The following is a 72,089-nucleotide window of genomic DNA, read 5'->3' as shown; positions in this document are numbered from 1 at the left end:
GTGCTGGGTGAGGAGGAGAGTGGAATGACTGCTTACTGAGCACAGAGTTCTTAGGGGAATGACGCGATGTTTTGGAACAAGACAGAGGTGATGATTGCACAATACTAGGAAAGTACTGGATGCATGCCATTGAACCGTACATCAATAAATTTGCTAACTCTGTTATGTGGGTTTGCTGAACACTCAGCACAAAGCTACAAGAGGTACTGAACTGTCCTTAAAAACTGAAACTTGATGAAAGTCTGGCTTCTGAAATACATGACTTCCAAAAATTTCTTATGTATTGTTATATATCAAGATTCGTCTCTTCTTTTTAGAATTGCTCTGCCTATTGGTATTGACATGGCTATGAAGACTCGGTGTCCACCCTTAACCCTGTCCATTGGTCTTTCTGCAGTCTGTCTTTCCACATTGCACTAACTTCTTACCCTATTTCCTTCCTTTAACTATACTGAAAGAGCTCACACTGTCATATCCTTGCATCAGCGGTTTCCAGTTCTTGGCTCTCAGGATTCTAGGTGGCTGTTTTGCCTTGGCCAAGGATTCCCAGATCTGACCTTGCAAACCTGATGTCTCTCAGGATTCCAGACATGTGGCATTAACCATCCATTTGTCTAGAAGGTGATCATTTCCTCAAGAGGCCATTATAAATGATCTCACCTTCACGATGTAAGAAAATAGTGAAGGGCTCTGCAGAACTGCTTTCCCAGACATCTCTGGCAATCACAGCAACTCTTTGAAACAATCGCACCACAACACTGGCTTTGCAAGCCTTGCAGGTAAGAAACTTGACCCTTGTGAAGGGGCAGCAGTTGCTGCCCAGCCTCCCAGTCTCACAGTTATCTCAGAGCATGGAGCTTGTATCTTCAAATGCTGTGTTCTCCCCCTCCATTGACATTTCTCTTCTCAGTGTCACTTTCTAGGCTCTGGACTCTTTCTTGATTTCGAGTCACTCTTCCCCACTTTACATCATATCCAGCCAGTGCCTCTCACTCTGAATCTTCTTTTAAAGGCTCTTCTGTCTTTAGACCCAGAGTACCTGCCAGTGGGCACTAAGCCATCACCTCTTCTGTCTTGCAAGACAATTAGAAAACTCTGCTCACTGGCAGCCCAGTTCCCAGGCTTGTCCCTGCAGGGTTCCATATAATCATGTCCCATCACACACCCCTACCCAAGAAAGCCTTGCTCAGTGACAGTACGTAAGACCATGGTCACACCTACCACAATGCTATAACAGGTAAGGCCTCTTCACCAACAATTGATATCTAGAATTCTTTCTCCGTTCTACATCCCATGACCACTGAGGTTCCTGTTGCTCCCTAAAACCCTTGCACATCTCACTTCCACTTCCCCTTGTGTTTATTCCTGCTGCTTCTTCTCCTTGAGGGCTTTTAAATCTTATTTCCTAAAACTCAGTTGAAACACCATTTCCCTTGTGAGATGTTTCCTGAGTCTCCTCGACCTGGACTGTTCAACACCTGCTTGATGTTCTGTGTCTGTCCCCAGGGCAGCTTTTAGAAATGACTATAGCCTCCAGTTGAATCAAAAAAGCAGAAATTCATTCTCTCATATATCTGGAAGCCAGAAGTTCCAACTGTTGTGGATGACAGGAAGGGCAACTAACTCATGAATCTGTTGATCCTTGTCACGTTTTGAATGAGAGTAGCCTCTACAAGCCTCTTTGAATACCTGGTCCCAGTTCCTGAAACTATTTGAAAAGAATTTGGAAGTGTGGCCTTGTCAGAAGTGATGTGTTTTGTTGCAACAGAGAAACTCTTAGCTAATACCTCTGAAGTTCTGTGTGGAAGGCATATCTAAGGCCTACAAGCAAAAAGGGTTCTTTTGTTTTGTTTTGTTGTTTGTTTATTTGTTTCACCACTTTGGATTTGGGATTTTTACTTCGCCCAATTATGATCAAGACAACATTTCTAGTTCTTCTTCCTCTGGGCTTCTCACTCATAATCTCTGAGATATTTTGACTCATTTGTGCTACAGAATATTCTAAGGAACTCTTAAGAGTATGGAGAGCTGGGGCAAGTTGGTTGGTGGTAAAGAGTAAGAAGCTGACTACTGTTTTGACTACTTCCAACAAGCATGTTCTGTTCAGCCCCATAGCTCACCAACTTGGACCTCAGTTGGTGAAGAGGTCTTGCTAATCATATCTTTACTTTGTGAGTTACAAACATATTCAGTTGGATGATATCAGCTGTCCATTATCTTTCTCTGGTCCAGTACCTAAGCCATTTTAACTTTCTTCCCTCCTGGTCATTTCAACACACTCCATTCATCTATTACCTATAGACATGTGTCTGGCATTTTCTCTGCCTTCCACATATCCTTTAAACAAGTACCCTAGGTGCTTATTTAAAGCTAGTTACTCCCACTCTTTTTTTTGGTCTTTTTCAGAACACTGTAGAAGAGGACAAGTAATGTTTTACTTTTTCTGTAATTTAGAAATAAATTTTTTCTATTATTATGGCCCTCAAATATTTCTCTGTTCTTATGAGCTGTACTCTTTCTCTTCTTTCCCCTGCAAGGAGAGCTTTTCTGAGCACTACCTTTAATCTTTAATGTCCTGATTTTCTTATGAGAATTTTATCTGTGACCCAAACTGCTTCACAGTGGCATACTATTCGGTTTGTTATTTCCGTGAATATCAATATCATCTCATTTGCTGGACCCTCTTCGAAGTGCCTATCTGCACCCATTTTTAAATCACATCAATTGTTTTGCATAGAAAATAAATCATTTGCAGTGTAAGGTTCAGACTAGGAGAACGGACAGCACACCAATAGGAACACATCACTCCCAGGAACTAGGTAGCCAGAGAGATTACCAGGAGGTCTACAGTTGCTGATTTAGGTATTTAGTCCGTTCCCATGAATATACTTACATTGTTATTTCAAACTGCTATGAGGAGAGTCACAGAAGGGATGCTTAGTGAATTCTTGCAAAGCAAACATGCCTCAGTGGGCCTGTGTACAAGTTTCCGGGGTAAGCCTAATGACAATCTTTGTCTCCATCTATCACAATTACGCATTTTATCTAGCACTTTGGAAATCATAGCAAGCAAATTAACAGTCGCACGGTGTCAGTAATACAATAAGAGCAATTAAGCCATATTTCATGTTATTAAATAATTGTAACAGTTGCTTTAATCACTTCATAAATATATAATTAGCCCTCGGAGTACCACTGTGAAGCCACTTTAGCAGACAGAGGCATGAGATACTGTGGTATGTTGAAAAACTTGTTTACAGAAAGAACAGGGAGAACTAAGAGGCCATTAGGAAGCCTTAGTTTAGCCTGATATTTAGCATGATGACCTATTAGTATTAAAATTTTAAGAAAAGTTTTATATTAACAAATGTCAATGTAAAACTATATATATGAAGTATATATATATAGTAACATGAAATATTGATGAAAGTAATTTTAATTATAAAATGTTTAATAGTTTGTCTTTAAGGTTGTAGCATTTCTGGGGAAATTTTTATTAAATCTGGATAGATATCAGAAGAGAGAACTATTATAGATTTTCATTTAAACTTATGTTCATTTTAAACATTTACAAGTCTGGTTATTCAATTCCAAAGAACAATTTTTGAGGGTAATATTATACCATGAAATTCATAGTTGGATAAAAATCATCGGACTCAAAACCATTCAATTGACTACACAAGCCAGAATTTGGACCGAGTTTTTGGAAAATATAGTCTACCATTACAGCTCTGAATTGAAACTCAGTATAGGAAATATGAAAAGATTCAAAATAAATACAATGTAAAGGACAGAGGAAGAATAATATTTTCAAATTATGAGACTAAACAAGAGAAATAATTATCCCTTATTTATAACTACTTATGCATAGTTTTTTTTTATTAACTTGAGTATTTCTTATATACATTTCAAGTGTTATTCCCTTTCCCGGTATCCGGGTAAACATCCCCCTCCCCCCTCCCCTTCCTTATGGGTGTTCCCCTCCCAACCCTCCCCCCATTGCCGCCCTCCCCCCACCAGTCTAGTTCACTGGGGGTTCAGTCTTAGCAGGACCCAGGGCTTCCCCTTCCACTGGTGCTCTTACTAGGATATTTATGCATAGTTCTTGATCAAAATGAAACATCTCTCATGAGCGTAGCAGTCATGTGCAAACACTACTGCAGGAGCAGTCAGGCTATGAAACAATTCTCCCACCTCACACACTTACCAAGCAATAAATACAGCCAATTACACTGCTCTAGGGCTTGATTCTTCCAGCCTAGGACCCTGAAGACCACAATCTGCTTGCCCAAGCCCTTCTCTGGTCTCAGACTTCCCTCATGAAATAGTGTGTAGTGGGTCACACACTAGAATTCACCTAATGCAACCTAATCTAGCTGAAGTCTAAGGCCTAAGGGCAGAAAGTTGGTTGGCATTCTGGAGTGTTTGTTTGTTTGTTTGCAATCAAGGCAACTTCAACTCCTTTGTGCTGCTCATTCATAATCTCTGAAATGTTTTTGGTTCATCTGGGATATAGAATATGCTTCCAAACTCTTGAATGTATAGAGAGCAGGAGTAAGATGTTTCTGTTGTTTTGTCTGGGAGTCATGCTGTATACGGTGCTTGTTTCAGCTTGGGGAGTCCCCTCTGCACCTCACTAAGGATGCTGATATCCACCCCGAACCTCTAAGTGCCATGTCTTTCAAGGTGGTACACATTCCTGCAGTAGGTGATAGTCTCTTTCTTACAGAGTCCTGTGCCATGGTAAGTTCTCAGGCAGTCAAGGAAGGCTCCATTCCCCTGTAAAGAAAAATGACCTGGGTCAATTCCTTCATCATATGCTGTACAGTTGATTACAAAGGCATGCACAGGACCTCTCACTCTGAACTCATTTCTTCAGTCTACTCTAATTCATTGACAAAATAGCCTTGGCCATACCTCTACCTGAAGACTCTCAGGAGGTCCCTGCTGCCCCACGCATGATAACACTTCCTTAACCTTCCCTGGCTTACCTCCTAAGTAAGTCTCTAGATTCAACTCTAACTGAACCATTTGTAGAGCCCTGAGCTCAGGTCCTTGGAACCCTCCTAATGAGTTGTTGTGGAATATAAAACCCTGAAGCCCCAAGTCGTTTTACTTTATCTAGACTGTGTTTTGATGTTTGTTTGCTTCTTTTCTTCCTTTCGAATGTCAGTTTATCTAAAAATTACATCTTCTAGATATTTGATTATATCTTATTCCTTGTAAGCCATATTTTCTTGCATTCTGAGACATCTGGTTTTAGGAGAGATGCAAATTACTGTTTTTCATTATTTTTCAACTACAGAATCTTGAGGAAAGTGAGATGTAAATATTTTTTTGCAGATGCCTCAGTCCATTAGATTTAGAAAACCTTAAATTATTTAACATGCAAAGAGATTGTTTAAACCTGCAGTGCATGCTTCTCACCAGAATCAAAGCAAGAAGCACAGTGGCTTATTGTCTGCCAATAATTAAATAAATTCTTTCTCTAAAGCCAGGTCAATTGGATATTGCCTATTCAAACAATATTTTAGTAGATGGATAGTCTAGGGTGGAGCCAAATGAAGGCCTTGGGAACAGTTTAACAAAAGACAAATACTTCGAGAAACCAGCTCCCTATGCAAATTGTAATTGTACTATGAATCCATTACTTAACACCCAGTTTCCTAGCAGATATGATAGAATAGAGAGGTAAGGCTCATATTATGTTTTACTTTACAGGAGAAGAAAGTAAAACTCAGATAGATGAGGTCAAATGTTGATTGTCATATAACTAAAGACAGTAAATAAAGGCACACCTGAAAAGGTCATAGGTACCTGATTCATAAATCCGTCATGAGACTGTGAATCCAAAGGAGAAGTCAAAGAAGGCAAAATGCTAAATTCTGGTTCGTTTTCATATTTGGGTAGCTAATATAGAAGTCAATTTGAGCATGCCACAGAGCAATGTATCAGTAAAACTCACAATGGGCTATCTTTGAGTTTAGTAGCTTCAAGAAATCCTTTTGTTAACTCACATACAATTCCAAGACCATGAGCGTGGCTAATCCAGGCTGTGCTAGGTTGCTTCTGGTATCTAGGGTTTCTAAACAAGTTAGCAGACCTGAGTAAGGCTTCACCTACAGCTAGCTCATGCTTTCCCCAGGTTTAGTTCTGCAGCTCAGCCTGGGAAAACAGCTGTGAATTTGGAGCTGTTCCTGATGGTCATAAGAGAAAAGAAAGAAGAAAGTAAAACTTAGATAGATGAGGTCAAATATTGATTGTCATATAACTAAAGACAGTAAATAAAAGCACACCTGAAAAGGTCATGGGTACCTGATACATAGATCTGCATGGTTGTACATTAGACACAAACCCCTGAGCATAGGCTAGGAAGAGAATGGTGTCATTTCCACATACAGGACATTGGGCAAAGCTAGGGCCCAGTCACAAACTGAAGGAAAGAGAAGTAATGTATGCTATCAATAAGACTGGATAAGGATACAGTAGAAGCTGTGGATTATTAGAACTAGCAATGTAATCTGCTCTCTAAGTAATGCCTGACTTGAAAAGCCAACAACTGGCTTATCATCCTGATGGTAAAAATACATCCACCATGTTTCCTTGCCCCCATCCTTCCATTTAGCTGTCTTTCTCCTGATAAGCCTTGTGTATGCCAGGTGGACTTATAAGATCCAAAACTGTAAAATGAATTTTAAAAGTACTCCTTGTCTTTAAAGTAATACAGAAGCATAAACAACATCTTCGTGGCATATGGGAAACTTCATAAAGTAATTGAAACAACTTTTCGGTTGTCAGTTTGGATTATAAATCATGGAGGTTTTTAAAAAGTGCTATCATTTGCTTCAACAACTTTCATCCTAAATATTTTGCTGAAGGAGATAATTGAATAAGTGTGCCCAGGTGGACAAGCACAGATATCAATCAAACACTGTTTAAAAGAGCAAATATCTAAACACGAGCAAAACTCAACAGAACTGGATGGAGTTCAGAAACAAGATATGCCCAGCATTAAAGCATCAGTGAAAGGCTGGGTTTCCTGCACCTCCCATTACCCCTAAATTCCAGACCTGCAGGTGCTTGTCTCTTAACCTCACATATACTTTAAACCATCTGCAGATTACTTATAATGTCTAATGTTTAAATGCAGCAGAAATGGCCATTGTACTATATCGTTTAGAAAATAATGACAAGAAAAGAATACAACATCGATGCAATTTTCTCCATCCTGGCTGGAACCCAGGACCTTGTGTATGCTAGATCAGCACCATACCACTAAGCTACATCCCCAATCACGAAATGTAATTTTCCTCAGATATTTATGGTCCACAGTTTGTAAATCGAAAGATACAAACTCACAAATACAGAAAGCCACCTGTCACTTGCTGTGGTAGTTGGCGCTGGAGGTAATTTTTCCTCTTCTTTGTTTCAATTTTTGTTTTGTTTCTATTAAGCAACAATTTCTTGCATAAAGTGAATTAAGTTAAAAATATAACTTAGGAGACATGACATTGGGGACATGGATCAAACAGCAGCAAAGTGCTTGCCATGCAAGCCTAAAGACTGAAACTTGATCCCCAGTACCCAAGCATAACTGTTGGGTGTGGCTGTCCATGACTGCTATGGCAGTGCTAGGAAAGTTGAGACAGGAGGATCCCTAGAGCTGGCCAGCTAGTCTAGCCTGAGAGGTGAGCCCTAGGTCTTAGCAAGAGAATTCGTTTCAAAACTAAATTAAAATGGTAGATAGCTCCTGGTGAACAGCACCTGAGATTGGTCTTTGGAAGTCACGTGATACACACAGGTGTGCTTACAGTCATACCGACACATATGCACTTCCGTATGTGAATGCACATGCATGCACGCGCGCACACACAAGTATACACACACAAAACTGTGCCTTCCCTATAACACAAAACAAATTAATATAATATAATTTATCAGTAATGGACGAATCTAAAGGCAACCCTGGAGAGGATGTTCCACTAGACACACACCCTGGACGATGTGCAGGAGAATTGTAGGGTATAGAAAAGACAGAACTCAGCTTGCTTTGCAGAGAACTAGACTCTTTTTTTTTTTTTCCTGAATAAGATTCTTTTTTTTTTTTAATTAACTTGAGTATTTCTTATATACATTTCAAGTGTTATTCCCTTTCCCGGTTTCCGGGCAAAATCCCCCTCCCCCCTCCCCTTCCTTATGGGTGTTCCCCTCCCAACCCTCCCCCCATTGCCGCCCTCCCCCCATAGTCTAGTTCACTGGGGGAGAACTAGACTCTTGATAGAAAGTAGACAGTTACAGACATTCTGCAGAATAGAGGACCTGTTCAATAATATTTCCATTTTACTGAAAACTTACCATGGGAATGAAACCCCAGTGGAATATTCCAAGCCATTTACTAAATTCTTACAACTGACTTTAGTCATCACCACATATTTTTTAATCGAGAAAACATACATGACAGAAAGGATAGTATATTTTGTTAAGAGGGACTCATGCTACTGAGGAAATGATTATAGATTAAGTGTCTGCCTTCTGCTGGTACCAGTTACATTTTTGACTAAGCATGAAAGACTCTGGATTAACTACTAAAAAAGACTGCAGATCTGAGTCATGGTGTAGAGCTCAACATGACAGATCACTCATAATCAAGATATGTCTTCCCCAGAAAGGCAGAGCAGAGTTCTTCAAAACCATCGGAAGGATGTGGTCCATTTACTAATTTCCATTTCTGGATTTGATTTATAACCATATGATTTCATCAAACAGGCTTGAGAGGAGAATTTCTGTCTGGGAGTTATTTTAGAGAGGACCAGATCACTCCAAGTCATCAGATTTCATGACTGTTAGTTTCCCAGGAGCTCTCATCTCCTTCTACGCCTTGCCGTTTGCTCTTCCTTGAACTATTATGTGCTGCTTATTTTCTCCTGCTAATAAATAATGCATCTGAGCTTTCCAGATGTGCAGTTCATGACTTCATGAAGTTAAAGGGCTGCTTTCTGTTTCGCCCCTTAACCAATGACAGTGAAGGAAAGAAGATGAACTTAAGGACAATCTTGAGACTGCTGTTCGTGTACATCTTGGAACAACTTAATATGTTCTGTACTTTTAGATTACGTTATCTCATTATATCACATATTTAGATTATTTCCTCTTTAGAGAATCAGTCATATAAAAATAATTTAAAAATAATTAACTATTTCCTACAGTACAGGAACTACAGTGAGTACTTTGTAATATTATTGTTTAGTGCTTTATCCCAATTTATACACATATATAATGTTGTATAGTATTCAATTTCATATGCTAAACATACACACACAAAAAATTCAGTTTAAACAATGAAATTACACTTTAAAATTAAAATTGTGCAGTTAAAATAATTTTGTTAGCATATTTACTCATTATATAAGTTTTCTTAAATATTAAGATAATTTTTAGAGTATAAAAATGGACAAAATAAAATTAAATTAAAATAAAAACAAATACCTTTTAAAAATTTATGATCATTTTAGTTTTACGGAGTTCTCTTTAGTGGTAAGTTTCAGTCTTAGCCAAACATGAAAATTATATGATAAGGTAATAGATATCCAAACTTAAAAAATGATTAAATGAATTCCTAGCAGTGGTCTTTGGTCTTAATATTTTTCACATATAATAAAAGCAAAAACACTAAAGAACATACTTTTAGAAGAATTTGTGTGTAACAAATAATAATTATTCACCTGTCAAGCAACACTTTGTAACAGTGCAGGTTCAGCAAGCAAGTGGGCCAGCACTCATTCCAGGTACAATACGTAGTGAATGGAATTACCTATAGGCGGGCATGTGCCTTACATGGTCCAATCAGTTGAGCACCTGGTGCTTATATGCGTGAAGTTTGAATAGTCAGCTAGTAGTTATCTTGTTCTTATGGAAACCCAAAAGAGTCCCAACAGTTAATGCAATCCTGACCAATATTGGGGCCAACACAAGGCCTTACTTCAAATTCTACTACAGAGTAACAAAAACAGCATGATAGTGGCCCAAAGATGGACAGGTAAACCGATGGAACAGAAGATTCAGAAAGAAGCTCATGACAACAGTCATCTTATTCTCAAGAAAATGTAAGGGGTTGGGGATTTAGCTCAGTGGTAGAGTGCTTGCCTAGGAAGCGCAAGGCCCTGAGTTCGGTCCCCAGCTCCGAAAAAAAAGAACCAAAAAAAAAAAAAAAAAAAGAAATAACATGTACTGGACATTAAATGATTGCTCGGACAAGTGGTTCTGAAAAGCTGAAAATCTACATGTACAAGACCAAAACTGTATCCTTATCTCTCACAGTGCATAAAAACGTGGTGAGGGTCGGGTGGGGGAGTGAAAGATCTTAATGGAAAACTTGACACTTTAGAGCTACTACAGGAAAACATGAGGGAAATGTTTCAAGATGTAATAATAGGTAATTACTTTCTGAATTTGACTCCATTCGCTGATGAAATATTAAATGAGATAAGAGGCAAATTAAAACTTTTCTTTCCAGCTTGAGAAACTACTTGCCCAGTAAGATGACAGCCCTGCAGGACAAGAGAATAAGTATTCATCTGACAGATCAATGTTCGGAATACATAAGGATTTCAAGAATTAAGTACAAAAATGAAAAAAAAGAGAGCTCAATCAATAAATATCCAAATGACGAGGTAATTCTCAAAAGAAAAAAAACACAAAATATTAATAAATATATGAGAAAATCTTCATTAACCTTTGCATTCAGAAAAACACACCAAAACTACACCGAGATTCCACCTCATCTTTATCACAATTGGTCAAGTGATATAGCATCTGACTCCTCCTCTATTTCAAGATGGACCTTGGTGAGCTGCCATAACCTTCCTCTAGCTTGGTCTTCTTCCAGTATCTCCATGAGTTAAAAACAACAGATGTTGGCAAGAATGGCCAAGGAAACTGGAGTGTTATTCAACACCATGGTCTGCATACCAGGACAGCCAGGGCTACATAGAGAGACCCTGTCTCAATAAAACAACAAAATAAAATCATGTCACTTACCAGCAAATGGATGGGTTTGGGCATCACTGTGCTAAAAGAAACAAGCCTGTCTCAGAAAAACAAATATCACATATTTTCCTGGTTTTATAGAATTTGGGGTTAAAATTAAACAAGCAACACATGAAAACGAAAGGGAGCTGTTGGGAATGTAAAATGAGAGGGAAAGTGAAAAAGACGTTAAAAAAGAGTAATGTGATATGGATGTGATAAAAGTCATTATATACTCATTTGTCAAAAAAGGAAACCCATTAATTGCACAGCTAATACAGGCTAATAAAGATAATCCACTCTTAGAACTGGCTGCACTTTATACCAAGTTGGGCTGCTGGATGCTACCGATAAATTTAAGATAGGGAGGTCAATTCAGGCCAACTTTAATTAGAAGTTCTAAAGGAAAGGCCAAACAGCAGACGACGATTCTACAGTAAAAATCAAAACTTGAGTTGTACTATCCAAGACTGAAAAGGGTTTTGACTGATTCAAAGGGATTAATAGAGAGTCATATTAATTTAGGATTGACTCAATTCTACAAATACACTGGGACATCCAGTATGTTACACAATAGAGAATAAGTCAAGAAGGATTTTTAAGACCCAGCAGTTGAAAGTTGCCATTCCAAAGAGTCTTTCCTGGCAGCCAAAGGAGTTGACTATTTCTCTGAACTTCTAATGACCTCAGTTTCTTGTGTATTTTATGATTCCTTGATGCTCAAAACACAAATAGAGGGACTCTTCAGCTGCTCTGATACTTACATTATGTAGGTAACAAGGCGGTTGACTCCACATCTATTGCAGGATAGCCCTTGGTGGCCTGTCATAGCACCTCCTCTAGCCTTGACATCTTCTAGTACCACTGCAGAGCTGAAATTACGGAATTAGCTTTGGAAACACAGGCTTATCACAAACCCAAGAAGGACAGTGGACTCCAGACTTCAGACTTTGACCTCAGTACTATTCTGTTTAATGTGGGCACTTGTGTTTTCCATTCTTTCTCTTGAATAGGATATGACCTCTGGCTTCACATGACATTGAGCATTTTTCTTGACCTATGGATCGATCCATAAGAGTTTCATCTATTTCCCTGAAATATCTTAAATGTCATGGTCATTTCAACTAGTAATTGTGTTTACATCATCCCTGAGAATGGTACATAATTAAGACAAAAGCAGCCAAAACAGTTCAGCATTTTTTGGCTTATTGTTTGACTATCCACAAACATCGCAAGCTGGAAAGAATTCCATTAATTTGTGGCTAGTACCGATGCATCAGCCTCCAGACTGTCAAGTAAACACGGGGAAATTGGCATTGCTATCTTGTGGCAAGAAGCAAAGCACAGAGTGGTCCAGAGCTCTCCAAGAAAGAAACATTAACCCAGATGTGAACAAGACAATGAAGGAATTGTTCACTGGGACTTTTCAGCCCTTCAGTCAGGAGCAGCAATTACAATCACCAGAGCATCCAAACTCTCCAAGGGGAATTAAACCTGAGCATTACCCATCATGGCTCAGGCACCATTGTGTCTCCAGCACTCCATGAAATACAGCCATCCCAAGGTACCTTAGACAGTAAGCAAGTTAAAATTATCTTTAGAAGCCCAGAAAAGCATGTGATCCCTTAATATGAAGAGAGATGGAGAGAGAGAGAAAGAGAGAGAGAACTGATATTAATCTTTTTGAGTCAGCGCTTCATATTTATTGCATAACACTCCTTTCACATCTAATCAGAAAAGCAATCTTTCTTCTAATAAGGTAAATATAATTACTTACAAAGTATTACAGCTGGTTACTTGGGGCCTCTGACTTCATAGCCTTGTGTGCTAACATAATTTTTTTTTTTGCTTTGCCAGGAAAGTGAAGTTTTGTGGGTTTTTTGCCTAAGTGCTAGTGTTCTGAATAGTTTTCTTTATTGGGTAGCCTAAATGATTTTAAACAGTAGCCAGATGATCACGCGTCTCCTGCTTTGGAACATGCTATTGCATTTGAGCTGTCTAATACTTGCTCCATACAGTGAAACCCTAACAGATTGTTTTAATGTTCTCCCTGTTTGTGTTCCTGTGCCTTTACTAGTTTGAGTTTTCACCCCACGTCTTATGAAAACTCCAAGAATGTTGTTTATCCAGCCAACCAGAATAAGATTATTTATATTTCATTTCTATTATTTATATTTCATTTTCTACAGGTGTCATTGTGAGTCCCTCACATTCATGGAATTTAAAATATCTTACCTATGATGTCCATCTAACATCTCAAAATGCCCCAAAGGTGTTACCTATTAAAACCCAAGTGCAGAAAATATAATTACTGATTTTGTCAAATCATTAGTATGTACAAATTACTTTAGGAATATATATATATATTAGGAATATATATATATATATATATATATATAGAGAGAGAGAGAGAGAGAGAGAGACAGAGAGAGAGAGAGCGAGAGCGAGAGAAATGCAAAATGTAATGTAAAATGATAACCTAAAAGAAAAGGCTTAGTTTCTAGAATAGAATAAAATTACCATCTGAAACTAGGGTCACTAGAACAGTTAACAAATAGTAATTTATTTAATCTGAAGCACACTAAAAATGTATGAGGCTACATTGTTAACTTCTTATTAAAACAACTTGTGTCCAACCCTTGACTGATAACCAGGATGTTGCGTTGGTACTCAGACCATAAATCCTCCCATACACTAGTTCTAAAGATATCAGAGGGAGAGTAAGAATGATGTAATCACTCCAGGCACTTTATACAGTAATGTAAAGCTGTCAGTATAAGAGATCTCCTTTCCCTTGTGTGAGGCAAAATTTCACAGTGGAGAAGAAAATGGTCTTCACTGTTCTAGATGAATTTCGAGTTGAAAAAAATCCCAAATCCCTCTTGCTATTACATCACCTCATGTGAACCTGGTGGTGAGTCAAACAAGCATGGTTCCTATATTTTTATGCCCAATTAATAAGATGTCGATTTGTAGAAGTGAGTTCATAGTCAATGGATTTTATAAAAGAAGCTTTAGCCATGGCTTTCTCCTCAGAAGCCTAAGTTGACACTTTTGTCTGAAGAATATCTCCATAAATTATGGACATTGCAGTTCAGCACCACCACCACCATTTCCAAAATTCCACCTTGTCCTCAAAACCCCATGTTTCCAAAAATTAAAATATGCACCCTGGTATCTGAAAGAACATTGTACTAATAAAGAATTTCCTTTTAGGATCCTTATGTAAACTGTGAAGATTGGTCATCATAGAGAAGTCAGAATACAAAAGGTTGTGTATTTTCTTCTCAAATTTTAATATAAAATATGGTCCATAACTATTAGGAAATAAGACATTTTCTCTATAAACATTTCAACGAATACTATTCCATTGGATGTCCACCCATAAGCATTTATATAAGTTCTATTCTATCTACGTCATTATTAAACTTTTGAGTGGTAGCCAGTGCAAAATAAAAAAAAAAAAAGCACTTTCCTTTGAGAGCAATACAAGCACGTGCGTACATTTATCACTGGAACATTCAGTGTAATGAATTCAAACTTTCCCTTGCTATGAGCCCTGCCCTTATATTTTCTATCCCACTCCATTTCTGTCTTTTCTTGGCCATTCAATTTTATTTTTCCATGCTGGTTATGATCTACTGTATTAATTTTATGAGGCATCCATGGTTTCCCATCCAAAATTGAGGCATCGATTTTTCTGAGCTGGGAGGATGGCTCAATGAGTAACAGCACTTGCTGTGGAAGCAGGAGAAGCTGAGTTCCAATCCCAATTTTCTATAAAAGGCTGGATGGGGGTCCAGGTGACTTTCAACCCCCGTGCTACGGGGAGTTTGAGGCAGCACGAATACTGGAGTTTGCTTCCTAGCAACTTATTTCCAAACTCAGTGAGTAACATTGTCTCAAAGTTATAGAGGTATAGATTGATAAAACAGGACACAAGACCTTCTCTGTTGGCCTTCCTGTGCATGTACACACACATCTAACATAGATGCACACAAATGAACATGCCTCAGCCCCTGCCACACACAACACTTTTCTAAAAAGAATGTTAGTACTCCCTCCCTTGCTCCTAGCATCTGGAAGATTTTCTGTCACATCAACCACCTTGTCAGACTCTTCAGAATATTCAAGACCGGAACATTAAGAGTAGCTCAGGCTACTTGGCTGCTGCCTGCCTTTGCAAGCTTCCACGGCAATTTGTGCTACTACGAAAACTAGTCCTCAGGGAGAAGGCATTTGGGTCACTTCCAGTTTAGAGACCCCTGGATCCTAAGTCTGAAATGTATGGTGATTTTAGCAACAGGGCCTTACCTTCCACCTCTTGGAAGAAACCAAGGGCAATAGCAATGGTATGTGAAGTGTGTGGAGTCTCTTCACACTGCCCATCAACTGAAAAAAGCTCTCATTCCTGGTACTAAGATCTGTAAGTTGGTGTTTGGCTCTTGGAGGGGGCATTATCAGTCCAGTTCAGAAAATACACATACAACCCACATACGTGATATGTGATATATATCCAAGACCAACAGTCATCTCTAAAGACACGTGTACAAGTAACACTATAAAGTCTGAGCGAGTTTGATCTATGTACACACACACACGCACACACACACACATACACACCACACAAACACACACACACACACACACATATATATATATATATATATATATATATATATATACATGTGTCTAATAAGTCTGTATGTAAATTTTATACACACACAGGTATGGTAGAGATTTTTTTCTTCTTTCTTTTTTTTCAATAGAAAAGGAAAATTTAATATTATACCATCTATAATATTATAAAAACTTCAAGGTATTTGTGGATAAATTTAATAAGAGACATGAATTCTCTGCAATAAAATGATAAAGCATTGCAAGTAGTAATTATATTAGACTTAAATAAATGGAAAGGTACATTGTGACCGCATATTCAGTAACTCATGTTGACTAAAAATTTATTCTTTCCAATTTGAGGTAGAAAATTATGCAAACTCTATTTAACTGCCAATGAGAAAAAAAATACTGAAGCATTATATACCTCAATAAGTTGAATATAATATCAAGTTCAGAATGAAATGTATCTAGTAAAATTAGTTAAATACTTTTTTTTCATAGCAGCCTTATTTATTCTTTTATTAACTTGAGTATTTCTTATATACATTTCGAGTGTTATTCCCTTTCCTGGTTTCCGGGCAAACATCCCCTCCCCCCTCCCCTTCCTTATGGGTGTTCCCCTCCCAACCCTCCCCCCATTGCCGCCCTCCCCCCACCAGTCTAGTTCACTGGGGGTTCAGTCTTAGCAGGACCCAGGGCTTCCCCTTCCACTGGTGCTCTTACTAGGATATTCATTGCTACCTATGAGGTCAGAGTCCAGGGTCAGTCCATGTATAGTCTTTAGGTAGTGGCTTAGTCCCTGGAAGCTCTGGTTGCTTGGCATTGTTGTACTTTTGGGGTCTCGAGCCCCTTCAAGCTCTTCCAGTTCTTTCTCTGATTCCTTCAACGGGGGTCCTGTTCTCAGTTCAGTGGTTTGCTGTTTTTTCTTCTTTCTTTTGTTTTTGTTTTGTTTTTTTGTTTGTTTGTTTTGTTTTGTTTTTTGGAAGAGATCCCTTCTGACCTTTCCAGACATCTTTATTGTGTTGTTTTACCCTCCTCTCTCTGTGTTATGTGCCTCCCTAACTAACCCCCCCGTTTTTCTCATTTCAGTGATCTGAGCACTAGTACTCCGCCATCCCTCTCCCTATCTCCCCTCCGTAGCCTGTCCCTGGCAATGGGCACTTTCCACAGGCTACGTACTTCCGTATGAAGATGTGAGGTAGGCGCCTCAGGTGAGCGAGAACATGGGATTTGTCTTTCCGTCTCCAAATTACCTCACTCACCATGATCTACGCATTTAGCTACAAACCTCACGATTTCCTTTATCTTTACAACTGTATTGTACTCCATACTACATATGTGCATTTGTATTATACATTCATCAACGTCTCTTTGCAGTAGATGAAGACCATTACAGAAAACTGCAACTCATCAAAATGCAGACTTGTGAAGCATGGTCCCCATAGGTACAGCTGCAAACAACTCTGGCCTGAAGTCTCAGGGAGAGTTGCAGAATAGGTGAAAAGACTGTGAGAAGCAAAATATCGGGGTGTTTGCTGTGAGACTGTGTCTCCTAGGAATGTCAGCAATTATACTCGTATGTCTCACCAACATGACTACCTGAACCTGAGCTGAACAAGGACAGTAGACATGCTAAAGTGGATGGAAACATCTTGGGAGGCTTCAACCCTGCACAAAGACTTACAAACAACTAAAAACATGCTAAGAGTGGGAGAAACAGTTTTCACCAGGGAAAGGCACATAAGTTGGTTATCCAATGCCAAATTGTCATCCCTGAAGACACATATACAAGTAACATCATAAGGACTGAGCAGGTTGTATCTACGTATTTAGGACTAAATATATATGTTTATAACAACAATTAATGAAAAAGAGGTTGTGAATATGAAAGAGAGTAAGAAGAAATATAAGTGATCGTTTGCAGGGAGAAAGGGGTAAGGGAAATACTATTATATTGTAGACTCAAAAATTAAAAGAAATATTAGAGTAGCTCAGGCAAGAAAGTCATTACAGTTCACTATCTAGGGACAAGTCATGAAAAGTCTCTCTAGGATGCACAGATTATCTACATGAATGAACAATTTTTCATATCTACCTCTAGATTAGTCACAACAGCAACATTTAAAACCCAACTTTTGTCCAGCATCTAGAAGTACATCTTTCAGAGAAAATTTGGGGTATGTGATCAGCTACAAATGGGTGTCATAAAGGGTGTTATAGCAGAAGGCTTCCAAAACTTAATATACGTAAGCCTGGGGACATTGCTAAAGGGCCAGGATAAGGCCAAGGACTTGTACTTCTGAGACGCCCAAGTGTGAGAACAACTAGGTATAAGAACAACATTTTGGGTAACAAAGGACCTAGTTGAAATGACAATTCTTTTGGGACCCGTATCAGATAGACTTGTCCTTGTCTTGACTGGCATTACTACATTTAGATGAGATGCTTCCACTTGATTGAATTAGATTCATTTTTGGATCTAATGGACATATATCATTTTATCTCATATATTTCATTCTCGTTCTCTTAACTATTCTTGACATTCAATTTCTGAATCTTATTTGTATATGTTAAAATATTTCATATGCGTTATAATGAGAAATCAATGAGAGAGTGTTAACAAGTCCAGAGGTGGGGCAGGGCTGAGGCAGCTTCCAGAGACCATGATGTATATACTCTAGAGACTCCGTTACTATTGATTATCATCCTCCCTAGCCTTGCTAGCATATTCATGGGCATCCAACGAGAATCTATCAGATAGCCAACAGCACACCACCTAGCCTGTACCCAACATTACATCCTTGAAGTCCTAGAAGAAAAACTTTGAAGGGAAAGACTTCCTCCAACCTCTCTAGAGATGCCCAAGCATGCTATGAAACTAACAAAGCAACATATTTATAAGATTGTCATCACTGTATTAGATTTATTTTAAAGAAATCATAATTAAGCCTAGGCAAAAATTACTCATGACATTTGTTCCATGAATAACAAAAAGAATAGCATATCTTTTGTTATTATATTGGGGATGGTTCTTTTCTCTCTGTTGTAGTAAAAAAACTATTCTAACAGAGAATTAAATTTCAGATAATTTTTAAATTAAATCTTTATTGGTGGACATCAAGAACATATACATTGTTATATTTAATCATAAAAGTGCTATAAAAGGATAAGGTAAAAAGAATGAAGGAAGAAAATTTTTTTCTACATACAAACTTCAATTGTGTCTCAAATTCAATTACCAATGCTATAATGGAGTCCTTTCAGGTATAAAAGATGCTGGCCATTCAAACCACTGAATACTATACCGTGAAAGTTAATTTTTTAAACAGTTTCCATATACCCAAACAATACTCTCAAAACTAGCAATTCAGAAATCCTGCCACTTTTTAATAAGTTGCAACATACCAAAACATAAATGTGCAAGAAGAAAGCATGTTTGTAGCATTCCTGCTTTTAAAAATAAGTAGAATCTCAGAAAACATGCATGGAGAGCCATGTGCAGGCTTCTCAGTGGACCTAGTGTGCAGATTCTCGTCTAAACCTGTTGCCACTTCCCACCAAGATAATCATGATTTATAAAGAATGTGTTGTTAAAGAAAGAAAACATGAACACCTTGTTCTCTGTCAGGCTAGAGTTCAGAAGAGACTGGATATCCATGGACCCTGCTCCCTTGAAAGAGGAATTGGGAACTAGTACTCAACACAAAATGGACTTCATCGAAATGTAAAATAGATTGGCTGAATACTGCTATCTTCTATGAATGGGCAATCTGAATGTTGGACATGATTTCCCAATAGCATCGTGCAGCTCTGGTATTATCAATCTGGTTGTTCTTGGGTATGACCTGTTGTTTCCACTGCTGCTAAAGAAAGAGACTGGACATAATAGTCCAAGATTTATGCTGTAGATAACTCTTGATTCTCAAAAAGTCCAGGATAAACTACACAACAATTCTCATAAGACCGAGAATCTGTTTTACGTGGTTGATCTAGCAAAATGTTATACCAACATAGACTTCTCATGAATGCAAGGAATCTTTACAAATGCTTGTATGTAGTCCCTCATGTGTAAGAGAGTGTGTTAGGTTAGACTGCATGACCTTTATGAATCCTCCAGCTCTAAGGATCCATCAACTCTGACTAAAATGGGAGGAAGCATTTGGGACTGGTGCATGGTTCTAAAGAGAGCTCCCAAATCTGAAAGAAATGTCATTTCTATGCTATCTTGACAACTCTAAGAGTCTCCCTGGGCTTCAGAGTTCCTGACTACTACATGGTAAATCTTAATTTTTTCACCATTCTCCATGTATCAAAAGATGCCACCAAAGGTTAGCAATCCTGAAAACTTACCACCACTTCTACACAGAATTGATGAAAATTTTAAAAGTCTTATAAAATATATTTGTGAATATATGATTAACATTGTTAAAACTACAAATGACTTTTTACATTTTCATTTGCCCGTCTGTGTTATAAACCATATGTGTGCACATGAGAAGGTCAAAAACAATTTGCAGGAGTTTGTTCTCTCCTTTCACCATGAAAGTTCTGGGAATTGAACTCAAATCTTCAGGCTGGGAAGCAAGTGACTTTACCTACTCAGATATATCATCAGGTCTAAAATGGTTAAAGCTACAGAAGTTTTTCCTAGAATAGCTCTCTCTGTCTCTCAGTCTCTGTCTCTGTCTCTGTCTCTGTCTCTGTCTCTCTCTCTCTCTCTCTCTCTCTCTCTCTCTCTCTCACACACACACACACACACACCAACACTTCTAGATATTACCTAATATTAAGAAGTTGTTATTTAGAAATTCTCCAAGATTGCTGACCTCTTGAATAATCTAAACATTCTTTAGTCTGATGTGTTATGCCCACACTGTCTTTGTTTCTTAAGATATTCCCTTCTCTCCACAAGGAATTGTGACATAATACTAAGTTCCAGGATGTCCTTTAAGCCTTTGAGACATATATGGAGCAAGACACAGCGCCTGTGCATAAGGATCTCCTTACTTTCTTTTGGTTATTTTTAAACTTTTTATTAGATATATTTCTTTACTTACATTTCAAAGGTTATTCCCCTTCCCAGTTTCCTGTCCATAAACCCCAATTCCCTCCCCTCCCACTTTCCCATATGGGTATTCCTCCTATACATCCCCCTTATTACCCCTACAATATTCCCCTGCACTGGGGGTCCAACCTTGGCAGGACCAAGGGCTTCCCCTTCCTCTGGTGCCCCAACAAGGCTATTCTCTGCTACATATGCAATTGGAGCCCTGGGTCAGTCCATGTAGAGTCTTTCAGTAGTGGTTTAGTCCCTGGAAGCTCTGGTTGGTTGGCAATGTTGTTTTTATGGAGTTACACGCTCGTTCAACTCTTTGAATACTTCCTCTAAATCCCCTAAGGGGGTCCTATTCTCAGTTCAATGGTTTGCTGCTAGCACTGACCTCTGTATTGGACATGCTCTGGATGTGTCTCTCAGGAGGGATTTATATCCGGTCCTTTTCAGCATGCATTTTATAGTTTCATCAATCTTATCTAGTTTTGGTGGCTGTATATATAGGGGCCACATGTGGGTCAGGCTCTGAATGACCATTCCTTGAGTCTCTTCCATTTGCCTATGAATTTCATGAAGTCATTGTTTTTGATACCTGAGTAGTATTCCATTGTGTAGATGTACCACATTTTCTGTATCCATTCCTCTGCTGAAGGGCATCTGCGTTCTTTCCAGCTTCTGGCTATTATAAATAAGGCTGTTATGAACATAGTGGAGCATGTGTCTTTGTTGTACGTTGGAGCATATGCCCAAGAGAGGTATAGTTGGGTCCTCAGGTAGTGCAATGTCCAATTTTCTGAGGAACCTCCAGACTGATTTCCAGAATGGTTGTACCAGTTTGCAACCCACCAACAATGGCAGAGTATTCCTCTTTCTCCACATCCTCACCAGCATCTGCTGTCACCTGAGTATTTTATCTTTGCCTTTCTGACTGGTGTGAGGTGGAATCTGTTTTGATTTGCATTTCCCTTATGATTAAAGATGTTGAACATTTCCTTAGGTGCTTTTTGACAATTCGATAATTCTCAGCTGAGAATGTTTTGTTTAGCTCTGTGCCTCATTTATTAATAGGGTTATTTGGCTCTCTAGAGTCTAACTTCTTGATTTTTTTGTATATTTTGGATATAAGCCCTCTATCAGATGTAGAGTTGGTAAAGATCTTTTCCCAATATGTTGGTTGTCGTTTTGTCCTAATGACAGTGTTTTTTTGCTTTACAAAAGCTTTGCAGTTTTATGAGATCCCATTTGTCGATTCTTGATCTTAGAGCATAAGCCATTGGTGTTTGTTCAGGAAATTTTCCCCAGTGCTCATGTGTTTGAGACTCTTTCCCACTTTTTCTTCTATTAGTTTGAGGGTATCTGGTTTGATGTGGAGGTCCGTGATCCTCTTGGACTTAAGCTTTGTACATGGTGACAAGAATGGATAGATTTGCATTCTTCTACAAGCTGACCTCCAGTTGAAGCAGCACCATTTACTGAAAATGTTATCTTTTGTCCATTGGATGGTTTTAGCTCCTTTGTCAAAGATCAAGTGACCATAGGTGTGTAGGTTCATTTCTGGGTCTTCAATTCTGTTCCACTGGTCTATCTGCCTGTCTCTGTACCAATACCATACAGTTTTTATGACTATTGTTCTGTAATACTGCTTGAAGTTAGGGATGGTGATTCCCCCAGAAGTTCTTTTATTGTTGAGGATAGTTTTCACTATCCTGGGTCTTTTGTTATTCCAAATGAATTTTCAAATTGCTCTTTCTATCTCTATAAAGAAAATTGAGTAGGAATTTTGATGGGGATTGCATTGGATCTGTACATTGCTTTTGCCAAAATGGCCATCTTTACTACATTAATCCTGCCAATCCATGAGCATGGGATCATTCCATCTCCTGAGATCTTCCTCAGTTTCTTTCTTCAGAGACTTGAAGTTCTTCTCATACAGATCTTTCACTTGCTTGGTTAAAGTCCCACCAAGGTATTTTATGTTATTTGGGACTATTGTAAAGACTGTCATTTCCCTAATTTCTTTCTCAGCCTGTTTATCTTTTGAGTAGAATAAGGCTACTGATTTGTTTGAGTTAATTTTATACCCGCACACTTTACTAAAGTTTTTATCAGGTTAAGTTGTTCTCTGGTGGAACTTTTGGGGTCAGTTAAGTACACTATCCTATCATCTACAAATAGTGATATTTTGATTTCTTCCCTTCCAATTTCTATCCCTTTTTCTTCCTTTTGCTGTCTGATTGCTCTAGCTAGGACTTCAAGTACTATATGAAATAAGTAGGGAGAGAGTGGGCAGCCTTATCTAGCCCCTGATTTTAGTGGGATTGCTTCAAGTTTCTCTCCCTTTAGTTTGATGTTAGCTACTGTATATTGTTTTTATGTTTAGATATAGGCCTTGAATTCCTCATCTTTCCAGGACTTTTATTGTGAAGGGGTGTTGAATTTTGTCAAATGCTTTCTCAGCATCTAATGAAATAACCATGTGGTTCTTATCTTTGAGTTTCTTTATATAGTGGATTACATTGATGGATTTTTGTGTATTAAACCATCCCTGCATCCCTGGGATGAAGCCTACTTGATCATGATGGATGATTGTTTTGATGTGTTCTTGGATTCGGTTTGCACGAATTTTATTGAGTATTTTTGCTTCCATATTCATAGGGGAAATTGGTCTGAACTTCTCTTTCTTTGTTGAGTCTTTGTGTGGTTTAGGTATAAGAGTAATTGTGGCTTCATAGAAGGAATTTGGTAGGGCTCCATCTATTTCTGTTTTGTGGAATAGTTTGGACAGTATTGGTATGAGGTCTTCTATGAAGGCCTGATAGAATTCTGCACTGAACCCATCTGGACCTGGGCTCCTTTTGGTTGGGAGACTTTTAATAACTGCTTCTATATCTCTAGGAGTTATGGGGTTGTTTAGATGGCTTACTTGTTCCTGATTTAACTTTGGTACCTGGTATCTGTCTAGAAAATTGTTCATTTCCTCCAGATTTTGCAGTTTTGTTGAATATAGGCTTTTGTAGTAGGCTCTGACGATTTTTTTAATTTCTTCAGATTCTCTTGTTATGTCTCCCTTTTAATTTTTGATTTTATTAATTTGGATACACTCTCTGTGACCTCTGATTAGTCTGATAAGGGTTTTTCCATCGCTTTGATTTTCTCAAAGAACCAGGTCCTGGTTTTCTTGATTCTTGTATAGTCCTTTTCGTTTCTACTTGGTTGTTTTCAGCTCTGAGTTTGATTACTTCCTGCCTTCTACTCTTCTGGTGTTTATTTATTTTCTTTTTGCTCTAGAGATTTTAGGTGTGCTGTCAAGCTGCTGACATATGCTCTCTCCTGCTTCTTTTTGCAGGCTCTCAGCACTATGCGTTTTCCTCTTAGCACAGCTTTCATTGTGTCCCGTAAGTTTGGGGATGTTGTATCTTCATTTTCATTAAATTCTAAGATTCATTCATTTCTTTCTTTATTTCTTCCTTGACCAAGTTGTCATTGAGTAGAGCATTGTTCAACTTCCATGTATATGTGGGCTTTCTGTCATTATTGTTGTTATCGAAGACCAGTCTTAGTACGTGGGGATCTGATAGGATGCATGGGATTATTTCTATCTTCCTGTATAGGTTGAGGCCTGTTCTGTGAACAATTATATGGTCAATTTTGGAGAAGGTTCCATGAGGTGCAGAGAAAAAGGAATATCCTTTTGTTTTAGGATGGACTGTTCTATAAATATCTGTTAAATCCATTTGGTTCATAACTTCTGTTAGTTTCTCCAAGTTTCTGTTTAATTTCTGTTCCCATGATCTGTCCATTGATGAGAGAGGGGTGTTGAAATCTCCTACTACTATCATGTGAGGTGCAATGTGTGCTTTGAGCTTTAGTAAGGTTTCTTTTATGAATGTAGGTGCCCTTGCATTTGGAGCATAGATATTTAGTATTGAGAGCTCATCTTGGTGGATTCTTACTTTGATGAATATGAAGTTTCCTTCCTTATCTTTTTTAATGACTTTTGGTTGAAAGTCAATTTTATTTGATATTAGAATGGCAACTCCAGCTTGTTTCTTCGGGCCATTTGCTTGGAAATTTGTTTTCCACCCATTTACTCTGAGGTAGTGTCTGCCTTTGTCTCTGAGGTGTGTTTCCTGCATGCAGTGAAATGCTGGGTACTCTTTACATATGCATTCTGTTAGTCTGTGTCTTTTTATGGGGGAATTGAGTCCATTGATGTTGAGAGATATTAAGAGATAGTGATGGTCACTTCCTGTTAATTTCATTGTTAGAGGTGGAATTATGTTTGTTTCTCTCTTCGTTTCAATGCAATGAAATTATATTCTTCTTTCTGTATGGTGTAGTTGCTCTCCTTGTCTTGGAGTTTTCCATCTATTATCCTTTGTACGGCTGGATTTGTAGAAAGATATTGTGTAAATTTGGTTTTGTCATGGAATATCTTGGTTTCTGCATCTATGTTAACTGGAAGTTTTGCTGGATACAGTAACTTGGGTTGGTATTTGTGTTCTCTTAGGGTCTGTATGACATCTGTCCAGGATCTTCTGGCTTTCATAGTCTCTGCTGAGAAGTCTGATGTAATTCTTATAGGTCTGCCTTTATATATCACTTGACCTTTTTCCCTTACTGCTTTTAATATTCTTTCTTTGTTTTGTGCATTTAGTGTTCTAACTATTATGTGATAGGAGGAATTTCTCTTCCGGTCCAATCTATTTGCAGTTCTGTAGGTTTCTTGTCTGTTTATGGGCATCTCTTTTTTTTTTTTTTATTGTTAACTTGAGTATTTCTTATATACATTTCGAGTGTTATTCCCTTTCCCGGTTTCCGGGCAGACATCCCCCTCCCCCCTCCCCTTCCTTATGGGTGTTCCCCTCCCAACCCTCCCCCCATTGCCGCCCTCCCCCCATAGACTAGTTCACTGGGGGTTCAGTCTTAGCAGGACCCAGGGCTTCCCCTTCCACTGGTGCTCTTACTAGGATATTCATTGCTACCTATGGGGTCAGAGTCCAGGGTCAGTCCATGTATAGTCTTTAGGTAGTGGCTTAGTCCCTGGAAGCTCTGATTGCTTGGTATTGTTGTACTTTTGGGGTCTCGAGCCCCTTCAAGCTCTTCCAGTTCTTTCTCTGATTCCTTCAATAGGAGACCTATTCTCAGTTCAGTGGTTTGCTGCTGGCATTCACCTCTGTATTTGCTGTATTCTGGCTGTGTCTCTCAGGAGAGATCTACATCCAGCTCCTGTCGGTCTGCACTTCTTTGCTTCATCCATCTTGTCTAATTGGGTGGCTGTATATGTATGGGCCACATGTGGGGCAGGCTCTGAATGGGTGTTCCTTCAGTCTCTGTTTTAATCTTTGCCTCTCCCTTCCCTGCCAAGGGTATTCTTTTTCCTCATTTAAAGAAGGAGTGAAGCATTCACATTTGGATCATCCGTTTTGAGTTTCGTTTGTTCTAGGGATCTAGGGTAATTCAAGCATTTGGGCTAATAGCCACTTATCAATGAGTGCATACCATGTATGTCTTTCTGTGATTGGGTTAGCTCACTCAGGATGATATTTTCCAGTTCCAACCATTTGCCTACGAATTTCATAAACTCGTTGTTTTTGATAGCTGAGTAATATTCCATTGTGTAGATGTACCACATTTTCTGTATCCATTCCTCTGTTGAAGGGCATCTGGGTTCTTTCCAGTTTCTGGCTATTATAAATAAGGCTGCGATGAACATAGTGGAGCACGTGTCTCTTTTATATGTTGAGGCATCTTTTGGGTATATGCCCAAGAGAGGTATAGCTGGATCCTCAGGCAGTTCAATGTCCAATTTTCTGAGGAACCTCCAGACTGATTTCCAGAATGGTTTTACCAGTCTGCAATCCCACCAACAATGGAGGAGTGTTCCTCTTTCTCCACATCCTCGCCAGCATCTGCTGTCACCTGAGTTTTTGATCTTAGCCATTCTCACTGGTGTGAGGTGAAATCTCAGGGTTGTTTTGATTTGCATTTCCCTTATGACTAAAGATGTTGAACATTTCTTTAGGTGTTTCTCAGCCATTCGGCATTCCTCAGCTGTGAATTCTTTGTTTAGCTCTGAACCCCATTTTTTAATAGGGTTATTTGTTTCCCTGCGGTCTAACTTCTTGAGTTCTTTGTATATTTTGGATATAAGGCCTCTATCTGTTGTAGGATTGGTAAAGATCTTTTCCCAATCTGTTGGTTGCCGTTTTGTCCTAACCACAGTGTCCTTTGCCTTACAGAAGCTTTGCAGTTTTATGAGATCCCATTTGTCGATTCTTGATCTTAGAGCATAAGCCATTGGTGTTTTGTTCAGGAAATTTTTTCCAGTGCCCATGTGTTCCAGATGCTTCCCTAGTTTTTCTTCTATTAGTTTGAGTGTGTCTGGTTTGATGTGGAGGTCCTTGATCCACTTGGACTTAAGCTTTGTACAGGGTGATAAGCATGGATCGATCTGCATTCTTCTACATGTTGCCCTCCAGTTGAACCAGCACCATTTGCTGAAAATGCTATCTTTTTTCCATTGGATGGTTTTGGCTCCTTTGTCAAAAATCAAGTGACCATAGGTGTGTGGGTTCATTTCTGGGTCTTCAATTCTATTCCATTGGTCTATCTGTCTGTCTCTGTACCAATACCATGCAGTTTTTATCACTATTGCTCTGTAATACTGCTTGGGTTCAGGGATAGTGATTCCCCCTGAAGTCCTTTTATTGTTGAGGATAGCTTTAGCTATCCTGGGTTTTTTGTTATTCCAGATGAATTTGCAAATTGTTCTGTCTAACTCTTTGAAGAATTGGATTGGTATTTTGATGGGGATTGCATTGAATCTGTAGATTGCTTTTGGTAAAATGGCCATTTTTACTATATTAATCCTGCCAATCCATGAGCATGGGAGATCTTTCCATCTTCTGAGGTCTTCTTCAATTTCTTTCCTCAGTGTCTTGAAGTTCTTATTGTACAGATCTTTTACTTGCTTGGTTAAAGTCACACCGAGGTACTTTATATTATTTGGGTCTATTATGAAGGGTGTCGTTTCCCTAATTTCTCTCTCGGCTTGTATCTCTTTTGTATAGAGGAAGGCAACTGATTTATTTGAGTTAATTTTATACTCAGCCACTTTGCTGAAGTTGTTTATCAGCTTTAGTAGTTCTCTGGTGGAACTTTTGGGATCACTTAAATATACTATCATGTCATCTGCAAATAGTGATATTTTGACCTCTTCTTTTCCGATCTGTATCCCCTTGATCTCCTTTTGTTGTCTGATTGCTCTGGCTAGAACTTCAAGAACTATATTGAATAAGTAGGGAGAGAGTGGGCAGCCTTGTCTAGTCCCTGATTTTAGTGGGATTGCTTCAAGTTTCTCTCCATTTAGTTTAATGTTAGCAACTGGTTTGCTGTATATGGCTTTTACTATGTTTAGGTATGGGCCTTGAATTCCTATTCTTTCCAGGACTTTTATCATGAAGGGGTGTTGAATTTTGTCAAATGCTTTCTCAGCATCTAATGAAATGATCATGTGGTTCTGTTCGTTCAGTTTGTTTATATAATGGATCACGTTGATGGTTTTCCGTATATTAAACCATCCCTGCATGCCTGGGATGAAGCCTACTTGATCATGGTGGATGATTGTTTTGATGTGCTCTTGAATTCGGTTTGCCAGAATTTTATTGAGTATTTTTGCGTCGATATTCATAAGGGAAATTGGTCTGAAGTTCTCTTTCTTTGTTGTGTCTTTGTGTGGTTTAGGTATAAGAGTAATTGTGGCTTCGTAGAAGGAATTCGGTAGGGCTCCATCTGTTTCAATTTTGTGGAACAGTTTGGATAATATTGGTATGAGGTCTTCTATGAAGGTTTGATAGAATTCTGCACTAAACCCGTCTAGACCTGGGCTCTTTTTGGTTGGGAGACCTTTGATGACTGCTTCTATTTCCTTAGGAGTTATGGGGTTGTTTAACTGGTTTATCTGTTCCTGATTTAACTTCGATACCTGGTATCTGTCTAGGAAATTGTCCATTTCCTGAAGATTTTCAAATTTTGTTGAATATAGGTTTTTATAGTAAGATCTGATGATTTTTTGAATTTCCTCTGAATCTGTAGTTATGTCTCCCTTTTCATTTCTGATTTTGTTAATTTGGACGCACTCTCTGTGTCCTCTCGTTAGTCTGGCTAAGGGTTTATCTATCTTGTTGATTTTCTCAAAGAACCAACTTTTGGTTCTGTTGATTCTTTCTATGGTCCTTTTTGTTTCTACTTGGTTGATTTCAGCTCTGAGTTTGATTATTTCCTGCCTTCTACTCCTCCTGGGTGTATTTGCTTCTTTTTGTTCTAGAGCTTTTAGGTGTGCTGTCAAGCTGCTGACATATGCTCTTTCCTGTTTCTTTCTGCAGGCACTCAGCGCTATGAGTTTTCCTCTTAGCACAGCTTTCATTGTGTCCCATAAGTTTGAGTATGTTGTATCTTCATTTTCATTAAATTCTAAAAAGTTTTTAATTTCTTTCTTTATTTCTTCCTTGACCAGGTTATCATTGAGTAGAGCATTGTTCAATTTCCACGTATATGTGGGCATTCTTCCCTTATTGTTATTGAAGACCAGTTTTAGGCCGTGGTGGTCCGATAGCACGCATGGGATTATTTCTATCTTTCTGTACCTGTTGAGGCCCGTTTTTTGACCAATTATATGGTCAATTTTGGAGAAAGTACCATGAGGAGCTGAGAAGAAGGTATATCCTTTTGCTTTAGGATAGAATGTTCTATAAATATCCGTTAAGTCCATTTGGCTCATGACTTCTCTTAGTCTGTCGACATCACTGTTTAATTTCTGTTTCCATGATCTGTCCATTGATGAGAGTGGGGTGTTGAAATCTCCCACTATTATTGTGTGAGGTGCAATGTGTGTTTTGAGCTTTAGTAAGGTTTCTTTTACGTATGTAGGTGCCCTTGTATTTGGGGCATAGATATTGAGGATTGAGAGTTCATCTTGGTGGATTTTTCCTTTGATGAATATGAAGTGTCCTTCCTTATCTTTTTTGATGACTTTTAGTTGGAAATTGATTTTATTTGATATTAGAATGGCTACTCCAGCTTGCTTCTTCTGACCATTTGCTTGGAAAGTTGTTTTCCAGCCTTTCACTCTGAGGTAGTGTCTGTCTTTGTCTCTGAGGTGTGTTTCCTGTAGGCAGCAGAATGCAGGGTCCTCGTTGCGTATCCAGTTTGTTAATCTATGTCTTTTTATTGGGGAGTTGAGGCCATTGATATTGAGAGATATTAAGGAATAGTGATTATTGTTTCCCTTTATATTCATATTTGGATGTGAGGTTATGTTTGTGTGCTTTCATTCTCTTTGTTTTGTTGCCAAGACGATTAGTTTCTTGCTTCTTCTAGGGTATAGCTTGCCTCCTTATGTTGGGCTTTACCATTTATTATCCTTTGTAGTGCTGGATTTGTAGAAAGATATTGTGTAAATTTGGTTTTGTCATGGAATATCTTGGTTTCTCCATCAATGTTAATTGAGAGTTTTGCTGGATATAGTAACCTGGGCTGGCATTTGTGTTCTCTTAGGGTCTGTATAACATCAGTCCAGGATCTTCTGGCCTTCATAGTTTCTGGCGAGAAGTCTGGTGTGATTCTGATAGGTCTCCCTTTATATGTTACTTGACCTTTTTCCCTTACTGCTTTTAATATTCTTTCTTTATTTTGTGCGTTTGGTGTTTTGACAATTATGTGACGGGAGGTGTTTCTTTTCTGGTCCAATCTATTTGGAGTTCTGTAGGCTTCTTGTATGCCTATGGGTATCTCTTTTTTTAGGTTAGGGAAGTTTTCTTCTATGATTTTGTTGAAGATATTTACTGGTCCTTTGAGCTGGGAGTCTTCACTCTCTTCTATACCTATTATCCTTAGGTTTGATCTTCTCATTGAGTCCTGGATTTCCTGTATGTTTTGGACCAGTAGCTTTTTCCGCTTTACATTATCTTTGACAGTTGAGTCAATGATTTCTATGGAATCTTCTGCTCCTGAGATTCTCTCTTCCATCTCTTGTATTCTGTTGGTGAAGCTTGTATCTACAGCTCCTTGTCTCTTCTTTTGGTTTTCTATATCCAGGGTTGTTTCCATGTGTTCTTTCTTGATTGCTTCTATTTCCATTTTTAATTCCTTCAACTGTTTGTTTGTGTTTTCCTGGAATTCTTTCAGGGATTTTTGCGATTCCTCTCTGTAGGCTTTTACTTGTTTATTAATGTTTTCCTGTGCTTCCCTAAGTGTGTTCATGTCTTTCTTGAAGTCCTCCAGCATCATGATCAAATATGATTTTGAAACTAGATCTTGCTTTTCTGGTGTGTTTGGATATTCCGTGTTTGCTTTGGTGGGAGAATTGGGCTCCGATGATGCCATGTAGTCTTGGTTTCTGTTGCTTGGGTTCCTGCGCTTGCCTCTCGCCATCAGATTATCTCTAGTGTTACTTTGTTCTGCTATTTCTGACAGTGGCTAGACTGTCCTATAAGCCTGTGTGTCAGGAGTGCTGTAGACCTGTTTTCCTCTCTTTCAGTCAGTTATGGGGACAGAGTCTTCTGCTTTCGGGCGTGTAGTTTTTCCTCTCTACAGGTCTTCAGCTGTTCCTGTGGGCCTGTGTCTTGAGTTCACCAGGCAGCTTTCTTGCAGCCGAAAATTTGGTCTTACCTGTGGTCCTAAGGCTCAAGTTCGCTCATGGGGTGCTGCCCACGGGCTCTCTGCAGCGGCAGCAACCAGGAAGACCTGTGCCGCCCCTTCCGGGAGCTTCAGTGCACCAGGGTTCCAGATGGTCTTTGGCTTTTTCCTCTGGCGTCCGAGATGTGTGTGCAGGGAGCAGTCTCTTCTGGTTTCCCAGGCTTGTCTGCCTCTCTGAAGGTTTAGCTCTCCCTCCCACGGGATTTGGGTGCAGAGAACTGTTTATCCGGTCTGTTTCTTTCAGGTTCCGGCGGTGTCTCAGGCGCAGGGGTCCTGCCGCTCCTGGGCCCTCCCCCACGGGAGCCCAGAGGCCTTATACAGTTTCCTCTTGGGCCAGGGATGTGGGCAGGGGTGAGCAGTGTTGGTGGTCTCTTCCGCTCTGCAGCCTCCGGAGTGCCCACCTGACCAGGTGATTGGGTCTCTCTCTCACCGGGTCTGGGAGCAGAGAGTTGCTGCGGGCCGGGATCCGCGGGTGTGGGACTTCCGCTAAACACAGAACGTGCCCGGTGCTAGAGAAATTCTGCTTCCGTGTGTCCCAAGCTCACCAGGCAGCTTTCGTGCAGCAGAAATTTTGGTCTTACCTGTGGTCCCGAGGCTCAAGTTCGCTCGTGGGGTGCTGCCCAGGGGCTCTCTGCAGCGGCAGCAACCAGGAAGACCTGTGCCGCCCCTTCCGGGAGCTTCAGTGCACCAGGGTTCCAGATGGTCTTTGGCTTTTTCCTCTGGCGTCCGAGATGTGTGTGCAGGGAGCAGTCTCTTCTGGTTTCCCAGGCTTGTCTGCCTCTCTGAAGGTTTAGCTCTCCCTCCCACGGGATTTGGGTGCAGAGAACTGTTTATCCGGTCTGTTTCTTTCAGGTTCTGGCGGTGTCTCAGGCAGGTGTCCTGCAGCTCCTGGGCCCTCCCCCACGGGAGCCCAGAAGCCTTATACAGTTTCCTCTTGGGCTAGGGATGTGGGCAGGGGTGAGCAGAGTTGGTGGTCTCTTCCGCTCTGCAGCCTCAGGAGTGCCCACCTGACCAGGCGGTTGGGTCTCTCTCTCACCGGGTCTGGGAGCAGAGAGTTGCTGCGGGCCGGGATCCGCGGGTGTGGGACTTCCCGGGCATCTCTTTCTTTAGGTTAGGGAAGTTTCTTTTATAATTTTGTTGAATATATTTACTGGCCCTTTAAGTTGGGAGTCTTCACTTTCTTCTATACCTACTATCCTTAGGTTTGATCTTCTCATCATGTCCTGGATTTCCTGTGTGTTTTGGGCAAGGAGCTTTTTCCATTTTACATTATCTTTGACAGTTGTGTTGATGTTTTCTATGTTATCTTCTGCCCCTGAGATTCTCTCTTCTATCTCTTGTATTCTGTTGGTGATGCTTGCATCTATGACTCCTTGTCTCTTCCTTTGGTTTTCTATATCCAGGGCTACCTCCTTTTGTGCTTTCTTTATTGTTTCTATTTCCATTTTCAATTCGTTCACCTGTTTGGTTGTGTTTTCCTATTATTCTTTTGGGGACTTTTGTGTTTCTTGTCTAAGGACTTCTACTTGTTTACTTGTCTTTTCCTGCATTTCTTTAAGAGAGTTCTTTATGTCTTTCTTAAAGTCCTCCATCATTATCAAAATATGTGATTTGAAATCTTAATCTTGCTTTTCTGGTGTGTTTGAATGTCCAGTATCTTGTTTGGTGGGAGAACTGGGCTCCGATGATGCCAAGTGGTCTCGGTTTCTGCTGCTTAAGTTCCTGCGCTTCCCTCTAGCTACTGGGTTGTCTCTGGTGTTTGCTTATCTTGCTGTTTCTGAGACTGACTTGAGCCTGCTGTAGGCCTCTGTGTCAGCACTTCTGTAGAACTGTTTTCCTGTTTTCTTTCAGCCTTTCCTGAGAACAGGTGCTCTGATTTCAGGTTTGTAGGCACTCTTGGAGACTGTCTCCCAGCTCTAGGCACAGGCAGGAATGAAAGGGTCCTGCCCCTGGTTGCTTGTGTAGGTCCTTGTACCCTGCGGGCACAGTTGGCACTATGCAATTCCCTCTTGGTTCTGGACTGTGGGCAGAGGGTATTCTCCACTTACTTCTCAGGAGTATCCACACTTCTGAAGTTCCAGCTCTCTTCCCCATGGGATTTGGAAGGATTTCCTTTCTTCTGTGCATCATGTATGTGAAAAGGCTACAGCATGTGATAGGGTGGAGAGGAAGGCCATTCTGATCAGATGGGTCCCAGTTTGTTTTCCATTGCTGCAGTAAATACCATGACATAGAATAGATCCTTGGAAAGGATCTATTGGCTTACATATCCACATCGCAGTCCATCACTAAGGGAAGTCAAGGAGGGAACTGAAGCAGAGACCGTGGAGGAATACTGCTCACTGACTTTATTCTCCATCTTGCTCAGCTACCTTTCTTTTACAGCCCAGGCCCACCTGCTGAGGATTGACATGATGCACAGTGACTGGGCTTCCCTACACATATGTTCACAAGCCAATCTGATCAGACAAATTTCTGAGATGATGTTCCCTCTTCCCAGACATGTCAGCTGATGAATGAAACTAACTCTGACTAGTGATATTGGAAACCCCAGAATTCTAGTGCAAATCCCTAATATCTAGAGTGAATTCTAGACTAAAGGAAGGTTATTTTAAAGTTTTGAGTAATGAACATGTTTTGTGTCTGAGGTCTGTGGAATTGTATTTCTCTGCATTAAATGAAAATATGTATTGACATCGGTATGTTGGCCCCCACAGAAGAAAAATCCAGTCCCCATCAATTCTCCTAGTTTTTAGGGGATGACCATGGCTCTTTAATACCAAATGTATTAATGGCCATTTTCCAAATCCATGGACACTAGCCTGTTTGTATGTTGAAATCACATACTTCACTGCACTCTGTAAGGTAATTTATGTTATGGCTACCTCAGCAGCAATGATCTGGCTTTGTCAAGTGGTCACTGGTCTTTTAGGATCTTAGGCAGCCATCTTGCATCTATATATTATTTTAAAGAAAAACAAGCACTAGAGTGGAATTCAGTGACTTTATAATACCACCAGTGACAACTGCTTAAGAGCATAGCAGTAAGGTCATGGCAGCTAATGACATGTGTACAATTTCTTCTGCTTAATGATGAAATGGTTGGGTGGTTTACCTTGTGACTTGGAGTAAATTACTTAAATCACATCACTGTGAAACTCCTAGACCATAGAAACTGTTGCAAATTTGAGAAGCTACTTTTACTTTCCAAGGCCTCCATAGGGTAGCATGAAATATGAGTTTACTTTAAACAACAGAAAGTTTATTGTCTTAAAACTCTGAAGTCAAAAGTCAAAAGCAAAACAAAACAAAATGCCAACAAGAAGTCAAAAGCTACAGGACTGGCAGAGATCCCTTTGTCTGTTCTCACCTTTGTCATTCTTTGACTGGCAACTGTGTCACATGAGACTCATGCTACCCTCTCCTTGAATGATCTTATACAACCTCTCTCAGTGAGTCTGTTTTCCCTTTGTGTAAGGATACCAATAGTACTTACTGAGATCTGCTTAACGGCCTCATTATAACTTGATGCAAAGGCCTTAGATGCAGACAGGGAAGAGAATCAGAGATTTGTAACAACCTGTGTGTCATACAGGATCACAAAAATAGAATCTGCATGTCATCAGCAGATCTTACTATTTCATCAGTTGGATTTCCAGTTAAGCTTCTAAGTAGTGGGGACCCATGTTTCATTCCAATTTCTGGTGAATTTCTGGATGTAAATTATATCTAAAGTCAAATTCCCAAACCTTCTTCCTCCTCTCACACATTCAGAAACCAACCATACCATCAGCTTTTAATTGTTGGAAGCAAACCCCACCAAATCATTCTGCCCAATGTGTTTCTGCTCAGTCCTGTTTAAGTTGTTCAAACAATGTTCTCTTTGTAGGTCATTTCAAGATTTCACTTTCTGTAGAAAGGAGTTGAAAAAACTGCTGTCCTTAGCCTCGCTTGATTTTCCTAAAGTATTGTACATTCCTCAACCTCACACATTTATTGGCATCTCTAAGGCAAATCTTTCATTTATGTTTTAATTAAAAGTTATGATTTCTAGAGGAAATTCTGCAATGGGAAATTGGCCTTTTTATAAACTTGGCTCACACGTTCTATTGATTATGATAAGTCTAATTATTGCAATTCGACCTTTGCAAACTGTGAAATCGTCCTTTTGATGCTGGAGTGCTGTGCTCTCTGGGTTTACTCCTGATAAGTGTTTACAATGCACTTTCTTAACAGTAATAAGTGCACTGGAGGACAATTCCAAGCTAAGTGTGCCTCAACTGCCTTGCAAAACTCTTGACACTTTTCCAACTATTTTGAGAAACTTATGGGCAATAAATATGATAGCAACACTTTCATGTGCCCATTCAAATAAATGTTAATCTTAAAAACTCACTGTATAAAATGTTTGGCAAAGTCTTTGGGAACTTATGGCCAACAACTCCAAAAGAAGTAACCTCTTCTTGGCAGTAGGTTTTTTATTTGTTAGCCTTTGTGGTCTAGTAGAGGGTGTTGGCCTATTACAGGGTGACTCCCTTTTAACTAACTATAGAGGAGGTGACCACGCGCGCATGAGTGTTTGTGTGTGTGTGTGTGTGTGTTATGTATACACACATACACACACATTTTCCAGGATTCTAGGATCATTGTCAATGAGCAGAAAGATTGTGAAAGCCAGAGGCAACATCAGGGCAGCAAAAGTGTGTGTGTGTGTGCGTGTGTGTGTGTGTGTCCACATTTCCCACCAACCCTAGACAACACATAAGCCTTGAAGTGAGCCTGCTACTGTGATGCTGCTAAATGTACATAGTATTAAACTGACTCCTACTAACATCATTATACCCATAGTTCAATGCATCTCTTAACCCTCATCTAAGAAGCTTCTATTTGCTGTAGATTATATTAACACAGAGACCCACAACTTGACAAAGTACAGAGAATAATTGACTACAGCATGCCCAACCCTAAGGGAACAAATATATTTCCCAGGATTCCAGGATCATTGCTGAAGATAGGACAGAGTGGTTGTGAGAACCAGAGACAGTCAGTGACTACAAGAGCATGACTTCTGGAAACATCGGGGCAGCTGGTAATAAAAACTCACAGCAATGGTGACAGAATGCACAAAACCTGTACAAGCCCAAGCCAGACCAAATCTCAGCACAGAAGGGAGAGCTGGGCACGAAATCTAACCCCTAGCTATATGACTCCAGCCAAGTGTTAGCTGCTAGAAGGGAGAAAACAGTTTGCTCTGAGAGTATGGACCTTCATATGCTGACTACGTTTCTGTGGGAAACCTAACATGTAAAAATAGGAGGAGGGAGGAGGAAGAAGAGGAGGCAGACACTTGGGTAAGTAGGAATTGGGTGGATCTGGAAAAAGTTAGGTAAGGAGAGGTGAATAGCATCCAAACATGTATGAAACTCAAAACTCTTGAAGAACTCATTAAAAACAAATCTACTATGGGAAATTTAACTTAAAAAATATCAAATGGTAAAATTTGTTGCTAACCACAACTCTGGATCCTGGCCTTTTTGTTTTTTTTTTTTTTAGGTCAGTTGTCTTTAAATTAGAAATACCTAATCTGTGTGTTTGATGGAGATCCTAATTCTTTGCAACAATCACCCTGTGTGTGTGAAAGGACAGACCCTTGAATATAGAAGGTTTAACTTCACTTCTAGTCCTGGGACTGGCTGGTCATCAATCCAGCTGCCCTCTGGCTCATATCCTTTCAGCATTTCACACCTTCATCAGGTCATATTGAAAGGCCACACCGTGTAATTGGGAAATATTGCTGACAAGTCCGGTCCATGGAAGAGAAATAGATTCCTTCTTTGCACTAGTGTTAAACATTTAATCTACCTCAGTATCTGAATTCTCATCTACATTACGATATTTAGTGAGGGTCCATTGGAGAAAGCAATTTTTTTTCATTTTCCAATTATCCATTGAAGAACGCTTCTTGGTTAGGGAGTGGAGCCCATGTTTACCTTTCCCTCTCAGCTTCAGGACCCCATCTGCCTTAAACCTGAAAGGAAATGGTGTATTCCAGATACATCAGAGCATGCAGACTCAACAACTGTGAAAGCATGCACAAGGTTATACAGGGAAAAATGGAAAAATCCCATTTTATAATCTGACTCCTAGCACAGGAGCATTTGATTGCGGCTGGGAAAGAAAGGGTGGGTCAGTTTTCTTTAATGATGTGACACCTGGCATATCTACCAAATGGTAAGGCACGACCCTGCTCAGGAATAGTGAGAGCCAACCTGAATTGAACTCTACTGAGAGAGACAGAGAGAGGGAGGGGTGGGGTGGGGACATGGGTTTAAGTTACATAGGGATATAGAAAAAGATCTTGGGAAGTTAGGGGAGAGAGTTGAATTTTTCTATAATTGACTTTGAAATTTTAATGGAAAATGGAGCACAAATTTAAGATTTAATTAAAGTCAGGAAGAAACTTCTCTAGCATATGCAGGAAATAATGTATTTTCTAGGGTGTGAACTTGTCAGCACCTTTTCCTTCAGCTGCCTCGCTAACCACAAATACTATTTGACCTTTATGTCTCCTCCTCCACCAATTCATCTACCTAGGTGGTCAGTCATTACAATAGATTTCATGTCGTTGTTTGCTTGTCAATGAAATGAAAGAAACTAAATTTTCATATTCCTGTTTGATTTCAGCAAACGATGGATAACTCTTTCCATTCCTATTGCCCATAGAATATGAGGCTACCGCATCCTTTCCATTTCTACTTAAGATAGCGCACCACTTTTCCTAAGATGTTACTTAGATTGACCTCGCATTTATTATGAAGCACAAAAGATCATATGGACCTAGTAGGTTATATTTAGGAATATATATATATATACATATATATACATATATATGCAATAACAATGAATTTGAAGGAAAGAAAGGGTGAGAAATTTTGTAATTACATAATGATCTCAAAAATAAATAAAAATACATAACTTAGAAATGAGTTGCAAGGTAGTCATAAAATACATCACAGTAACTGGATCTTGGGTCGAGAGTAGCCAAGCTACCCATCCGTTCTGTGTAGATTGTCTTGCTTACTTCTTACTGACCAAAGGAAAAGTCCAAAGTAGATCTTCACAGCAGAAATCAGGTGGAATGATGACTACAGCATTTCCACTAAATTGTCCACCAAATAAGTGACTAAATATGTCACTGTCCACAGCCTTGATATCTTTCAAATCCAATTTATCTGTTCAAACCCATTTTCTCTTCCCCAGGGAGAGTTCTTCTGAGGTTCTTCAGAGATCCAGGACCAGAGGACATCAGCAACCACACAAGTGTCATAACTGCCCTCTAAATCAGCCACACCTCTGACTGTTGAAGTAGGTTCTTTTGCAGCAAAAACAAAAATCTATTGGATGAGGGATGGGGTTAATGTTTTCTGTGATGCAAAATTAGTTCTGCTAAGAGACATGCATCATCCAGTGCTCTTGATCAACTGTACTTTGATAGGTGATCTTCTTCTAAAAGTCTTGCTACTGCATTAGGTGTTTTGGTCTGACAGCAAGAAGTAAAGAGGCACCACCACACTTTGTATGGTTGTATGGGCATTTTTTGAGCTAAGTGTCTGTACCTGGTCTGCTAGGTTGCCCAGTGGCCACTTTGTGCTTCTTTGAACCTGTGGACTGGACAATTCGGCATTCTTTCCATGGATGCAATGGCCATGGCATTCCCATTCATTCATTTGAACACTTTAAAGTGAAGATAAAAAACCTTTAATTTTACTTTTTATTTTCTACTTTTGTGGAGAAGCACATTTTTTCCATTTCCTGTATCACCGTAATGTTAGGTCTAGATAAGTTATATTTGGGAATTGTAAACTGTGTAAGTGATTGATAAGTTTGGGCTACCCAGTCATAGTCACTTCCTGAATTCAGTGGCTTAGCTACATCCCAGGTGAGGTTAAGGCCCCATATTATGTATTCCAGTCTGAAAGAAGCAAGCACTTTCAATTTGATGAAATAACAACTAACTTTACATAGTCTGTCCACTCTTAAATCAGTGTCCACAGTGCAATTATTCAAATTTTTACAAACCCAAACATTTGAGCCTACTATATCATTTCATCCTAGCAATCTTGCTGATATTTTTATTTGTCTTAGCACTCATTCATTTCCCTGAGATGAGAATACGCGACAGCTGCTTGCACATGCTACCCTAAGAATTGGGTAGATGGTACTTGTCATCCTGCTTTTCTGTCCCTGTCCATCCATCATCCTCACTTCCCATCATCATCATCATCTTCATCTGTAGAATGGGTCGAGATTTCCTCACTACATCTGAGAGCTCATTTTTGGCCAAAAGGTTCAAGGCTCATTCTAGGTAACTTCACCTAAATGCAAACACTCAGCTCCTGTCCCCTCATTCCTGTCCCGCCTTCACCAATCACATATAATATACTGTAACCATAACTTCATAAGGGAAATATTTTCTGTCCATATTTTGCTGTTTTGTGGTACGTAAGCTATGTTTTTCATGAATTAGTAAAATAAAGCAAACGATGTATAAAAGGCTAGAAAGAAAAGTTAGGTACAAACATCCATCAACCAAGTTGTCGGGCTAGAGAAGGACATGCTACCTCTGTTGCCTCAGCAACGGGGAGTAGACATCAAGATGGTTTTCACAGGGTGTAAAGCCACCCTCGAGTGCTCTACTTCATGAGAATATCAACACATGTGCATTATATTAGCTGCCCTGTCACCTCCAATAAGAGGAAATTCTTGGAGTGTACTAACTAAACACCCAAGATTTTTTTTATAGACCTTGGAGAGGAAACCGAGTACTGAGTCATGCAAGAGGGCTCCATTCTGCAGCACAGAGGCGCTCCTTCCTAAAGGGCTGCATATCAAGCACATGCACGCGAATAGCACATTGTTGAGTCTTTTTTTTTTATAAGGAATTAGTCGATGTAATTGCGGGTTGTAAAGAGATTGTTACACAACCTCATTACGTGTTGTAAACACTTCATCACGTGACATCTTTCCATGTCATAAATACATCATCAGAGACCATTATGTTCCCTAATGATCACTTCTTGCATCCATTCATCATGCAAAAATGAGTAAATGCCATAAGGACAGCATGGTCTGTGGAGCTTTGACTGCTCTACCAACTCCATCTGGGACATTTCTGCTGGTGTATGGTGTGTTTACACACGCCACCACTAAGCAGCCTGGAGATGAGGGCACTTGCTCTTTGCTCCTTACTCTGACAACTACCTCTAATTAAAGGTAATAAAATCTGACCTGGCCTGGACGGTTCATAAAAGAATATCTAAAGGAAGAGGAGGGGGAGGAGGAGGAGGAGGAGGAGGAGGAGGAGGAGGAGGAGGGAGAGGAAAACTTAAGAAAAAAGAGAGACAAGCGATGATTTAAAACAAAAAAGGGAATGGAGAGAACAAGCATTTAAAATGAGGTTGTCGTGCACGATGTATCTATTGTGTTTGCATGCATGTCTGACTCTCTTATACACATTTGCATTTAATGTAGGAAAGGGAATAGAACGAGTGGCTTTGCTTGGAGGCACATGTTCACTTCAATATATTTCTCCACAGCTCCACATTGTTTGGTTTTATTAATAAGTAATTTCCATCCCTTGTACCATTTCTGCCCAGTATTTATCTCATTGATTCCAGGTTGGAAACAGATATGTATAAAATAAGGTTGGACTAAAGAAACCATCCCTTAAATGTGTTCTGTGAAGTCACATGCGATTTTGGTCTCTAGGACCTCCTATTCATAATGGGGGAATGGGAAGAATAGCTTCCAGATGCCACATCCATCACAGCATGGCCCTTGGAGTCTGAATATGGGTATCAATAAAATGGAGAAAGGAAAAGCACAGAGCTATGTTTGCAGAAGTGCTAGGGTCAAGTAAGCTGTGTGCTCTCTGATGGAGTGTCTCCAACTACCACACAACAACCTGGAGCTTCAGAGCATTTATTATGTGTACATAATAAATACATACATACATAATAAGCACATACATAATACTGCTAGTGAGGAAGAGTTAACTAGCGACAGTAGGAACAAGTGACTTCATCGAACTATTTGGGAATGGTTTCTTTTGTTCAATAGTGTGTGTGTGTGTGTGTGTGTGTGTGTGTGTGTGTGTGTACGTACATATTTCTACAAGTGAGCAGTTTCAAGTTGTAAACATCTAGGAAAAAAAGTAATAGTAGCTAGCTTTCATACACACAGGGCAACAGTTTGTAAACATCTGTACCTGGACAGAGGAAGGCTTTGCTTTTCTGAACCTGACTCGGGCGGGGGAAAGGCTTTGCCAGTTTCTCATGAGGAGAAGGTCTTATGTAGTCCTTTACATGGCCAGCTAATATCAAACAATCCACATTCATCCAGTGCTCCCCTTGCTATTCACATCCAGGGCCATCCACTAACCTAAACGCTCCATCCCTTACAGCCTGCAAATTTAGTCTTTTAGTCTTATTTCCAAATGAAGTCCAATGATGTCATTCTGTTTATATTAACCCATGTAGATATGCATCATTATAATTGTTAAAAATGATCTTTCTTAATTTTTAATCTCAAAATGTAATTTCTTTGTTTTAAAATATACCATTCAACATAGTAAAATTACTTTTCTTCTTCTTTTTTTTTCAATCTGCAAACCTAAGTAAAGGCCCAATGGAAAAGATGCTGAGCTAGGTCTGCTGATCAGAATAGTCTCCAGAGCCTGAGAACTTACAAAGGACTTCTCTAGGCTGCTCCATTTAATCCTCAGAACAGTTTGATTACTGCGGCCTCAGTTTTCAGGGGAGGAAGAAGAGGGTAGGAAAGGTTAACAAGCCAAAGTCATAGTTAATAGTAGCAGACCCCTATTCCCACCCAGGTATTCTGCCGTTAAACCAAGATTTAATTATTGAGTGTTGTGTCTACACTCATTATTGCAAATTATTGCTTTTCATGGTGGAACATTCTAGAAACAATTGAAAAGCCAGGAAAATGTCGATTTTTTTATGGTGCTTATATATTTTCCTCATAGTCCTCTTAAGTGAACAAAATGTAGCAGAAATTAAATTTCAATGATATGATTTATGAACATATATAGACACACAAATAAAATAATCTTCTAGTATGATAAACACATTTTCAAGGAAATTGGGATGATTGGCATGAGCAGTGTTATGATTTTGAGACATGCAAATCGAAACAGTAGTAAGATTCCCCATCATGTCCATTAAGGTTAATGCTATGAAGTAATCAGACGATAGGAAGCCACTACAGGGTATGGAAAACCTTTTGCACTTTTGTGGAACTGAAGAGATATGCAGTGTGGTAACATTGAATGACTCTTCGATGAGATGAACATAAACTGACCATGCAATAGAGAAATTCCATCTCTGCACAAACATGCAGAACAATGGAAACAATTTATGATTGATTGTGATACTTTCCTTTATTTTGTAGCAGCACAATATACTCATGGTCATTCAAAGATGGAAAGAATCTAAATTACTATAAACAGGCAACTTGGTTAAAGAAAAACAAACATGACTTTTCAACTGCATATCAACCATGCTTTACAAGAGAATAAAAATCTGAAATAGACTGTGCCATGAACGAACCTTGAAACCACGGTAAAGTAAGACAGATGCAAAAGAAAACACTGTGTGATCCATTCACCTTAGGTGAGAAAAGAGTTAACTCCATAGAAACAGGGTAGGATAATGGTTTCCAACTAAGGGAGAGAAAGGTAAATAAGGTCTTATTGTTTCACATTTATCAGATTTGTGTTTGGAAATGATGAAAAGACTTAGATGTAAATTGGATCACTAGCCATGTAGGACGGTCTACCCTGTAACATCACTCTGTTGTAAATATAAAGCAGTAAATTTCAACTTATTACTATACCTATTTATGTACTGCGTATGAGGGGCAAGTGCTAAGGAGCAGGTCAGAGAAGAACTTGGGAAAGTAGTTCCCTACTTCAAACACAACAGCAAGTGCCTTTACACAGAGCCATCTTGCCAATCAGTTATTCACATTTTAAGAAAATAATAATAATAATAATAATAATAATAATAATAAAACTACTTTAGGGTTGGAAAGTGTAAGTTGAAGTCTCATTTGTCACCCAGGCTAGCCTTGAACTCACCATAGAGCCAAGAGTAACCTTGATTTCCTGGCCCCCATGCTTCCACCTCCCAACATTTCATATTTCAGACCTGTCCCGCTATGCTCAGTCTTGGTTATTCTTCAGAAGATTCCACATGAAATGATAAAAGTAAACCCTTTTGGTTTTTTTTTTGAAGACTTTGTCCACATAGATAAGAGCCTACCAAATACAGAAATTTTAAACTACCTCACACAGTCCACTTGCTGGTCTCTATGCATCAAGTTTAATGCTACCACAAAGAAAAAACGACTTCGGGGTCTAAGACTGGGTTCATTCAATACGTGCTGTCACCATGAATGAACATGTCCCAGCTATGTTTTCTAAATGTTCTAGCTATGTGTGCCAAAGAGAGAGAGACTTAGAACAGAGTCACATCGAAGAGTCAACTTTTATTTTCCAGGCACCCCTGAGCTTGAGATGCCTGTGCCACAGAACCTGTTGCCTCACTCTGATCTTCTACTGATCTCAGACAAAATGAAGTCTTCATCAGCCCACTGGAAAATTCTGCCTGACAGGAAGTCAACTCCTTGACTCTTCCTGTGGTACCAGGAGTAACCACTCATTCCACCAGTTAGTAGGAGAAGCATGGTGGACATGATCTCTTTTGTCTACCAGGTGAAGCACAGTGGAATTTATCTCTCTTGTCCACCAGAAGAAGGAGGCAAGAAGTAAATGGACTAAACACTATCTTGACATTTTGGTGAGGGAAAAACAAGGCAGATAGATAGTTAAGAAATATGTCCTTAATCCTTAGCTAGAATCTGCCAGACGCAAAAAGACTAGACCCCTGCAAGCTTCTTGGTTTGCTTTCCTAGTAGCCATGAGTGATTGTTCATCTTGACTCTTGGGCTCTATTGTGCAGATGATGGTGGTAGAAGATAATTTGCTAAATATAAAGTAAAACCAGTTTCATTTCCTGATACTATGTTGGCTTCACCGTAAGGAGAACAGTGGTTAGCTCTTCCTGAGATTCAGCCTGAAGATGAGAAAGGCCAGGAATAAGCCAGAGAGCAGTTTTGCTCTTTACACAAGGAGTCTAAGGGGGAGAGGCCTTAAAATCCTCCTTGCTTATCCCAATGTGCTCTATGCTCCAGAGAATGACTGCATGCAATAAACCATCACGAGAAAGGGCCTAAGCACCCCACTTGCCACAGTCTTTGATTTTTCAGTTTCTGCATGCTGTACGTTTTTTTTTTCCTGAATCAGTCTATGATTTACCTGTTGCTATGTATAGGGAGAAAAATAATGTCTCTCATAAAACCAAGCCATACTTGTGTTAGATTTCTCCTCCTCAAAGCTCTAGGGATACTCCTTGGAGTGAGTTTCAAGGCATAGGGAAAGGAGGTTTTTCTAGACTACATGAACAGGGGAGAGGCAGGTAAGTGCGTGCCCAGGGGCAAGGGGCTAACTGGGCATGCTCGCTCACCTTTTCACCCCCACACCCAAATGGGAGGGCAGCTAAAGATCCTCCCACACAGTGAAACATGGGAATGCCATGGACTGCTGGAATGTTCTACCAGGAGGATGTGGTAGAGGGGCTCTGGGATGCAGGGGGGTACTGCAGCCTACTTAATGAGTTCAAACTTCTTCCACAAATTAAGTGGAATATTTTGAGAGGAAACAATATTACTTAAGTTTTATTTGTTTCAGCTACTTGGTTACAACTCCACATGGACACAATTAATGGAGGAAATAGAGTATTTTATAAGCCCAGGACTCTCTGTCAATCTGTGACCAAGAGAAATTCTTTGCTTTAATCACTATGCATTCCTTTTGGATTCTTTGAATATTGCCAAAATAATTATCCCAGGCCTCAGAAAAGATTTTGTCTAGTCACTCCCCAAAAGTTATAAGGGTTGATTCTGAGTGTGATTTAATAATGAACTTTCTCCTTTTTGCAAAAGCTGTGTGTGTTTAAACAGTATTTAATGGTGCTCTATTTCATGATGGCGTACACACATAGGCCCATACACAAAACCTGCTGAGAGCAAAACTTACTGTATCTGTAAGAATGGATGGGTACCATGGATGTCCTGTAAGGTGTTTATAGGAAATGAGTCATTTTGTGCAGTGAATATTCTTATGAACAGCTTTTTATTGACAGTATAGAAAATAGAAAAATGTCTTAGAAACAGTGTTTATTAAAAGGAAAGAAAAGGGACTGAAGAAATGGCTCAGCAGTTAAGAGCACTGACTGCTCTTCCAGAGGTCCTGAGTTCAATTCCCAGCAACCACTTGGTGGCTCACAACCATCTGTAATGGGTTTCAATGCCCTCTTCTAGTGTGTCTGAAGACAGCTACAGTGTACTCACAAAACAAACAAACAAACAAACAAATGTAAAGGAAAGGAACCAAAGGGAACAAATAAAAGTACAGGTTTGATCAAACTCTAAAACCAACCACTAGTGGAGCAAGTACTGTGGAGCAAAACCATGCAGAGTCTATAGAAAGAGTGTAAGCATTTCCAGGCACGAAGATGCCATTCTCTTCTCCTGAGACTAAACAGAAAAGTGAAAGGCACTTCACAAATACTTATATAAGACCCTTTACAGCTCTAGTCCTTGAGAATAAAATTGTTATCTTTCTCTTCTGTAAAGAACACACGCATCCTATATATATTCTCTTGCATATCCAAAGACCTCAGGTTAGAGAGCCTCGAAGGTGACTGAGACACGTGAAGGTGTCATTCTACACGCTACCCTCAAATGTCACTTCCTCCTAAGGTTCCATTTAAAACTCAGTAAAGGAAGCCAGACCAGCTTTCCCTCTGCAGAGAGGACTGTGTGAACATTCCGAACTTCTGCACAGCATGGCAGAACAAATAATCACTCAATCCACATTGTTTCTGCTCTGCCCTTCCCTTTGCACCTATAAATATGCTTTATTGTGTACATAGCTTTTAGGGTCAAGTATTAATGGTGAGAACGATTAAGGGGGCAGAGGGCAGTGACGGCTGACTTCAGTGACCCTTAAATTCAATCTACCATGGAAGAAAAGGAATTAAATGTGATAAACTTGGAAGACATTGTAAAAACCGCTCTTTACATACATTCAGACAGCAACAGAGGAATGAAAAAAAATAAACAATAAAAAATAACTTTGTGGTCTAATTGCAGCCCAGAGTTGAAGGTGATTTCACAGCCGACTGCCGTTCATGACTGCCAGACACTGACAGCATCCATAGGTCACATGGTTTCTGGGCTGCAGCAGCCTTTGGAATTTTATCCAATAAATAATGGTCTTTTATTTTTACTTACCTCTATATCCACCCCACTTAGAGAAGTGACAGAATAACATTGTGTAAATTACCAAAAAAAAAAAGTTTCTTCAGCCCATTTAAAATTGATCTTTCAGGGTGAATCTTTCCCACCAGTCTTAACCCCAGTTTCTTGTCTCATTCCCACACGAAACCTTAAGGCTCCATTCTCTCTCCCCTTTCTGTCTCCTCTGGCCATTTCTATTCAATCCCAAAGGCCATTGCAATGTATACAGTGCTTTCAAAACACCTCCTGATTTTATATTATTATTTGAAAAACCCTTTCCTGAGAGTTAAAATTGATTCCAAGAGACCAGATCTTGAAAATCTGATGAATTCAGGAGCAATTATTCACTTCTGACTTTGAAATCATTTCAGAAGTTCAAAGAGCTGCAGGCATGGCTTACGAAAGCCATGTCTTACATTACACACAAAGAGTTCTTGACAGTAGCAACACGGTCTTTTCCAAATATATTTTAATCATACGATTGGAAAATAGAAGTCAAATCCAAATAGTGTATGTGATAAAAAACGAGAAGTATAAAAACCTCTTGCTTTATGCTTGTGAAAACCACAGGTTCTTGTTAATCTATCCACACATGTGAAGACGTGTTAATAAATCTATTCCTTCTGTGCTTCCTGTCCTCCGCAGTTTTCCGTGTGTATGTGGAACTGCCCCATTCTGTACGAACTCCTGCAAAACATTCCAGTCTGGGGATTGTCTCTAATCAATCCTGTGGTGGGTGAATATTTACATTGCTTTTAATTTTACTTTTTCAGATTATGAATGACTGTTTTGTCCTGTGTATTTGTTAAGTAAGCTCTTAAAAATGTCATTAAGTCAAAGGATGCGTGCAATTTCAAAACTTTCCATTTTCTTTATAGAAAATAAGCTGATAAAATATTCAAGAGATGTGACAAATATGAAAACAAACTTATTATACATAACTCACTATTTAAAGGTGAAAATGATCTACTGTTAGCCACAAATGTCCTAACATTTCAAACGTTTTTTTTACTTTTAAACACATTGTTGAATTTATCATTGTTTGTGTGCTCTTAAAGATAATACAACATACACATAAGACATTTATAATATCCCCAAATAAACACTGATAAAAATGTTCTACGGTTATGTAAACATTTTAATTTTATCAGAATTATCACAATATGTAAACTATTTTATATACTACACAATTTGCTAAAACGGTATTATACATTCCTTTAAAGTTTATAGCTGTGAAATTGTTTTAAATGCCAAAACTTTATAATATACAGATAAATAAAATCAATGAGCTATTCTTGAGTGTTTCCATAGTTTCTTATTCAACTGTTTCGTTGCTATAAACACAGAGTAAACACCGTGAGCTGGGTGTGGGTACAGTGAGGAGTCCATGAGCATAGTAAATTCTCCACAAACATTTGCAGGTAAATGGAGGGCTCCTGCACACTTGTGTAAATATAGCAACAAATGCTGTTCCTTCTAAACATTTACTGTTTCTGTAGGATGAAATCACACTGTAGTTCCTGACCACGGGGCATAGGAATGAAGTCCTCACAGCTTCTGCCAAAGTAGATCCTACCACCAAAGTGGAAGAGCAAAGTCCCCCTAACCTAACTATCACCAATGCTGGATGTTAAACCACTTTTATATAGCCATGTGTATACATACATGTATAATATGTATATGTTATTATATACATATTGGTGCATGCATACATAAGACATACATTTACACATGTACATATGCCAACTTTAAATAACTGTTATCTATCTTATTATAATAGTCTTTTTTTTTAATTAGGCAAAAGCAAATCAATCATAAAGATAATATCGTAGGGACTGGAGAGATGGCTCAGGGCTTATAAGTACTGACTGCTCTTGAGGAAGACCCAGGTTCACATCCCAGCACCCACATGGAGGCTCACAACAGACTGAAACTGCAACTGCATGGAATCCAACGTCCTTTTTGTCCTCTTCAGATATCAGGCATGCATGTGGTACATAGACATGCATGCAGGAGAAATGCCCATGCACTAACATTACTGTAAGAGTATAAGAAATGGTGCCTATGTGCCAAGTTAGAAAAAGACAGGTGTATGAAAGCTTTACTTCAATCTTTAATGCTAAAAAGGGTTTATAAAATCTCACCTTCCTTCTGTACAACACAAGAGTTTCATTTAGCAACTTCAGTTACGTATGTTGTGTTATTTGATTACTGTAAAGGAACCGGTACATTTTTACCACTCCACTTGCTTTTCCAATTCCCCACCTAACAGTAGGCATTTACCATATTTAAAAGGATGTGTGAGGCTGAAGACTTGGGTTGACAGTGAGAACACTTGCTGCTCTTGCAGAGGCCCTTGAGGTCAGCTCCCAGCACCCATGTAAAGTGGCATACGGACACATGTAAGCAGAGCTCTATGGAATCCAACATCCTCGTCTGTCTTCTGTGGCCATTCTTACATGCGTGAGGACGCACTGAAGGATCAGCCATCTCTCCAGGGTCCACAGCTACACAGAAACCTGAATCCTCATGTGACTATCCTCACTTTGTACACGTCATGTGCCTCTGTACGTTCATGACTTCATTCACAACCAGACAAATTACAGGTGCGACGTGTCTGTGAGATGCTCAGTCCTAGTAAGACACTGATATGCAATGTCCTTCCTCTACAGCAAGGTCAAAGTTAATTGGCTTAGTAATGGTCTCCTTTAATTCCAGATGGCAGGAGGCAAAGGAAAGCAAATATATGTATCTTCCAGGCCAGACTGGTTTAAAAAGTGAGTCCCAGGACAGCCAGAACTACCCAGAGAAACTGTCTTGCATAACATAAACAAAAACAAACAAAAGATCCAACTTGCTGAAGCCTGCTGGGAAGCACAAACCAATGTTTATTATCAATGCTTGCATTCCTGTTTGTTCCTTTACTATGTGGCCCTTGCCATTTCACTGTTGTGTCTGGTTCTTGAAGATGATGTCTCTGCTGATTCTAGGAAAGAATATTTTTGTTCTTTTTCTTTTGAGATAAGCTATTGTTACATAGTCCAGGCTGGCCCTGAGCCCACTTTGTAACCCAGGTTGGCCTGGAAGTCACCATATAACCCAGGTTATCCTTGTAGTCAAAATCCTGCTACTCTACCTACCATGTGCTGGGATTACAAACGTTTACCATTAACCCAGACTCTCAAGCCTTACCCTATATATACAAATAGGTCATTTCAGAGAATTTTTTAGTGCCTTCAAACCTCCTAGATCCTATCCTGATTCTGCTATTCTGCTGTGCAGTTTCACCTTAATTTCATTAATAAGAATTTAGAAGCATTTAAAAAGTAATTTCAAACAATGGAATTCAAAAACCATATAATAAGTATAGATTTGATTTAATGTTTCAGTTTAGTCCCAATACATAAAGAATTTGAGTAGATAATGATAATGTGAAAATAAAAGAAATTTCTTGGATTTTCAAGAACTTACAATTTGATAATTACATGATGATTGATTTAATGACAATTAAATGATTCATAATAACAGACTAATGTGAATGTTATATTACAAACAAAACACAGCTTTCTCATTAGATACGATGAAGTTTCATAGAAGAAATATTATTTAATTGGGTTATAAAATAACATGCATTTTTAAATGCATGAATGGTTTCTAGAGAACCATTGGAATGAGATGTAAAAGTCTTTCCAAATTGAGAAGAGAAGCCAGTGCGGTCTTAGAAGTACTTTGTGGACCTAAGATTGTTCCCAACACTCAGCAGAAACCAGGGTGTGCAAACTTGAAATCTCTGGGCAGGGAGAAGAGATTGGAGGGTCCCTAGAGACCAGTGGTCATTAGCCCAGCTGAGGTGCTGAGTCCTAGTTCCCAATGAAGAGAACTTGCCTCAAAAAACCAGTAAGATAATACCTAAAGACAGCACCTAAGTTGACCCTGCCCTCCGCATGCATGTGTATACAAATATATGTATATATAAACATAGACACATGCAAAGAAGGCATTTTCAGATGAAAAAATAAATAATCTGTATCATTGCACTATATTATGTCTGTACATTACAAATCACATGACAAGCTCACATTTCTGAAACATGGGACTTTGTGATCTATACAATTCCTTACGTGATACAGAGTACAGTTAAGAAGCTTCATACCTCGTGCTATAGATGGTACTAGAATATCCCTGACTGTGCATTTTATGCTTTAGCCAAAAATCTTTTCTTACCTGAAATTTCAACATTCCCTTTGAGTGGAAACCTTTCAATACTCCCAGTCAGAACCACACCATGAGGTGAATCTTCACGGTTAGGCTAATATTCCTAGCTGTGGAATCATTTGGAGCCTACTCTTTGTTTATGGGCCCCTTTCCTTCTAGATTGTGTGTATATGTGAAGGGTAGGCTTGTGTGGGTGAGCACAGGTGCTCAGAGAGGGAGTCACAGTCCTTTGTGAGCCTCCTGGTATGGGTGCGGGGCACTGAACTCAGATCTTCTCAGAAATAAGAACCTACTCTGAAATGCTGCTGAGCCAACCCTTCTTCCTGGGTTGAATGATTCTTAGAAGGCTTTGAAGCAGCATAAAGTTTTGGTCATATACCATGAAGAAACCAGATGCTAGAAAATACCAAGTGACGTACAGGAAGCATCCTCATAGCACATATGCACTGTTAGAAGTGTGCAATGCCACAGAAACCTTAAGTGAACTGTTACTGCTTATTCATAGAGAGTCCTTTAGTGAAAAAGCTATTGTCGCAATCAGTGTCACCAGATCATCAGTGCCTAGAGAAAAGAGCTAGAGAGCTGAAGTGACTTCCCCAAGGCTACCTAGCCAACTGGAGACAGAGGAAAATGAAAATCACCCTTTTCAATTCTCCTTTGGGATAGTTTGTGATTTCGTTCATTCAGCTATAGAACATTGTCTGTCCTTTCTTCAAATATCAAAATTTGAGACACAGGGGCTAAGGACAGTCAAATGTTAAGGATCTTAAAGTTCATGGCTGTCAGTCTGTCAATATGGATGAACTAAATTTTGCCATGCATGGAGGTCACATGGAAATTGTGTAAACTACAGTTCCAGCTTTGGGAGTTCTGGGGAAGCGTGGCACTATGCACTTCTACTGGTGCGACACACCTGCGATTTTCTGATTAGCAAAGAAGCATGTGTTTCTGGGATATCTCTAGACTAAAGGGTGTGTGTGTTGGTGGCAAGGCAGGATGAGATCGAAGCGGAGAAAATGAAACTAACACCCAAGAAATAAGTGGAGCAGAGCACTCAGCAAGACCAGAGATGAATATTGAAAGTTCACACTGGTTTTGTGTGAGGGCAGACATGTACACAATTGAAAAAGACTAACTGATTTTGTTACTGACGGCATCACTCAGGAAATGTCAAGGATTATCTGATTCTCTGTAAGAATTTCAGTTAAAAACTTTTCCTGGTCTGAGGGTTTGCCAGAGGACACCCAAAACCCCAGTTCTCTCTAGCCAATCTTTCCTTCACCTTCTCTCCTACCTCCCCACCCAGGTACACAAGGGAAAGATTTCTAAGGGTGCACTACTAAGCACTTTTGACCTTGCTGCCAAAATGCCTCTGGTTGGAGAACAAGATAGAAATTCCCCAACCTCCTCAGAACAGACCCCCCCCCCAAAGGCGGCAAAATAGAGCTTGGCAGAAGCAGAGCTAAGGCTTAAGACTGGCTAATTATCTTTCCCCTTACCTACCCAGCTTATCTTGGTCCATTGAGGCATTTATCTTCATTTTGTCTCTTGCATTTAACTTGTTTGAATAGGAAATGAACTGCTGGGCTTTGCTGGGGCTGAGGATTTACCCTGAATGGAACCACATGGACGAGCTGCAATCAAACACCACAAAGATGATCCATGGTGACTCAGGATGCTTGAACCCTGCACTTGTAGATAATAACAAAGATGTCATTTATATCATGTCATTTTGTTTAAAGATGCCGACATTATCCAAGTGAACTTCATGTCCTACAGATAAAGGTTTTAAAAGACACACACCCAAAAGGCCCATACTGTCTCTTACAGAAATTAGGCAGCGTGTTTGAGAGGTTTGGGTGGGGGGTTGTTTTGTTTTGTTCATAATGGCTGTGGACACAGCATGAACCTTAAGGCCGAGGCCACGTGACAGGAGAAGAGTACATTTTGGGCAGAGACCTTGATAACTGTTGTGTTTTTATCTCAAGAGAAGTACTATTTGTCTAAAGGAGCATTCATCCATCTGCACTGACGGGGGAAGCTTTGATAGGTTTTCTTAGGATGGGTGACTACTGAGAAGTAAAAAGATCTATATTCTTCACTGATCTAACAGCAAAGCAGGGGTCCAAAAAAATGGCATATTGAAGTTTTCCCTTCCATATTGAAGGGTCCTTCTCTACCTTGCAGAAAAGAAAATGATTGGCCTTAGGTAGAAGAAAGCTGTGCCAACAGCCAAGTGTGTTACTTGCGAAGCATAACCAACTGGACAGGATTTGTTATGAGCAAGTAACAGAAAGTGAACATGATCCTTCAAGAAGGAAGAGACAGATGTTACTTATACTCTACCATACACTAACTCTGCTGGAAATGGTCATCCAGTCCACTAGTACGTAGTGGACTTGTTGTCCTGAGTTTCTGAAGGGTTTTATCATTGTTAAACAATAAGGCAGAGCAGCTCTCTGCTGCGCAGTTTCAAAGATACCCGCCCTAAGCAATCTACTTCTAATCACTTATAAAAGGCAACCGCTCCTCTGAATCATCTCTGGACAGGGGAGACCCAATGACCTCCCAGGCTGGTTGTACAAAGCAGAGGGATGCACCAAACCATACAGGTTCTTCATGACATCCTCTTCCCCTCTCGGTGACATTGCCTCTGCACTCCCCTGGCAGTTAAAACCTACTGAACTGTACACCTGGTTTTGAAAGTCTGGGTCTGGGTCCTCAGAGAACAGACTCCATGGGCAGGTTTCAAACCCACCATTTTTATGATTAAAAACGGATGAGAATTTGACAGTGAGAGCAACCTTGTTCCTTTAGGTGAGAAGGAAACTGGGAATCTGATAGAAGTTAAGAACTTGCTCTAAATGCCAGAGACATGAGTTGTCTTTATTCTTCATGGCTTTCCTGTCCGTTTTGCAAATGACAAACAGCAAAAGCAGCGCAAATGACAAACAGCAAAAGCAGCGCAAAATAGCCGTAGAGTGGGACCGGCAAAGCACAGGCATTCTGAATGTAGAGTAGAGCCTCAATTCTGACTTGAAGTGCAGAAGCAGCGGGGAGGGGAGGACTGACACTTCGCTGACCTTTGTTCCCTTACCGCCCTCATCTCTGAGCAACTCCCAGGCCCCTAAGCTCAGCTCCAATGAGCGCATTCTGTTCCAGGTATAAGAGACTTGAGATCCCGTTCTCCTCTTTAGTATATTTTTCAAACGGCCTCATGGGTACTCATAAGTATTGTTTTATTTCTGGCCCTTACACTTTCCACAAGGACAGAACACCACATCAATGAAGTCATTAAATCCTTATGGCAATGGTACTATGCTAATGGAAATTATTCATCGATTCCTTGTCTCCCCTCCCCAAAACATCTGGTAGGCTTACCTGGAGCTTGCTTTGGGATTGTCACAGTGGCTCTCAAAGCATAAGAATGTACGGATTCATAGCTTTCTCTGAGCAATGGAGTTTTCCATGTGCTAACAGGCTGGCGTGGCTGGACTATTGGATTTAGACATAAACAGGATCCTGGAAAAGCCCGAGGTAGAGTACACAGAGCGGCTCTCAGATTAGTGTTAGGTGGTAGGTAGGGAGTTCAGGGATGCCCAAAACCAGACGTGCCACTGACAGACTTGCTGGCAGTACGCTGGCACTCTGAATTTCTTCTTTACATGGTTTGTTCTTTAATATCAAATAATAAAACATAGGTATTAGAGCCAATTTAAGTAATTTAGAATAATTAGAGTCTTAAGTGGGTAGCACATGTTCAGAGCAGAACAATCTCTCTCCCGGCTGCGGTTATTTCGGGGGCTTTAAGTTTGGGTCTGTTTTCTCTCTCTCTCCTCCTCCTCCTCATGGCACAAGCTTGTGGTGTAGTTTCCTTCTTGGAGCCCAGTTACCCAGTAACTCCTGAAATGGCTGGATAATGTTGGCTGCTGTGCACATTCAACCTTGAAAGCACAGAAATCTGGGATTTTAATTCAAACAAATGTGAAAATGGATTATAAATAGGATCCAGCTGCACTTCTAATAGTGACGAGAGAGAAAAAAAAAAAAAAAAAAAAGAGCTGAGCCTGCGATGTAAGGAAAGGGAGAAGGAAAACACCTCGGCTCGCCTGGCCTTCCACGGCCTTCTTTCAAGCTGCAATGACTGCCCTGTCCAAAGAGGTAAGGAGTTCTCCAATGTTTTAATTACGTTTAATTAAGTTGTCATTTGTTACTTGACTGCCTTAAAGTTCTGCCTAATTAAACCAGGCTCCATATTCACATTGACACAGTTACCTCCAGCTCAGCACTTAATAAGGGCGGGGGCGCGGGCCGGGGGGGGGGGGGGGGGAGGGGCGCGGAGAAAGAAATGATTAGCAGAGGCTGTCTTCCTGGAGACTCCCCATCGTGTTACCAACAGTTGCAGTTTATATATTATTAGCACAGATGTTGGCTAGGCCAATCCAGGGTCTCTAGGAGGGGTGCTGACAATATGACTCCCGCCTCGAACCTCAATAGTCCTTTTCCTTCTCCTTCAGCTACTTTTACAGAAGTCTAATGTGGTTACAGAACATTGAGAACAAAATGGAGACCGATGATTCCTTTTCCAGTTCATCACCACTGTACGGAACGGGACAATGTCATTGCAGCCGGTCACGGGGAATCTAACCCTCTCCACGTTCAGAATCCGTTCTGTTCATTCAGGTACAGCTTAAAGTAAGGGCAAAGGTCAATCAGAGTATCCATTTAAATCCGATCAGATGCGCAACAGTTAGCTGTTGTGTGATCGCACATTACCATTATGCCTCGCACAACCACAGAGGGCGCTTTCTGTGTGCTTCCCAGCCCTGGGGTGTATTTTCACTTTAGTGATTCCCCGGCAGATGGCAGTAAAATGTCTTGGGGAAAGGGCTCTGATTTCTAATCATGCATTTGCCCTGGGGGACTGTGTTGGTGCACAAGATGTCTCACTGGACTCAATTTTAAGCAAAGAACAGACCCCCAATCACTAAGATTCTCACAGAATTAAGCACACATTTTGTCAAGGAGAAGCCCTGTTGATAACTTCTATCATATAGATATTATCATATAGTTAGTTTTCACAATGAGATAACTTCTACATTTATGAATCTTTTAAAGAAAACCTCGCTCAGATTTAAAGGATGACTTCGGTAGGAATCTGCAACACGTCTACAGTGCTGGGAAGTAAATATTATGTCCATTTCTGCATCTTTGACCCTGTGTACAATTGTCTGTTCCTCCCCATTTGTTAAGTCGAATGAAGAGCACAAGTCAGGCACTGAATTTGCATACAATAGCAAATGCCTCTCAAACGGTCTCCTCAAAGAGTCTCCTCAAACAGTCTCTGTTTGCTCCTTACACATTGTTTGCTTCACCTGCAAGTGCTTCCAGTGTGGACATGTTTGTCCCCTTCGATCTGGAGATGTGATTATTTGCTGGAAAGGAAGCATCAGGAGATAACGTCTCATTTTGCAAATCTACCCACAGGTCGTGAATTGTGATTCAAAGGCCTCCTCCTGTTCCTCACTTTCAAACCCCGAAAAGATTTTGTCTCGGGTTTTAGTACATATTTTTGAGTGCTTTTGTATATCTCATAGACAGGAAGGTCTGTCCAGTGGTTCAGTTACAGTGTACACATGACCTTCAGAACCACTACCACCTAGAGATAACATCAAAGAGCCCAAGATTCTTTGTGGACAGGAAATAGATTAGGTGAAGCCAAGGAGAAGATGATGTGGGACAGGCACTCAAGGACATCAGCACGTAATCCCATGGGTGTGTCGGATCCTAAAGTCGACATTTTAAAGAAGGCAAGTGCAAAAGAAATGCTGATAAGTCAGCAAAGCAAGGCTCATTCGATCCCATTAATGTTTTGCTGTATTTGTCAGATAAATTTAATTTTTTTTGCAGAAACTCCTCCTATGGATATGGAAATGAAGATGTAGGTGACAAAGAAGAGGAGGGAAGGAGCATTTGCCATGTGCAGGGGTTTGTCCCCTTCATTGTGGAGCTCTGTCCCACTTGGAGGGAGAGAGAGGAAGGAGGGGACAGAGGGAGGGGAGGAGGCAGGGAGAGAAATGGGGGCAAAGCCGGCAAGTTCAAGTTCAGTGTGGATGAAAGTTCTGGAGGATCCCTGAATAACACCTCTGAAAGGACCAGTTCAAGCATGCTGTTTTCACCTTAGCTAATTTATTTTAGATCATAAATATACAAACATTAATATATGTAGCCGTGTTCCCTGAAGCATTATTTTTAATGGTGATTAACTAATACCATTCCAGAGCCAAGTACCAACTTCCTAACTCATCTCTGTCTGAAGACCCCGATGACTCCTCTCTTACCCTCTCTGGTCTCATATTTTTATTCATTTACCCTGTTTAGAGCCTTCCCAGACCAAGGTGGCCCTTCCTCAAACACTTGGCCGCCACTTTACCCAGCTACTATTTTTCATTCTTAAGTCCTCTACTGCATCTCGCTCCGCCTTTCCCTTTTTATCACTGACAGCATGCCACACACTAACTACACACCCTTTCTGTCTTCTCTACAGTGACATAACAGTTTGCCTTTGGCACGGGGTGGGGGGTGCTTAGTTCCTTCCAACAGTTAAAGTCTGTGTAACAGAAGTATCCTCAAAAATTGTCTGCCTTGTTCCCAATAAGAGTTTAGGAAGTGTTTGGTGAAATAGGAAGTCTAAAAAACACAAAACTATTAAACATGAAATTACTACTGTACCACCTACATGTACAAGACGTGGTATTATAAGGCACAACTACAGACCACAGAAATTCCAAATGCGGAAATCCCATTATAAATATTATTTATTAATATTGTCCAAGTTTAGATTTAAAAGCTACTCATTTGTGTACTTTTCTGAATTGTTCATGTCTTCTATACTGAACATTTATCACTTTTATAAAATCAAGTATAAAAGTTTCAAAATGCCACAGATTCTATCATCTATACTCCCCATATCTCAAGATCCTAAAGGATTTCTACATTCTCAGTGGAGTCCCTTCTTGGTTGATCTATGGGAATATTTGTACTGACATTTTTAACTCTTGTATTTATCATTTATTGCTAGGTACAAGCAACTTCAACCTTGGTTTTGGAAAATGGTAAAAAAAAAAAATAACATCATTACTTTCCCCACTTATGGGAATCTTGGTCAATAGTTCCTGTCTGGGGTCTCTGAGTTGTTAGTCAGAAGGGAGACAGAGCTGAAGTAACTCCCCTTCACTTCCTTGTCTATGGATGCATCCAGGCCATCAGCTAGGAAGAACTCTTCCTCATGAGGCTGCAGCTTCCTTATTGCATGGCAGCTGGATTCCAGGAGCAAGTATTTCAAGGGAACTTGAAGGCACTCCCTTTCCTTCTTCCAGCCCAGTCCTAGAACAGGTATCCATCATTCCTCCCATTGCTAAGCACTCAGGTTTTAAGGGAAAGGAACATTTTGCTAGTATCATGCTTCTCAGAGTCCACTTGTGTATTCTGAAGAAAGGTTTATATCTGTGCTCTTTGGATACATTTTGATTAAAAAAAAATAATGACTTAAGTATCAGTAAGATAGGTTCACGGAGGGAATGGACTTGTTCAAAGAACAGGTTACCAGAGGAAACCCAGTCAGAAGCAGCTGGGGTTGGGATGGCATCAGCACACTTCTCTGGGACTTCTAATTCATCCATTCTCTGCCTCTCTCTAAGCCCTGCCCTTGCTCTCAAGATGTCCTCCAACAGTCAATAATTTTATTCAGTCGATAGTCTTAATAGTCACTAGATGTGCCGAATTCTCTCCTAACTGTAAATTTGGTAGTGGAGGAAGCATAACTTAAAATTTCCAGCACCTTCTTGCTGTTCATTCCTGCTTTCTCTGACTGATCCTGAGCTCTCAGAATTGCTCCGGCTTCACAGTGGCTATGGAAGAAGAATCCAGTCTTCCCCAAACCCTCCTCTGCTCTGTTTGCTAAGATTTCTCTCCTGTTAATATGAAAATGGGAGCAAGAATTTACAAAATGAACCAAATAGAGAAGAGCTCAGAACGGTGTGCAGACCCACCCTTGCTGAAACGGAAGGTCGGAAAACCACAGATAGCCAGGGTCTAAGACTGCTGAGCAGAGACATTGCAGTTGACCTCTACCCTCCTACTTACAACTTCCAGCTGAGGTTCTGAGAATTCCAATCGAGCCTTTCTCCTCACTGAGGCCTTACGCTGTGCTGCAAGTTAACAGTCATGTCTTGATTCCTACCACCCCATTGCCCCCTACATACACAGAGCTCAATGTTGTCGGCTCTTACACCAGTTTCTTCGAGTCTTTTCATTGGTGAATTCTGCCTCCTTCATCCAGCCAAGATAGTGTATAACAGCGTTCATTTTCTTACAGCTTTCTTTGACGCAGTACTGTCCAGCTCAGTGGATCATTAACCTCTGTTTCTAATAGGGATACTCAGGAGAAAATGGTTCACTGTATGCTATTTCAAGAACGGGGCCATTTAGAATCTCAGGGAATTCCCATCTGCTTACCCATCTCCACCCATAGCAGTAGCTTAAACTTGTGTATCTTTGGAAAGCTGTGATACCTGCAACCTGACTTAATGGATTGATTTCGCATTCTCTGAAATATCTTAGGACACACATTTTATTTGAGAGGAGATCCCAGGAAATACTAATGACAGTGAGTAGAAGTTAGGTAAGGAAGGGAAGACAATGAAAACCAAATACGTCATCAAGGCCATTGCAGCCTTGGGCAACTGAAATTAATTTTACTGTTGGCCAAGGTTCTCTTGGCTACCAGAGAAAGCACCAAAGCTTTGTGGAAGTGCACACATGGTTCTCTGAAGAGCTGTGCTCCTGGGACGCTGAATGGCAGCCCCAAACATTACTCTCTGAGTATTTTCGTTCAAATTAGAAAGTCAAAATCTGATTGGCTCAGATTGACGAATACAATTAACATTTGGCATTGTGTCAAGGTCATCTAATATTAATATGTCTATCTACCTGGCTCTACCGTGTCAGGAGAAAATTTGGAGAGTGTTGAGGCCTTGAGAAACTTACAAATGTTTCAAAGAAACAGCTTCCTCTGCTCAAATGACCAGCCTGTGTGCTTACTTTTTGGTTGTGAGGTTTCCACAGTCAATATCCATTTCCTGCCTCTGCTAACGAGGCAACATTCTTCTGTGATGATTGACCCATGATCTGAGATTTGCAGCCTGTGTAATTTCCCTTCTTCGTGGCCGTGTACTATGTTGCAAAATTCTCAAAGCACTGCTCCCTGGAATAAGCTTTCTTTCATATTCACTATAACAGTGATCATTAAAAAATATAGTACTTTCTCTTAAAGAATCATATACAAGAGAGTCATAACACTTTGATTTCTGGCTTTGAGATGACCTGGAGTCCATTCCTGTACAATGTGCAGATGGACTGCTCTCTCATCCAAGGATAATTTCCCTCATTCCCAGTGTTTTACCCATTTACTGAAAGAAATGTTGGGAATCCCACTAGTAGAGAAGGTCAGAGAGTGTAGAGTTTCCATAGTGTCTGTTATGCATACAAACGCCAACAGGTCTGGCTGTCAGCAGAGTAATGACATTAATGCCTATCGGTAAAGCCCATAGTTGGCAAATAGATGCCAAAATAGCAGACGTCCAAAGTGTGAGCTGAACAGAGAAACACACCAAGAAATGCTTCCAATAGTAAAAAGAATAATCTCTTCCTCAATCCAGGCCTCCATGATAACATTAACTGCTAGGAGGATTATATGAATATTACCAAGCTTTTCCTGGGAAATAGTGCATACTGGGTTTCATTTAATCAATTCCAAGAAATTTAAATTATTTCAAAACGTCCTAATACTCATAATAGACAGTAGTTTGTGTCCTAAGACAGAGAAAGAAGATAATTATGTAACCAAGGGGACTAGGTTTGGAAAATTAAGTGGATTCAAAAGAAGCAGTGTCAGCAGCACAGCTGTCTGATAGGAGAGGGAAGCTTTCAAATGGTCTCGTCTGTCAGAGTTTATGCTGCAACGTACCCAACTGCAGTACATTAGGAGATAATGGCATGAGAGCTAGAGGTTTCTGAGTGTCAGTGTAGATTCAAAAAGGGCTAGTGATTCAGTACTGGTAGAAGAAAATATTTCATTTCCACATAATGGAAGGAGCAGACCAACCCACACAGAAAGCCTTCTAACATTCACACAGGCACCACACTTTACACACACGAAAATTTTAGAAAAAAGAAATTATGCAAAAATACGACAGTATAATTTTTATACATAACTTAAACTAATTTTTATGAAGCTCCCTTTTTTAAAAAAAAGTAACCCAAAACACTTATATTCACTGTATTATGACAAATCTATATTGCAAACACAAAATTTAAATTAAACTTCTCTACCAGCAAACAATATACTTTGGGGATAGATTCTCCATTCTCTTAGAATCATCATGTTTGAGTCTAAAACAGAAAACGCAGATTGAGAAAGGCTGCCTAAATATCTTCTATTAATTATGTTTATTTTCCACATTTTGGAAACCCATGGACTCAAGCATGCCTGTGTGTGCCTAAGGATATATTCTTTCTCTGGAGGGTGGGACACTACCCTATGTGGCATTGTATTGTGTGTGCTGGGTTAGCTAACATTTGGAGTGCCTCCTTTGAGCTAGTCTAATGTAGTCTCATAAAGTTTGTTTTCATGGAGAGAAGTAGATCTCATACAGGCATATGGGCAGCCTAATCCAAGATAAGGGTGGCAAAAGTACACATAAGAATATTATGTACAGCAGAAGGGAACAGGGTTGACTGCAGTCAGGAAGAAACACTGCTCAGGACTAGTCAGCTCATAGTGCAATAAGCCCAGCTTTAAACAGTTGAGGTGGTGGGTAGGTGGTGGTGGTGTTGTACACTTTTAATCCCAGCACTTGGGAAGCAAAAGAAGGGGGATCTCTCAGTTCAAATCCAGAGTGGTCTACAAAGTGAGTTCTACGACAGCCTACGATACACAGAGAGACCCTGTCTCAGGAAACAAGAATGAATGAATGAATGAATGAATGAATCCCATATAAATGTTTATTGCTCAGTTAGGTAGCATGTCCTGCAAGCTCTGAGATTCTTCATTGACCTATCCACTGGGTAATGGCTTGGCACTATTCCTCATTTTCAACACACACTTCCAGTGTCCCAACAGCAGAAGACAGCACCGTAGACTCATACTGGGAAGTGCACTTTTGCCTGGAAAACACACATACACCACTGCCTCAGCCTGGATAAAACAGTGGTCTGCTTGCTTTTGTGACCCTTGACACACTTATGTCCTACTTGTTGTCATTCCCCACCCGCTCAGGTCCAGAAGGACTAGAAATATTTGGCCTGTGGTGTCAATGGCCTTCTGTTATCCTACCACCAACCAGAGGAGAAAATGCTGTTAGTAAAGACCGAGAAGGAGAAGGAGCCCTGGGGCTGAAAGCCCCAAGGTGTGGCTGCACCTTCAGATCTGAAGCAGAAGAGACTAAGGAGCCTACAGGAGAATTAGAGGAAACAGATATCTAAGGAAGGCAGAGAGGTCTTGCACATACAAAAACCTGCATCTTCCCCAAGGAGACTGTGAAGATAGATTTCATCTTACGCATAGTGGAACCCTTAGATACATTTCAAGCAGAGAGCTGAGTGTGTGTGTGTGTGTGTGTGTGTGTGTGTGTGTGTGTGTGTGTGTGTGCGTGTGTGTGTGTGTGTGTGTGTGTGTGTGTGTGTGTGTGTGTGTGTGTTACTGAACCCATAGGATTACTTCTGCCTCAGCCTCCCTAGTGTTGGGACCATAGGCATGTACCACCACGTCTGAGTGAGTTGTATTTTTAAATCACACACACTTGCCTATACATCTCCCTTTAACCTGTCAAGTCCCAACTCAAGGAAGGCTCCTTCTCTTTGAAGTCTCTTCTCACTCTCTCAGCTAGGCTTAAGCAATCCACTCTCCACATTCCCTCTTTTCTTGGCAACGGATCTCCATTTAATCAATCACCTTGTAGTATAATGATAGGTTTGCCTGTCTTGTCTTCATTCAAGCATAAAGTCCCTGGGGGCATGGGTTGTATCTTTTTTTTTGTTCCTTAGATCCCTGGAATACCTACAGTGCTGGACTTTATATGTTCTTAGAATAAATAAATAAATAAATAAATAAATAAATAAATGCTGAATTCAGGAGTACGCAGGGTAGGAAGTTAAATGGCAGCTTCAATATCACAGAGTAGGTACACTGGCTTCCAGTAAAACAGAATTCCATTTCCAACCCAGAAGACAGACAATTGTCAGTGTGTGGGAGGGAAAGGAGCAGTATCCCTCCTGTGTGGTCTCCTTGTATTCCTGCCCAGTGGAAGGCATGGAGACAGAGACCTGCAGGCTGTAATGACCTGATACTCATGTTGTGAAAGGTATTAATTTGGCCCATCACATACATTTCCTTGGATCAAAACTTGAGAGAATTGTCAAGTGAGTTTCAAAGCCACATAAAGTAATGTGGCTGGGTTGTATCTTTTTACCTAAAAGGCTCAAAGGAACTGAGCGTCCAGAGCTCTGTTTTCTCTGTTTTGGGTGAATTCAAGGTGGTAGCACTGTTCTCTGCTTCCTGTCCTTGGAAGGAAATGTTCAGAAACAGGAGGCAGGGCATTCTCTGGGCAGGGCCATACATCGGAATTCCTCTCATTTCGTGTTCTGACAGATCGCCCGCTTGCTGCCGTTCAGGGCTTCTGTCTGTCAGTTAGCATTTTGCTAGAGGCAGGATCCTGACTCACTCTCCAGGGCTTTTTATTGTTCCCAACCCTGGTGTTTGCTCAGTATCTTGCCCTGTGGTGAAGCAGCCTTCTCATCCTAAAAATAGAAGAGGGGGAGGAGATTTTTAAAAAAAGCCAATTTTCCTTCCTTGTCACAGTCCTGCCTGGAGAAGTGGGCACATGCACTAAACCCAATTGTCTCCATGCCCAAATTAGAGTCAAGAATCGTGCCTCCGAGTGTCTGGTAGATTCCCTCTCAACACCATGGTTTTCAAGTTGCACTTACCTTGTTTGGAACTGCCTTATAAACAGAATCGTATTCTTATGCTAACCGAATTATAAAAACCAGCTCATCGCCATCATCCAGGTTACCACTCGTAGAGCGTCACAGAACAAAACTGAGACATGAAGCCAACTCTGAAGACGGCTCCCCAGTCCATTTGTTTTCTGGATTGGGGTGTGAGTTCTATTACTGCCTCCACCTCCTGAGTCTCAGCCTTCAGTGTAGTGTTGTCCTGTCAAGTAAAGGGACAACGGAAGCTATGCTTTCCACCCAGAGATCTTAATTATAAAACCTTGAGTTCAGACATAAGGATTCCAGTGAAATTCTAAACTTAATCTTCCTACATCCTCAGGAAGCTTTTTTTGTTGCTCTCTTATCATCTCTACAGCCTAGATACTAACTGTTGGAACGTGCACAAAACTGGAGGCGATGTCACTGTTAAAACATCTTTCTCCAAGTGGTTAGGAAAGTCCCTGAATCCAAACATCGCCACCAGCTACTAGTCACAAGTGATTTGAATGATTATCAAATTCAGCCTCAGTGGTGGAATTACCAGGACACAGGGGCTGGGCTGCTACTGTGGGTTTTGTTTTTGTTTTTAAGTTGAATTTTAAAGCAACTGAGCTCCCCTAGTCACGTGAGATGCAAAGAAGCTTCCCAGAGTAATATATTAACTCCTGGTAATGAACTGTCAGGGCAAGCTTTCCGGGTATCACGAGGAGCAGAGAAGAGCCCTCCTCTAAGGGAATATCAAAGGATCCTGCACCATGCATCGATGTAGATGTAACGAGCTGCCTCTGTTCGTGTCTACTCAGGGATGTCTTTATCTGCTCCAAACTCCTGCTCCGAGGCAGCAAGGCAGCAGTACTCTCTAGAAAGGAGCCTTAGTAATCCACCTGCTTACTCGTTAATGTTAACTTCCTGTGAGGAAATCAAACTAGAGCTCAGATTTGACACAAGATATCTATGTCGGTGTCTTTGCTCTGGGTATTGCCAGAATTTGGGAGGGTTGTTTTGTGTGTGTGTGTGGGGGGGTATTTTTTGTTTGGTGTGTGCGTGTGTGTGTGTGTGTGTGTATGTGTGGTGTGTTTAAGCTGGAATTCAGTTAACATAGCACTTGAAAAGCAGGAGTCAGTCAAAGGCAAACAGACATGTTGCTTTAGATGCAACTAAATGCTCCCTTTTCATTTCAATTCATTTTTTGAGGATTTATGCAGATTTGTGTGTGCATGGTGTGCTTGTCTGTCTGTGTGTGTGTCTGTGTGTCTGTATGTCTGTGTGTGTGTGTGTGACGTACAGATGCAAGCGTGCAGATACAACTGTTTATATGTGTGTAGTTCGCATGTATGTAGGCCCATAAAGGTCATGAGAGGGCGTTAGAGACCCTGGCACTGGAGTTACACATGGTGAGCTGTTTAGTATAAGTACATATGGTGATATATTCACCTCCCAGTATACGCTACGAACTGACCACAGGTTCTTTGCAAGCTCAGCAAGTAGTCCTAACCACTGGGCCATCTCACTAGCTCTGTCTCTTTCCTTTTGATCCTCTTAATTTTTCTACTCTTTGTAGAATTCATAAAACTTACGGTATGAGGTCAGAAATTCAAATTAAACAAGTTGTGAAATGACCATATCAATTAGTAGCTGTTTATATACACCCAGATCTAGTACATAGACTGTGCTATTGAAATAATCTGTGAGTCAGAAGAGGTTCCGATGTAACACTCTACTTAGTTCAGCACTAGTCATTACTTTAAGAAATAAACCAGAATATGTTTTCAGGAATAAATAATTGCTAGTGTGACATAAACTTGTCATTTGTCATGTTAATCTTTGTTAAGTGTTTTGCCTTGTTTGTCACTACCTTTATTTCTAGGCACATTTAGAATCACGTGATTTGATAGCAAGTGACCCCTGCTTCCTTTTGTGTATGCTGAAGCCTTGGTGGATTGTATCATTTGCTTAACAGATACTTGCTCATCCCCATCCTCAAGGTGGAAGTGCCAGCCTGCTTTAGCCAAGAGAATGTTAATGAACATGAGGCAAGGAAGTATTCATGTGGTAGGAATTGCAATTGGACATTGCTGACAGTCGTAAGAAGAGGAATAGTGTACCCCATGCAGCCAGTTGTCCAGAAAGACTAAGAGCTACTTGGCACAGATAGGCTATCCAATCCAGATAAGAATAGTCTAGATGAATCCTTGCGTCCTGCTAACTCACAAGCACATAAGAAAGAAGTGCTTGGTTTGAGCTGTTGTTGAATTCTTAGCGTTTAGCATTATTATGACAGGAGCCTGCGAAACACAGACTGTGAAGAGGCCACCTTAGTCAAAGTGCATTCCACAGCAAGACCCAGAAGCCTACCTCATGCCAGCCTGTGCCAGGGACACACCATAACTGCACCTGTGGCTTTCAGCAAAGTTGGCTTACAACCTCATTTCAAGTGAGTCAGCTGATACAATGGAGGCTACAGCCTCCCTCGTCTCCTCGTTCCACTTCAATCTGGGTTGGTGTGTTTCCAAATGAGCTATCTCCAGGTATGGGCAAAGACACGTTCAGGAGTGCTAACTGTGTTCTACTAGAAGTGTCTAACGTAAAAGAAAAACAGCTCTTTCCTATCTTTGACCTCTAGCCTAATGCCTGGGATGGGCTAACTCTTTCTGATTAGATGATATATAATATCAAATCCCAAGCCAATCGGTCTGTAAAAAGTGTAGTCTAAATAGCCGTGTATATACCATATGACCATCACCGAAGCTAGGGGAGGTGGGAAGAGAAGGAATCAGCTTCTCGGGGACTGGAAGCGAGAAAGGAGAAAGATCTCTAATGGAAAAAAGAAACAAATACCAAAGGGAAACACAAAAAAGGCAGAAGGGCTTAAGGGACACAGCTGCAAGGTGCTGGAGCATTTGCTGTCTGTGGAATTGCCTCTGCTGTGCGATTTCACTCAGTTGCTTTAGTCCTCTCAAGAGCATCCTTGGACAAGAGAAGCTCTCTTGCTCTCAGGCTTTGTGCCTGGATGCCCTAGCCACCCCACCCCCACACTTCACTGTCCTTGTATAGTCCCAGGCTCTTGGCCTATTTGAGCTGTGGTTGTTTGGTCAGAACAGAGGCCTCTAGTTCTCCCCACACCAACCAGAGGGAAATGAGTAAACCCAGACACTAAAAAAGCTACAAACCAACTTCTGCCAGTTTTGCATAATAGCCAAATCTTGAATTTGAAGATGGTAAATTAGAATTTGGCATTTGGGAGCTGTTCTAGCAAAAGGCATGCGTGCAGACACACACACACACACACACACACACACACACACACACACACACACATACACACACAATTGAGCAAGTACACATACCAGAAAACCCTTCAAGCAAGCATGTTTTTCAAAACTAAACCTATATAGCATAAAGACCTTTAACTGTATGACTTTCTTTTGTTCTTTTTGAGACAGGATTTCTCTGTGTAGCCCTGACTGTCGTGGACCTCTAACTGGCCTCTAACTCAGAGATCTGCCTGCCTCTGCCTCCCAAGTGCTGGGATTAAAGCTGTGTACCTCCTTGCCTAGCACGGTATGGCTTTTCAGTGGTGACTCTGCCAGCGCTTGATCACGCTAAACCCGAAATACAGACACAAGAACCTTGGAATGAGGAGTCGTCGAGGCAAACTGTCCAGTTCCAGACAGTAACAGACAGAGGTGAGTGGTGCATGCTGTCATGCAGGCTCCCTCCATTTTACAGAACCAAAAATAATCTATCCAAACAAAAACTAGCTTGATCATGCTAAACCCGAAATACAGACACAAGAACCTTGGAATGAGGAGTCGTCGAGGCAAACTGTCCAGTTCCAGACAGTAACAGACAGAGGTGAGAGGTGCATGCTGTCATGCAGGCTCCCTCCATTTTACAGAACCAAAAAAAATCTATCCAAACAAAAACTAGCTTTTTATGACAAGGTTTCCTCCCCTCGGTTGTGAGACTATAAAGAAATATCTTATCAATTAAATAAGTATGCTATTTAAAAATTAACTACATAACAACAGCAATGAAAGCCCAGGTAGAGATCCACAGCTCTGACACGTTTACTCCAGTGCTCACACTCTCCTTACGTGGGTGAGAGAGTCACTGCCCTAATTTTCAGAAAGACAGAGACCTGATTGGCACATGGGCTGATCTGGCCTGAGGAACAGGTAGATAATAACTATTATTCAGCATGATTTTATATTTTTCTTTAAAAACATCGTGGCACAAAACAAGTACCAAATAAAGAAATGAGTTTGTTTTTTTTTTTTTGTTATTGTTGTTATTGTTCCTATTAGTGTACATACGTTTATGTAAGTGCTCACACATTGAGAACAAACATGAACATGGGATGTCTTCTTCAATAATGCTACTCCTTAATGTTTGAGACAAGGTCTCTCGGGGGTTCGTGGAGCTTGTTGATTGAGTTAGACTGGCTGACTAGGGAGCATTCCGGGAAAGCAGGAACCTAGACCTCCTGCGCGTTGCTTCTCAGTGGAAAAGATGTAGGGCAGCAGGAATCGCTGGAACTTTAGCTTAAACGATGATTATCAAGTTACACCTCTAGCTGACTATTTCGAACGTCACCCACCCCCATGCTCTCTTTTCACTCTGTATCTCAAAAGGACCATTTAGCCATTTAGATCTGGACACAGGACCAAAAGAAGGAAGCAGAGGCTCGAGCACTGCCCCGAAACTCCATCATCCCTTCACTTCCTCTGTACCCCTCCCCCATCTCCAAGATCAAGGACCATAAGTATCTCACTGGAAGAATAATTTCATCTGTGCACAATGGTATCTTTTCACAATTGTGTGCCAGAATAGTAATTTTATATAAAACATGTAACATTAAGAGTCCAGCTGTAGGGGTTGGGGATTTAGCTCAGTGGTAGAGCGCTTGCCTAGCAAGCGCAAGGCTCTGGGTTCAGTCCTCAGCTCCGGGAAAAAAAAAAAAGAGTCCACTTGTAGTCCAATCATCATAACAATATTTTAGGTGTGCTACACTAGTCACACTTTATTGAATATTTTAATGGAAAGAGCTAGCAGTAGGTCTTGTACTTGCCTAATTTCCAAAAGGTAATGAGCATCAAGGATCTTTTGAGTTTGCATCTCTCAAAATGAAGAACGTCATTGTAATATGTGAGTGCTGGTATGCCTTTTCATTGGAGGTCATGGCTGTCAGTCACAGAAATCCACCAGGTGATGCTGGCTCATGCTTTTAATTCCAGCACTTGAGAGCCAGGGACAGGCAGATCTCTGTGAGTTCGAGGCCAGCTTGGTCTACACGGCTAGTCTCCGGACAGTCAGGGCTAGGCAAAAGAAAACCTGTCTCTAAATAATAACAACACATTTTCAGAGATGATACATTTTTATCTAAAGCTTAGGGAATAATAATTAATGTTTTGGGTATTTTTTTTTCTTCTCCTGAGTTCATGATCATCCACGGACCCTTTAGAAGGCCATGAAATACCAAACCTTTTTCTCTACTCAAACATGCCTCTTTTAAATCTTCCTAAGTTGTTGTCAGCATGTGAGCTCACGGGGTTCTCTGTCCTACTTCCTGGACCTGCAGAAGACTGTTCTCTGAATCTGAAGAGCTTAAGCTATACCTGTTAGTAAAATAGTCAAAAGACTGGGAGCATGCCAGAAACACCAGTATGCTAGTTCCCTGCATGACAAGACACTCGATATAAGCAGCAACTATAAGGAGAAATTTATTTTACTTACATATGTAGGCAACTAGCTACAGATCATTCAGCTTATGATCCTGGGCATCATGGTGACAGGAAGATTTGGCATTGCAGAAGAGATCACCTCATGGTAGACAGGAAGCCGAGGATGAGACGGGAAAGAAAGTATTACCTACAAAGGCCTACCCTCAGTGTCACCTTCCTCCAGCTAGCTCCCACGACCTGAAGTTTCTAAAGGACTCTTAACTGCACTGCCAGCTAGAGACCAAGTGTCCAGCTTGTGAGCCTGGGAGGGACAATTACCTTTAGCCTGGAATGATCAGGAAGCTGGTAATGACCAAGATATTTGGCAGTCTTCTCTAGTTATGAAACAAGGTGCTTCGGTAATGAAATTTAGCCTCTGAATGATTTGAAAAATCTATCTGTAGACAGCTGGGCTATGAGAAGCTTAACCAGTGCCTGTCTACAAAGAGTAGTGAAACCTTTCCAAAACTAGGAAAAATTTTTAAGGGGAAAAATGAATGAATATGGCAAATAAGGGAGAAAGTTCTTTTTTTTTAATGAGAAAACCAGATTTTAGGGTCTTGAAATTAGACCAGGATGGAGTATTAGAAATAGGCAGAATTGCTGCCACCAGGATTATTTTGATGTTCCGTTAAAGCATTCTGAGTATCAGCATTCAGCTTTCAGAAATGACAGGGTTGCACACCTCCCTCCTTAATACCAAGACTACAGTGCGGAAACACAACCATCACTCAAGTCAAAATTACACGCCTTATCTCGGAGGAGTCCATAAAATTCGGGCAGCTTCAAGTAAAGGGTCAGCTCTCCTCCTCCGACACAGTGTTTTTCAAAACGACTATCTTAAACATATATATAGCTATGCAAATTCCACGTTTCCTTTCGTGCTATTTTCAGGTTGTTTTTCAAATTAAACATTAGGCTGTGCAGAGCACAGAGGATGCTAGATTAAAGGGCCCGCTGCATTCCTCAAGGTTTGGGTTTTCCGCATTTGCCTAGAAATAGACTTTTCTCTGGGCGGGCCAGGTAAAATGCAGCAAGTTATTGTTACCTCACTTCCCTTGGCTTGCTGGGTGGAGACTCTAGATGAAAGAGAAGACACTCAAAGGAGCATCGGGGGAAGAACAAGGGGAAGGAGATGCTGAATTTGACCCGGAGGTCAGATGCAGCTAACAGCAGCCATTTCCGATTGACATATATAGAACATGTAAAGCTTCCAAACAATGTGGCTTACAACAATGTCTGCCTTACACATGGAATATTAGCAATGGTCTCCTGGACATGCCTCCAGGCAAGAGCAGAGACCCCTTGCAGTCTACTCTCCATTGGCTGTCCTGTGCAAATGGACTTCTGGTCACGCTTAATTCGTTGACAGGGAGTCTTGGCGGGGAGCTGAACAAGACACTCAGCTTCTGTCTTAATAGTATGACTCAAACAAATGTGCCATCGCACGTCTCAGGGCACCAGCTAAGACAGCTCATTAAATTATTCAATTTGGCATAGCCAAGAAAGAATGCAGCAGCAGATTCCTGCCTCTCGGGAACAGTAAACTTCGAACTGTGCATCAAGATGTCAGCCGTGTACCAAGCAAGGTGACTGAAAAGCAGTCTTGACCAGCTCAGATGGGGGCTTGAGGCCTTGGGCTAACATCTGACCCTTGCCGCTCACATCTGACCCTTGCCTCTCCTATCAGACCAATCCGGTTTTCTCTGAGATGGGAGAGATGTTGACATAGATCACAGACCTTATGGTTAGCAAATTTAATACTTGCTACAGAGAGACAAGGGCTTTTCACCTCTAGAGACATGTGGTGCTTCCAGCGAGCCAGTCTCCCTATCTCTTATTATAATTTATGCCGTGATAAAGCCATAAACCAGTCATCATTGCCAACTTGTTCTTTCAACAGCTGTTACATCTGCTAGTTTAAACTCCATATCATCATATAGTAATAAACATAATTGCTAGCTGGGAATAAATTTTGTCCAATCACAGTTCTCTGGGCTGATTTCTACAGAGGATGTAGAATTCTCCACAAAGCCCACCATTTATCTCAGCAACAGCTCTGAGAATGTTTCCCACTGGCTTCGGAAACACTGTAATCTCATTCTTCCCGTGGTCAGACTCACAAGATCAAAATCCAACAAAGACTCTGTGCCAGGCTCTTCTCTATTCTGTGACAAAATAACCAAGAAAACAAGTAGGCAGGAAAAAAAAAGATACAATTTGGTTCATGATTTAGAGATGTCAATCCATGGTCAGAA

Source organism: Rattus norvegicus, chromosome 3 (assembly GCF_021556685.1).
Source record: "Rattus norvegicus strain SHRSP/BbbUtx chromosome 3, alternate assembly SHRSP_T2T, whole genome shotgun sequence".
In the NCBI taxonomy this organism is placed as follows: domain Eukaryota; kingdom Metazoa; phylum Chordata; class Mammalia; order Rodentia; family Muridae; genus Rattus; species Rattus norvegicus.
This window is presented reverse-complemented; position numbering follows the sequence as displayed.